At 36.2% G+C, this 72,089-nt stretch overlaps 4 protein-coding genes across 8 annotated transcripts in view; all 4 read left to right on the top strand.

Annotated features, from left to right (window-relative positions):
• Nucleotides 1-13,403, top strand: part of LOC139687478 (ubiquitin carboxyl-terminal hydrolase 2-like) — a 121,197-nt gene extending 107,794 nt beyond the window's left edge. For all 4 annotated transcript variants that reach the window (XM_071584656.1, XM_071584658.1, XM_071584654.1 and 1 more), the window contains exons 3-8: nt 1,504-1,611; nt 1,743-1,869; nt 5,132-5,378; nt 6,105-6,351; nt 8,058-8,365; nt 11,312-13,403. In XM_071584656.1, coding sequence (XP_071440757.1) covers nt 1,504-1,611; nt 1,743-1,869; nt 5,132-5,378; nt 6,105-6,351; nt 8,058-8,365; nt 11,312-11,399 — 1,125 coding nt within the window. In that variant the 3' untranslated portion in view covers nt 11,400-13,403. The remainder of the gene's footprint in view (nt 1-1,503; nt 1,612-1,742; nt 1,870-5,131; nt 5,379-6,104; nt 6,352-8,057; nt 8,366-11,311) is intronic.
• Nucleotides 13,404-34,119: 20,716 nt separating this feature from the next.
• Nucleotides 34,120-40,725, top strand: LOC139687842 (uncharacterized). The gene is made up of 6 exons (XM_071585158.1): nt 34,120-34,235; nt 35,632-35,726; nt 37,097-37,206; nt 39,008-39,171; nt 39,297-39,450; nt 40,378-40,725. Exons 1-6 carry the CDS (start codon nt 34,208-34,210, stop codon nt 40,511-40,513), a joined length of 687 nt encoding a protein of 228 aa, XP_071441259.1. The 5' UTR covers nt 34,120-34,207; the 3' UTR covers nt 40,514-40,725.
• A 4,977-nt stretch (nt 40,726-45,702) lies between these two features.
• On the top strand, nt 45,703-55,034 carry LOC139687763 (uncharacterized). 2 transcript variants are annotated; one of them, XM_071585047.1, is made up of 6 exons: nt 45,703-45,835; nt 49,480-49,578; nt 50,531-50,636; nt 51,653-51,807; nt 51,934-52,087; nt 54,338-55,034. In XM_071585047.1, the coding sequence occupies exons 1-6, from the start codon at nt 45,766-45,768 to the stop codon at nt 54,471-54,473; spliced, it is 720 nt and encodes a 239-aa protein (XP_071441148.1). In that variant the 5' UTR covers nt 45,703-45,765; the 3' UTR covers nt 54,474-55,034. The 2 variants fall into 2 exon arrangements, with proteins under 2 accessions (XP_071441148.1, XP_071441149.1); XM_071585048.1 differs by lacking the exon at nt 45,703-45,835 and adding an exon at nt 48,030-48,188 and having other exon boundaries at nt 54,338-55,032.
• Nucleotides 55,035-59,526: 4,492 nt separating this feature from the next.
• Nucleotides 59,527-66,569, top strand: LOC139687703 (uncharacterized). The gene is made up of 6 exons (XM_071584957.1): nt 59,527-59,689; nt 60,413-60,519; nt 62,472-62,587; nt 63,762-63,913; nt 64,028-64,178; nt 66,210-66,569. Exons 2-6 carry the CDS (start codon nt 60,478-60,480, stop codon nt 66,334-66,336), a joined length of 588 nt encoding a protein of 195 aa, XP_071441058.1. The 5' UTR covers nt 59,527-59,689; nt 60,413-60,477; the 3' UTR covers nt 66,337-66,569.
• Nucleotides 66,570-72,089: the final 5,520 nt, after the last annotated feature.

The following is a 72,089-nucleotide window of genomic DNA, read 5'->3' as shown; positions in this document are numbered from 1 at the left end:
GCCTGGGCGATGTCTTTATTTTCGTAACCGGAGCCTTAAAATGAGTTTCAAAGATGAAATGATTCAATGGGATGAGAGAACACGTAATATGAATGATACTTCACGTAGAATTTCCTCAACATGGATTAATTTGGAAGATATAGGAAGAGAGATGGTTGTATATTCGCACTCACCAAGTGTAGACCAATATGAGTGCACAAATGGGAGATAAATTGAATGTTTTTAGATACTAAACACCAAAATTAATTCATAGGGCCTCTTAACAACAGCTTATGCACTAACAGATATAGTATTAGTGTGATAATTTTGTGTAGTCGAAAACTCAGCTGAGAAAGGAGGCCAATTGGTTCCAAAGGTACAGTATAAAGAAATACATGGAGTACATTCCACCTTTTCCATATCCTGTATCCTTGTGGTAACTTCTCTTCCTAAGGTATTGCGGTTCAAGGATTTTTGGAGCAAGGGTATAAGAGAAAGTATTCTCTCACATCTATCCCATTCTTTTTCCCTTGTAGAACTTCTTGCTGTTGTTGGTGTTTTCATATTTTTCAAACTGTCACCCACTGTCAATCCACTACATTATGGTTTAATTTACATTATTTTATGCTATGCTAAAAAATAACTCTTCATTGATACCAGTGGCCGTGACTGTTAAATAATTATTTTGTGATGCACCAACCATTTAATATCATCTCCCATAAATTAACTGGATCAACCTCTTTCAATTGAAACAATCAACAGCTCATCTTAATTGAAATGGTTTATGCCATTACCCATTGATTTGAAACAAGTGGTTTCATTTTAAATAGATATGATAGTTCAATAAATCAAGGGATAGTGTGATCATATATGAAGGATTTTAGACTATAAATCACAACTCCATCTTGGTAAAAGATACATAAGATGTTTTTTATTCAGATGATGTTTACACTTTGAAGATAAATCTTCACACATTCCTTGTTAACCTGTAATGTAGATATGTGGAAATTTGTCAGAAAATGTGAAGTAAGCTTATTAAACAGCTTTATGAGGTCTTAATTTACTTTAAATGTTGGTTCATGCCACTTAACACACATATGAAAGAGATTAATTGATGTTTGTGCTACCACTTGTACAATTATTTTAGTATCATTGCATTTTGAGAAATTAATTTGGAAATTGACCTTAAAAGAATGTTGGAAGGCTTATTTTGTAAAAGAATTATTACTAGACACATTCTCATTAGTAGTTGTATGTGTTCATAACTATTACAGATACAGAATAATCCAGGATCGTAATTTGAAATTTTGTCAGTTGAATTGAAATTTGAATAATTTCATTAAAAAATTGAAGGATATATTTAAATAATTAATAAACCAAGTTGGTAATCAATGAAGTTCATTTAAAGCATAGAAGGATGTGAGGTGAATTGCCTTACACATCAATGCGATCATGGATTGTTCTGTAGTATTTTTGCGCTTGATCTAATGACTTCATTGTGATATTAATTCCTTGATATTTTAGGAGAACAACGTGATAACGGCTTCCCCTCGGCTCTCTAGCAAGGTGTCGCTGCGCAACAACACAGTAGAAAATGGAGGCCTTGTGGGGTTACGCAACCTTGGAAACACGGTAAATATGTCTCTCCTATCATTTTCTGTCTTAATGCCCATTTTATTCACTAAGACTTATGCCATTAGCTTTGTGCCTCTGGGAGATGATGTTTGTTATTAAATTTCTAACAATATAATTATATATTTCAGTGCTTCATGAACTCTGTTCTCCAATGCCTCAGCAATACAAGACCATTACTGGAGTACATTCTTGGTGACAATTATTCTTCTGACATAAATACTACTAACTCTTCAATGAAGGGAGCTCTTATTAAAGGTAAGTTATTAGAAAGAAATTGGATTGCATTATTTGGACTAAATGAAAGAAATTATTTTTTAAGTATAAGTTTTTATTACCTGAAAACACCACTTAATATGAATTCCAGGTAAGACTGCATCAACAACAGTAATAGCACATTTTTACTCTACTTATATTTCCCCTTTTTTATTTTTAGTTGAACTGTAATCCCTCTGAGACAAGTTCATTGCTATATGTGAAATTTAAAAACATGAACTTGATCAAAAAATTTTATTTTTTTGCACACAGTATTTTAATCCTTCAGTAAATTAGCAGAAATACTCCTAATTTCATGGGCAATATGATATCATCCTTCATGAACTAAATTAAACTAAATAAAATATCTACTCGTCATGCTGTGAGAAAAATAAAGCACCAAAAGTAACTGTCTAACACTTCATATGATGGAAATAACTCTAAAAAATAACACGTTAATTTAATATTTTCCCAAAATATTTGCTGTAGGCCTTGATTTCAACAGATCTCTGCCTTAAAACCTTGAAAATGGCATTTATCTGTTGAAGTGATAGCAGATAGCAGGTATAATGTCTGGTAAAATACTGAGCCATTGATTCATTCAACAGGTTCAACGTGTTCAGATGAATACATCAATATTATTGAAGTGTTTCAGAGAATATATGAAAGTTGAAGTTAATTTACATCATATGTACATGGGAAGGTTTTATTGTTGTTCTAGTTATACATTATGGATTAGATGTATGCATTTAAAATTGTCTGAAATAAATCCTATGAACAGAGGAAATTTATCAATTATGGAAAATTTCCAGCCAATAGGTTCTAATTTCAATGCATTTAAACTTGGGTTTGAAGGAAGCCTCCTAATGTGAAGATGTAATGATGTTTTGAAAAAATATTAGTTGAGTCTTCTGAAGAATTTGGCCATTAAGGGAGCTTCATTTTCCACTAAGCACCTAACTTGATATATTTATTCCCAGCAAAACTTGACACTTGCCCCTATCTACTTGTACACTGATACTTACATGGAAAATAAAGTGTATTCGGTCCCTCTTTCAGCACTCATGTATGGTCCCTGAGTTGAAAAAGTCCAGTTCTTAGTACATGGGAGGGCCCAGAAGTACCTGGCCTAACCTTGAGATGGCGATAGTTGTTTAACAAGTATCTCTGTATTAGAAAGTATGCAATCTATAAAATGTTTCAAGTTTGAAGACACTACCTTGCTTAGTATTTGTTTGGCATCAATAGTGAACGTTTTCAGTGAATTTGTGAAAAAGGAGAACATTGGTCATGGATATGTGATACAATATTTATATTTGAAAGGCCTCAGCCCAACCAGTATGAAAGCTGAACTGGATTCTACTCTGGGTGAGTCTGCCCTTTTTACAACAGTGAAATTTTGGACATGAGAAAGCTGTGTGCAAGATGGGTGCCGCATTTGCTCACACTCGAGCAAAACCAGTGTCGTGTGTTTAGCCAAGTTTCACGGCAACAAAGGAGAATTTTTGCGCTGTTTCATATGCATGGATGAAACATGGGTCCATTACTTCACCCCCGAGACAAAAGAACAATCAAAACAATGGATTCAAAAGGGAGAACTGGCTCCAAAGAAGGTGAAGACCGTTTCATCTGTAGGCAAGGTCATGGCATGTTTTTTGGGATGTGTGTGTGATAATTTTCATTGACTATCTTGAAAAAGGAAAAAGTATCAATGGCGAGTATTAGGCGAACTTATTGCAACATTTGAGCGAAGAAATCAAGCAAAAGTGGCCGCATTTGGCTAAGGAGAAAGTGTTGTTTCATTAAGACAATGCAGCAGCTGACAAATCCGTTGTTGCAGTGGCCGAAATGTATGACTTAAAGTTTGAATTGCCCTCTCATGCACCCTATTCGCTAGAATTAGCCCCCTCAGATTATTTTCCATTCGCAAACTTGAAAAAATGGCTTGGTGGTCATAGATTTTCCAACCGTGAAGAAGTGATGTTAGCAGCTGATGGCTATTTTGAGGAGCAAGACAGTTCTTATTATAAAAAGGGTATTGAACTGATTGAACATCGCTGGGAAAAGTGTCTGAAGCTGAAAGGAGATTATGTTGAAAAATGAATACATTTTTTATCCAAAATTTTTGTGTTTTCTTTGTTGGGTTGGGTACTTCTGGGATTACGCTCGTAGCTAATTCATGGATTGTGTTAATGTTCATTCACAGTTTAAAATATTGTCATAACAGTATTCACTAGTGGGAAAAATGCCCTTTTTCAAGAATTTTATTATGATTTAAACCGACATGGATGCCTACATGGGTGACAGAGAAAAAGAAAAACATGTAAAACTTACAATTTAGACATGTTGACAATCATTTGCTAAGTAAGAAGTTCACTGGTAAAAATTATATTGATATTTATATAATATTCACCTCTAGATGCATTTTGTACATCGATGTAGTTGTGCAAGATATTTAGAATGGAGTATAATCTTTGAGAGAACTATTTTTCCTCATTCGATTGCAGTACTGGATTGATAATGAAAAACTCATGGAAAAAAAATTGGCACGTGCAAATATTGTACTTACTCATTTGAGCTCTGTAAAAGTTACATTAATGTTACACTTCGAAGAATGGCAATGGGTAATATGCCAAAGATAAATTATCATTTGTAATAATCCATACATTGAGCCCCGTGTGATTGTTCTTTTAAACATGGGCACTCTTTAAATAATACTTGACATTTAAATGTAATGTAAAAAGGAAATGAAAGAATGTTGTTTAGTTCTGTGCAAATAGCATTCCTTAATCATGACTCAGGGTTTAGGAACATGCATGATATTTTCAGGTGCCCGCGCACTTTAAGATTGCCCAGCTGGTTTTCTAGGAAGTTCAGATCCTTTCATCTGTACACTTGTAATCCATTTCCTAATGGTTTTAGCATCAGGAACCCTGTCATGATGAGTCAAACCAGACCACCCACGAAAAGCCCTCTCCATCGCCACCACACTATCATTATTTTTACTGAACGTTTCTATGAAGAAGCCTCAATGCTTACCCGACCACTGCATTGTAACTACTAAAAATAGTGTTTTTTCTCCCAGCTAACGCTACCACTCCCTCTCCACTAGTTCACCTGCATGCTCTTCAGTGATTTTTTAAAACTAGGCAGTCCATTCTGCCCCTATGTGTATTTCATAAATTTGATCTGCATTACCTTCATTTTGTTTAGGTAGTTGTAATCCTTAGCTTTAATTCCACTGACTCAATTTTTCTCTCCACAGCCTTCTCGACAGTCATTCAAGAACTTTGGGGCTACCCTGAAGGCAGTAGCAGTCTGAGTCCTGCAGTTAATACTACTGCACTAAAAGCACAACTTCAAAGATTTGCGCCACGCTTCACTGGATATTCACAGCAGGATGCCCAGGAATTTTTACGATACCTCCTTGAGGGCTTGCATGAAGATGTCAACCGTGTTGTTACAAAGCCATCCTCTCGCCCAATTCTCCCAGATGTTGATCCTTCATTGAGGTAAATAAAAAAAATATACCCCACTGTATGAAAATAATTAAATGAAGTATTCATTTTCTCAAATTGGGGTACTTTGGTAACAGAGCCTAACGGAGAACCTGTGGTAATTCATGCATATTTGCCTGAAAAATAGAAAATAACTTCATAGCATTTTCAAAGAAACTTCAATGAATAAAATTAGAGAATCATTTAGATTTAAATTACCATCATTCAGTAAAGTGAAAGTGGCCCCACATTTACACAGTTGAGTATTGCATTATACATGTATGAGCAGAAGACTTACACCCGAATTATTTTGATTGGTATTCAAATGACAAATATTTGAATAATTCTGCTTCTCAGTTTAATATTGTGCTAACTGAACAAAATATTTGTATATGAGACAATCATATTGTCGAATGTAAGTGCTAGAATGCTACTTGAAGAAATTAGGATGTTACTTAGAACTAGTGATATTAGTGGACATTTAGATATTATTATTCAAGAAATTTCATGCTTTGGGGGAAATAGAAAAGAAATTCAAGCCAGTCATTTGGATTAAATGATCGAAATAAAGTTTAAAATGTTTTTATTATTGTTTTAAAATATGTATTAACTTGAAGTAAATTGTTAAAAGCATATTTATAATTTTATATAATATTATATAATATTTTCTTTAAATAGCTTATTCTTTCATTGAGGTTCAATTATTTTTCCAGATTAATTTATATTGTATTATTTTTTCAGTGATAACCAGAAAGCAATGGAGGCCTGGAAGAGGTATTTGAGAATGGATAACAGCAAAATAGTGGACATATTTGTTGGACAGTTAAAGTCAACTCTTCGGTGCACTGTGTGTGGCCATTGTTCAGTAACATTTGATCCATTTTGGGACTTGTCCCTTCCTATTCCACCTCGAACAGGTCAGGTTCGATTGCAGCAGTGTTTTGACCTCTTTACAAAGGAAGAAGTGCTGGATGGTGAGGAAAAACCAGTAAGTTGGAACCAGGGTTTATTTTCATGTACCAATAGTTAAAATTACTTACTGATAGTTCATATTGTGTATTAATACTAGCTTTTTTACTGAAACTAACTGACATGAACATATGTGAGTTCAGGAATATATAGTTCTTATTTGTTACCATAGAGAATGGTGATAGAAGGCTAGCACCCTTACCAAAAAACATAATATATTTGGAAGCAGTCAGTGATATGGCAGCCAAGTATTGTCTCAGTTATATACAAAATTACACAGCCCATATGACTCTCGTCTTTGCCAAATCTCATAATTCTTGGTTTGATATTTTATGATGATGATGATGACAAATTTTATCATTAACATCAGAGGCATGTGGTCAGTTTACTCATGCCTGTGCAGTCATATATTACCTATCTCATGAGCTACACACAATAAGAATGTTTAAAATTAGTGAATCCGATGGTAGAACCACTTCCATATGTTTCGTTATTTCAGTAAACCACTTTCTGATCCTATTAGACCAAGTAAACATAATGGAAGGATTGATGTAATAATTTTTGAAGAGGGCCATTGTAGTGTGTGATTTTTCTGGAGCTGGGTAAAAAAATAGGCAATAGGCTTTGGATACAGCCTGTACCTTGACACATGAATTGAAAACAGGCCAATTTGAAATTTGTGAAATTTCGCATGAAAAGAAATTAAGAGACAACCAATGAGGTGAAATTATTATCGTGGTATGGGAGTATTCAAAAGCAAGTAAATATTGCAAATTAATGAGAGTTACTCTTGAGTTTGAAGTTAATTAATGATTTGAATCATTGGTATCAAAATGGTTCCTAGGGTGTAAAACGAAGCATGCATTGCCAAATCATCCAATCAAACAAGGTCCTCAGGAATTAACCTTCATTACCTTATCTTGAACTGCAATTAACTTTGAATATGTCCAAATTCACCCTTTGGGTGACTATATGTCCGCATTTAAATGAGGAGGTCATTGTAAAGGGTGTCTGAATTCTTTAGGCATTCGTTTTTCACCTACTTAAGACACTTTTGATTTATTTGATGCCATAGTTTTTACATTATCAATTGAAAATCCATGCATATAAATGTATTGCATACAAGATGATGTGTAACCTTAGGTTGTCACAAAAATGGTCATTAGACAAATAATGCAGTGAGGTACAATATTGAATACAGCAGATAAAAGAAATCAAAATAGGAATCATTTTATTAGTATCATCAGAGAAGGGTGCAGTGAATGAATCTGTAGATTTGCAATCTGGCAATTCTCAGTGCAAATAATTCCTGCTTCACTTGGAAAAAGTGAACACTGATGTAAGGAGACAAAATGTGGAATGCAACATATGACTTCTGTAAGAGAATATCACAATATGTTTCTATAGCTGCATTCAGTCCATGTAATGGCTTTCACCCCTTCAGATCCCTGCAAATATACAATCTCCATGTGTTCATGAGCAATTTAGGTGATTTAACAAACATGCCTGATTGATTCTTGATGTGCTTATTGTTCTGTGCTAGCATCAGTTATATACCTTTCTATAGTTCTCTGTATTTTTCTACATATATAAATGATATAGTATTTTTGAGAGGCAACTTATATCTTTGGCTTTTGAAATGAAATTGGGATTAAAGACATTTATTGATTGATAACATGTGAAATTCAAATTTTCTAATATTGATAAATTTAATGTGTCTTTCAGACTTGCTCGAAATGCCAAGTGAGGCGAAAGTGCACCAAGAGCTTCTCCATTCAAAAGTTTCCAAGAATCTTAGTACTTCATCTCAAGAGGTTCTCACCCATGGAAAGGTTTCGTGGGAAATTGAACTGTAATGTTGATTTTCCTTTATCTGGACTTGACCTTTCTGCATATGCAGCATCTAGAGGTCAGGGCTGTGTATACAATGCTTATGGTGTAGCTAATCACTCTGGAACCACATACTCTGGCCATTATACAGCTTACTGCAAGCATCCTTACAATGGGGACTGGCATGAATATAATGACTCCAGGTAAGATTGTATTTTTTCTCAACTTCATAGGACTGGTAGCTTTTCATGCCAAAATGAAAATGGTTGTATGCTGATAAAAACCTCTGGTTTATCAAGACTCTTCTGTACTGCAAAGAGGGTATTAGTACAGACATGCAGTAATTATAAAGGAAATAATATTTCTGGCCTTTTCTGAAACCTCATTCTTCTTTCATGCCATACCATATTATACATTTTATCAACTTCCCCAAATAATCTATTGTGTCACTTTGATCTCCATTACTGCTGTTCCAATTTGAATCAGTTTCACCTACCATTGTGCAATAACCCTGCTATGAAGTAAATTATTGGCTTCCATCATGCTAATCATGCAAAATTCATTGTCTATCCATGTGACATCTGACTTCCTTTGCCATCACCCTTCCTCATATGGCTTTGAGTTACTTTTTGACTCCCCACCTCTTTACTATAATTTTATTAATCTACAGTCTCTTGAAAAGGTATTTCAATATTGGTAATTCACATTAAAAATGAAAAAAATCACCCATTTCATACTTATTTACAATCTTAATCGTGCATGTGCTACATTTGGTCATCTGCATATTTTAGTGTTTTCCCTTGCTGTGAAAGTGGAAACCCTCACATAAAAATTTATAGAGAATAAATTTGTCCCATCTTTATTCATATATGGAATGGGTTCACCTTTGATTTTTGTATTGACCAGAGGACCTGGGTTTGTTTCCCAAAAATGTCTCTCTGCGCACCCAAAGTTTCACCTGAACTGTGTGAATTTATGGGTACCAGAACTTCCTGGAAAACTATAGGTGGTAAAGGGAAAGGTTCTGACTCCCCTACTCTGATGTATGATTGACTATTAAACTAATTTCATATGCTATTGGGCTTAGTATTGGGTGAACTGTACCATCGCTTATCAAACCGACTTCGGGGTTTGTAGCTGTATTTTTGTGTTCTAAGGAGCAGAATTCTCTGAATAAAATTGGACTCACTGTTGTGATAAATTATTTATAGTTGAATGAATAATATAAAAAAATTAAGTGTAAAAAATGTACTCTTCATTTTTTTGTCCTATGTTATGCACATACACATACCTGTAAGTGTTCCAGCATTATAATTGTAAGGGTTTATGAATAACCAGATTTTTTTGCAAATTCCCCCAAAAATTTTGGTTACATTCAGAATGTGACAAATACTGATATAGTGGCAGATCAGAGGAAGGTGCTTGATGAAATTTTGAGAATTAAGGGTATGTGGGTGGAGGAAATACTGAGGAGTTGTGGGATGTTAAAGGCTGTAATAAAAGGGTAGTGCTCGGTAAGTGGGGAAAACAAGGAAGAGAAAAGGCTTTTTGGATGGCAAGAAAGCAGGTTGAAGGTGTAAATAACTGAAGGATGAAAAATTCTAGAGTGAGCAATTGGAAGTTCATGTAGTATGTAATAGTTGTAGTAACTATCCAAAATGTGCGTTTAGTCGACGTACATTATTACTGTTGATGATAATCAGAATGTGAAATTTGAATCTCATGAACAGCTATATTGTGTACAGCTAGCTTTTCACCTGCATATCTGCTTAATTATATTGAGAGTAAATTATGATGTACATAGTAATAGAGAGTAATGGTGAGTCTTTCTCATATGTTCCTCATATTTTCCTTCTTAGGACTGTTTTCAGATTGGGACTAAATTCTAATTATCCCCTAAAAAATTCTTCCTTTAACTCTCCCTCCTCATTAATCATATAACTTGGTTTAATTTAGTTCTTAAACCCAAGAATAACTCTACAATGATATTATGCATAAAATTTATCCCATACGATTTCTTAAATAATTACTCACTTCTTCAATGGCACTATCTAGTATTCCTTGAACTCTTCTATTGTCATCCATGTAAATTTCCGGTCAAAATCTTATCTTAAGTGCTCAAACGAAGTACCATTGCTCTAAATATTTTATGCATGTTGTCACCACTTTCCTGAATCTTTTTGATTTCATTAAAAAAATGTACTGTCTGTTGCAGTAGAAATTGTCCCTCATTTTTCCTTATTTCTGACTTTTTCGTTTAACATATTCACCTCCTCATTTAGTTTATTCATTACCTTTCAACCCTCACTACATATATTCATACTATCAATTATTTACTCTTATTCTTCCATTTCCTCCGCCCATCCATCTTCATGATCATTTGATCTTTAGTTCATGGTTTCTCAAATCTTTTTTAATATTCTTTTCTTATTGTTTTGTTTGTTCAAATGTAATCTTTTTCTTATTGCCCCTCTACCTCTGTCTGAACTTCCCATCATCCCCTTACTCTCACTTAAATTGTCAGATTCATGATATTTATTTTTTAAATTCTGATTAAACATTAAATTCCACTTTAACACAATCGTTGTTATTTCTAATTTTATAAATTTAAGAGCCAGTTAATGGTCTCTAAAAGTGATAAGAAAGTGCAAATTTGATTTGACGTTGAAACCATTTTAGCTGTGGAAATTGATTCAGTTCCAAATATACTATATGTCTAACCATAAGATTATCTATATGTTACATGCATATATACTTGTGTCATTTTTATCATATGTAATTTTTCAGTTATTTTATGCTATCAATATTCAGTTTACTCATGTTTTTGTCAGCAAAATGAGGAAATGTTCTCGTTACCGTGCATAATGCACACCTTACTGTTTACCTTCTTACTTGATCTTTCTGGCACTCATTTTACTAATGCAGGTATTTTTTCATAATGGGTATCACAAAGATTTATTTACTCTCCATTTTTGTTACAATTTTTCCTTTTCAATTAGCATTGTCTTTTTCTCTTTAGTTTAACGTCTAAGGAAGAGTCCTATTTATAAGCTCCTGGTATGATGGTCAGGAATGTTAGTGAAGTGAAAGGAGGACCTTGAAAATGAAATCTTTAACCTTGGCTAACTTCACATTCCCTTTATTTCCAGGGTCTCCACAGTGTCTCCCCGGAATGTGGTGACCAGTGAGGCATATGTTCTTTTCTACGAGCTGGTGGGGCATAGTTCTCACTTGTAGCCCTCCCCCAGCCCCTCTCCTCGGCCCCCTCGTAACCCACCTCGTTCATCTACCGCTTCCATGGCCCTTGTACCAGCAGCACCCTCTCATCCTTCACCCTCACCTGCGGCTCGTTGGCTTTCCCTAATCTTCCGGAAAGGTTTTTTCTGCTTCTGGATATGATAAACCCAAGGGAAAGTGTTGGAGATTGGCCTAATGTGGAATGCCAGAACACTCACAGTTTTTCCACACTGCAATTTATTTTATTTAATCTGGCAATCCAGTCACCAAACTCCCTTCCTCTATGATTCACCAAAGTATACCTGAGTTTTGCATTAACTGGGCAGGTGGGTTATGCCTGGGAAAATATACTTAAGCCGCAGAGGGGTAGGGAGTCTGGCTAAAGGCCTGAATTTATAAATATATAAATATATTGTGTATATATAATTATATACATGTATAGAAATTATATACATTAAACAAACTCAACTTGTCACTTGGCCGGTGATGACACTCAGCGTCCGGAAAAGAAGCTTTAAGGAAGCAATATAATGTGTGAGTGAATGTGTGAAGCTCCAGTCATGATATCCACCATGGCCTTAAGCCACTCTAGCAAATATGGTGCCAAGGCTAAGAAATGGTGTGATGTAGAAAGTTTAGTGTGCATGTGTGTGTGTGAATGATTGATCTTGTGTGCCTGACAAGGAACCCAAGCATGCCTGTAAAATTCATTATTTTTCTGTGCTAGCTACTGTGTAGCTTAAGACAAAAAGAAAATGTCTAATCAGTCATGCTTGAGAAGTGTGAGAATAAACCCCACCTTAATTAAGAGCCAATTCCTCTGGAAACCATTTTGGAAGACTTGGTATTAGAAATTACGAGGAAAAATGTTGGGAAAAAATTGGATACAGTTATAAAGGATTGTGCCTGTGTGGTCTTTGTAATGTTGATGGTTATTCTTGGAAGTCTAGATCAGTTTAATTCATGTCAAAGAACAAACTCAAGTTACATTGTCTTGGGTAACATGTTTATAATGTCTGAAATATTGTGTAATGTTCTATTGTTTACGGATATCCTTCTAGATTTTGCACCTCAAAATTCCAGTTATAATCAGCGGACCTAGTCCATGGTGCATTTCCCTTTTTCTTCTGGTCATATTAATTCAAGGTGAAAATGTAGAGTGCTTGATTGTGAAGATATAAAGTTTTTAATATTATTCATTGTGCATTATGTATACATTGCTGGTTACGTTTTAAATATTTGAAATGTTTATTTATTGAAAAATTTAGGAACTGATGATATTATTATTGCACTCAGTTTTCTTTTGATGTGTTATATGTTTAACCCATAAATCAACAGGTGGCTTTTCTGAGCTTATATTTTGAACATATAGTTAAATCTCTAAAGCTATAAATTATGTCATCCATGGATTTTTATTTTGTTGATATTTTTATGATGTTGATGATGACAGGGAAGCATCTGAATGGTTATGGTTGTTGTGATTGTGATAAAAATTTGTTGTATGTAAAGTGCACTCTTTTTAAGTTATGCCCTGAATTGTTTTCAAGTGATGCATGTAGTTCTTAAATAAATATTTATCTGAATGATGGGAAAAAAAATCATGTGCCAGTAAGCCTGAGCCATTTGGTGCATTGTTTGGCTATTTTATCATGTTTTCTGCTTTGTAAAGAGGCTGGGCTGGTTTGATTTACAAAAGTGTCTTGGTGCTGTGACATGGCTAGGAGTGGATTTAACAGTGAAACCCCAAATGCAATCAAAATAGTGACTTGTGTTAGTTACATAGAGCCTTGAGATTGAAAAGAGCCCACTAGTGTTTCAAATGGGATGTTTGAAGATTTCATAGCAGCTCCTTTATAGCTGTTGCTTGTTGTGAACTTACATGGCAAACATAACATATTTTATCTTAGAGAATTGAAAATTGTGACCAAAGCACCCTCACCACACCCACTTCACAACACCTTTCCCCTCTTACACTCAAAATAAATTAATATTATTAAAATATAATGGCTTTGAATGTTTCCCTCTGCTATTTCATTGGATTAGGGTTGTGTGTGCAAGGGTGATGAATTATTGTGAGAAGTATTTCTTTAAATAATTTTCGATTGGCAATGACAGTTGCCCGTGAAACCACAGTTAAACAAAGTTCTCTCTTCATAATGCACATAATATAATTATCAAGCAATGGTTTTAAGTGCTAATAAAGATTTAATTAATGTTCTCTTGACCAAATATGTGAAGAAGGAAGCTGGAAATTGCATCAGGCAGGTCTGATGTCATGCCATGGAAGTTATTTTAGAGAAGATAAAAACAAATGCTCTTGTTAAGATGATATCTGACATGGGTAGCAAATTCAATTCCTTGTCAGTTTAATTTTACTCCTGGTATATAAATTTTTAAAAATTGAGAAATTAATTTCTACTCAACGAGTGTTTTTGTCTCCGCAGTGTTCATATTTTTTAAATGAAACATATTACATTCAATGATTTATAGTAGATTCCAAAATTTCTAATTTTGATAGTACCCATCAATGAACTCCTAAGCAAATCCAAAAATTGGCCTTGTGTTTATAGGAAATTAATAAATAATACCATCTATTATGCACTTCATGGAGGATATCACGGAAAATTTCATTCGCATATAGGTCATTAAAATCATGATGAATTAATTATAAGGCTTTAAAGCAATATAAATTAACTATAAAGGTACCTTTAAGAAGCAATAAAAGAACGATTTTCTTTAATGCACCAATGTAAGTCGCCCAGAGATCTGATAATACTTGAAAACTGAAGAAAAATAAGGAATGTGAAAATCTTGAAATAATGTTGAAATACTTATAATTACAGAGATTATTTTTACTGGAAAAATATTGAAAAATATAAGGGAAAAACGACTTTCTTTCTTCATGGAAGTTTCATAGTTATAATATTAAAAGAAAATAAATATTTTTAATTTCAGAAATTGATTATTTTTCCTGGAAAAATGGTGGGAAGTAAAAGAGTGAATGACTTTGCCTTCTTTCCTCGGGACATTTTTGTATATGTTATGATGATATTATATGAAACTTATGCTGTATGTGAACAGGTTAAGTAAGCTAAAAAATAATTTATATTTAGGAGCTACTTCAATTGTTAGCTACTGACAGTTACAATCAGGTTGGACATAGTAAAACTTATTGAAGTATTTTGTTTGCACCCTAAGAAAGATCATGCTATAATGCTATATAAAATCTTTCTGTTTATCCTAAAAACTGGTAACAGTTGATTCCTGAACCAATCGCATGCTACTAGCTGAATTAAAGCAACTGTTGAACTATTCAAATCATAATTTATGATCAATCATGCCATTTGTCTGATTAATGACAGCAGTCAAAACTTATCTGCATATGAAAGGCACGATAAGTGGTTGGATTATTTTAATTATTGTGGCTGCTACTGGTGGTGAATGGAAACGTCCCCCAATTAAAGTGAAGAACTAGCCCAATGTATTGTAGAAGCCAAAGATTGAAAGATTTGTACATTTTTTATGGTCTTCATGAGGTAGATACAATGGGAGCATTACCATAATCAGTAATTTAGAGAGTATTTTACCGAAACAAGTGGGTTGCCATAGTCCAGGGGTAGAGCGTTAGACTACTGACCGGAAGGTCCCGGGTTTGATTCCTGGGAATTCTCTCTGGGCACTTTCAGCTCCTTTCAAGCTATTTTTTGAGTACCAGATATTCCTGGGTAACCATAACCGTGACAGGCAAAGGAACTGGCTCCCCTACCCTGATGTTTGGATTTCACATGCCATCAGGCTTAGTACTGGGTGAACTCAACCATCACCTCCTTAACTGACCTTCGGGTTGATTACTGTGTTTATAGTTTTTATATTGAAACAACTTGTTATTACCTGTTAAAATTAAGAACTAAATACATTTTGTGCAGCAGCTTTCTTGAAATTTGCATAATATTTCGTACATGTCATCCCAGTAGCACTATTTTACCCATGGAAAGTTCTCTCCTCTGTAGATCAGGGTGAAAGTGAAATGTTTTTTCAAGTAAATGCTATTCATATGACCGTTATAGCATGAATAATTTTTAAGCCAGAATTTTAAGGTGTTATGAAATAATTTCATCTTTGAAAAAGTCTTCCTAGTTATTTTATTCAAAAAAGGAATCCTTAGCTTATGTGTAGCATTAATTTGTGTTTTTAAATGAAATGTTGGAAAATCTCCTGAGAACCGGTCCTTGGCAACAAGTCTAGAGATGGAAGAGAAAATAAAAGACTTTAGGTCTTTAATGCCTACCATATGTTGCATAGGCTGATGACATTGTCATAAAAAAAGCTCTCGGCAATACAAAAATGGGCAAGAAAGACACAAGAGTAAGAAATGCAAGCCATTTTACTCTCCTGCATGAAATGAACTTCATATCCTATGTTATTTCTCACATCTACCAAACACGCAACAGATGTACTTAATAATATACCAGATTACTCCATATTAGCCACAAAGGAATGTTATTAAATGAGTGAATTATTCCCAATAGAAAATATTAGTTAATAATCTTTGATGATACATCTATGTGTAAAGTGGGATCGTATGAGGTTAATTTTCCAGAATGAGAATTTTCCAAATTGAGAAATTTACCTTCCCAATCTTTGACCACATTTGTTAATGTCTAATTAAGTTCATAACTAACCCCATTTCAATGAGAAAACCAGAACTTTATTAGACGAGGTGTAGTGAGAATTGGGATGAGGTGAAATGGGTTTGGGCAACGTAGTGCCCCTGGGAAGGAGTAAAATATATGTTTGAAGGAATTGTGTGCCAAAGGAAATTAGGGGTACAAAAACAATATTGTAAAATGAGGGATGGGATGGATAATTGGTGCTCTGAAATGAGTTTTATCCAAAAGCACCATAATTCACTCAACTGACATTCTTTATCACTAGAACCCAGGAACTGGTCATTTTGATTTTAGAAGGCTACTGTTGGCTCTGTATACAATTAGAGCATGCTTATATTTTGTGAAATATATTAATTAAATAAGAAGAATATATCATCCGTTAGCAGTATTACCTTAAAAAACTCATGAATTGGTCTGAGTGACCAGTACATTTTCCCTCTCATGGTTACATGTGTTAGGCAGGGATTTTGGGTTATTTAACTGAGATTCTTATTGAATCTGTGGATGGGAAGGAACTGTTGGCTGTTATTATATACAATTGGTGTAATATATGCTATTTTGCAAAAAATGAAATTTAGGAACACAAACACTATGAGGTTATCCTCCTATGGTTTGAAAGACAATACCTGAGCTTAGTCATCACACTAGACACCAGAGCACATACTATTTAGGTTTGCATTGGAGATGATTCCTTTCCTTACCTTCTTTCCCTCATACCTTCCATTGCTTGCACAAAATTTTGGCCCACTACTTTTTGCTATGCTTGTATCATTTTGCCAGCATCTGTCATTCTGTAGACTGGATGTATTCAGTTAACTTAGAGCTGCATTGATCGCTTTCAAGATGCTGGAATCAGTTATGTTTCAGTGTAATGAAGTACCCGACGAACATTATGATGAAGATAAGCTTTGTCCAGCATGGCTATTTTCATGCCAGACGATGTTTGTGCACTGAATGTTTCTTCTCCAGAAGACATTGATTTAGGAAGTTAATTAATGATGATGTAGAGGTACATGGATAAGTGCCTCAATGCACCTAGAGTAGATAACACCATTAATCTCAAACCAAGTGGCATTGCTGAATCCAAGCATTGTTAGTTTATCAGTAAACTAAGAAATTCAAAGCAAATTTGTAATTTTGATCAAAAAGAAAGGGAATTTCTTTTCAAAATCCATAGATACTTATATTTTTTTTCATATGTCTGTGTGTACTGAGGTTTAAAAAATTATGCATGTGTAGTCTGATTTGGGAAATTAAGTATTGCAAAGATTAATCTAAATAGCATATGATTTTAAATTTGCCATACCTAATAAACATCTATCTCATGAATACTTTTTGGCATTATTATGTCATTTTTTTCCTAGTTGTACGTTACTGGGAATCATGCAAATAAGAGGTATCCATTCTTCTAATTTCATCATGAGAATGAAGATTGAAATATTTTCCACTATTTCTTACATGCATTTTGGGTTAAACTTAGCATTTTTAGTAGTTTATCTCCAATCTTATATTTATACTATATTTTGTAGAAAAAGAATCCCGATAGGCAACTAAAATAATCACCCATACTACTTGCATGTTTATTTTTAATAGGGAAAATTATATCCCTGCATTCTCCTTAGGTTTTATATGTTTCTGAATCACTATATTCAAATGAGTCACTGTTGCAAAATCCTGATTAATCTCATTTCAGCTGCTTTTGAAAAACTTCTTTCATACACAATTTCCCTAATAAAAATCAATATTCTATTGCCCAGTGATAAAAGAAGTGGATTCTTGATTTAATGCCTCTCCTGTAGAACAACCTAAAAACTACATACATAGTTTACTGATTTGATAGTCTAGTTACAATTCCTAAAAAAAATAATTTATTACTAATCCAAAGAATTCAAAGATTGCTTATGAAATTCCATTGAAATAATTTTATAGACTGAGAAAAACGATTTGTATGGTTTCCTCAGAAAATGAACATTGAATTGGGAAAATTAGGCTCAAATGTTGCACCACACACTAACTACCTGTTTCATTCAATGGCGCCACTACTTTTTCTTGACACAAACATAGAATTCAAATTCCACATGATTGATATTCTGTGTGATATGATGCATATACTTGCTATCTATTTGTTCTTTTTCACTTTTTTAGTTTTATACTTTTCTATGCCTAAATGCCTGTTATCCATTTCAGTGCAAAAGAAAATTAGCAAAAGAAGCCAAGAAAGTGATTGTAAGTGTAAATTCAATGAGTTGCTATTTATAGCAAGTACATCAGGAAAATCGTTTTGCGTATTTTGTGAAAGTAGCCTTTCACATAATAGAAAACATGATCTTAAGAGACTATAAAACAGCATCAGACTAATATAGTAATACCAAGATGACATGTAAATATTTGGTGACAAAGCTTCACAATTTCTTCTCCATCATAAAAAGGATTCTTTTTTTTTGCCAATGCTAAAGTAATTTCAGATGACACTTCTATTATTACCAGATCTTCACGAATTACCTTAACAAATATATTTCTTATTCTCTGATTTCTTCCTTTCTCTTAATTGCATATTCTTTTCCTAACTTAGACCCAAGAACTAGCGTCATTTTTTCTTCGATATTAGTCACACAAGCCACACTATGTGATTTTTTGGGCACTAGACTTTCCTGGGTAACCATAACAGGCATTGGGGAAGGAACTGGCCCCCTACCCTGATGTGTGAATTTCACATTTCGGGTTTAGTACTGGGTGAACTCTATCATCGCCTACCAAACCGGCCTTACAGTTGATTTCTATGTTTATGGTTTTATGTGCTTATATTATGTAAATATTCAAACACAAAAACCCCACCGTAAAGTGAACATATATGCTCAGTCTCATGGAAATAGATATATAGGAAAAGGGATATAAACACTTATAAAAGATGAACACAAAAGAGGTGGCTAAGGCAGAATTGAGCAGATCACAAGTGCAAAAATATTTCTTTGGCTGGGAACCACGGATCTTTTGACTTGCCTTCTTTGCTGCTTGTATATACAGGGTTCGTCCGGAAAATAAGTGTACTGAGCTCAGGAAAAAAAAATTATTACACTTTTACATATCTTAAACTAATATTCCTCAAAATAGGACCCTTGTGAGTCGATACACTTGTTCTAGCGGCGTTCCCATTCCTGGAACGCTCCCGCGAAGGCATCATCGGGAACCTCTCGAAGACACGTCGTCACGGCCTCTTTGACGGCGTCCAAAGTCCCGTATCGCGTTCCTTTCAAACTCCTCTTTATCTTCGGGAACAGAAAGAAGTCCGATGGTGCCAAGTCCGGGCTGTAGGGCGGGTGCGGCAGCGTTGCCACGCCGTGCTTGGCCAAGAAGTCCGACACGACAAGCGCGGTGTGAGACGGCGCATTGTCGTGATGCAGCCGCAAGATGTTTTTGATCGCTGGCCGGACGCGGGCGACTCGTTTTCGAAGCCTGTCGAGCACTTGGACGTAAAATGCAGCATTTACAGTTTGTCGTTCAGGTACAAATTCGTAGTGGACGACTCCCCTTTTGCCAAAGAGATTTGCTCATGCGAGCTTTCTTTTGACGGGGTGATGATGGGGTGTGCCACTCCGCACTTTGTCTCTTCGACTCCGGGTCGTACTCAAAGATCCACGTCTCGTCACCCGAAACAACGTTCTCTAAAAAATGTGGATCATTTTTGCAGTGATCCGCAAGTTGTGTCGCGATTTCCAAACGATTGAGTCTTTGATCATCACTGAGCACTTTCGGCACCAACTTTGCACAAATTTTTCGCATCTGTAATTGCACCCTAATAATCTCGTGCACTATTGTTTTTGGCACATTACACTGCTCTGCTATCATCCGAACACTAAGACGACGATCAGAGTTCAGTACATCGCGAACTTTTCGCACATTTTCGTCGGTGAGTGTCGTTGATGGGCGTCCAGGCCGTGGTTCGTCGTCGACCTCTTCTCTGCCCTCCACGAACATCTTGTGCCACCGAAAGATCATGTTTCTGGACATGGCTGACTCCCCGTAAGCCTGGTTAATCATACCGACAGTTTCGGTAGACGATTTCCCAAGCTTTACCGCAAATTTGATGGAATAACGCTGCTCCAAAAACTTCGGCATCGCGTTCCGTGACGTGGGTCGAGCGTGGAGGTTCGCGTTAACAGAGCTCCTCACTACACCACAGCTCAGAGCCGACTGCCTTTTTCAGCGTCGCTTGCCAACATACCCCCCTCCAATCGCAGTCCGTCAGAGCGGTGCTGGGCGCGCCTGGAGCGGCGGAAAAAAATCAGTACACTTATTTTCCGGACGAACCCTGTATATGTGCTTTGATGCTCGTATATATATGTACATAAATATATATATGTATATTTATATGTATATATATATTTATATATGTAAAAAAATTATATATATATATATATTTTTCTTTATACATATATTTTTCTATGCGTTTATACAGGCATTAAAACTTATAATCATTTGCCAGGAGGCATAAAGAATACCAACGCATATCAGATGTTTAAATCTAGGCTAAAATCTTATTTAATTAATTAAGACATTTTAATGACCGAAATGAATTTATTTGATGAATTTTGACAAGCGGTAATTTTATCATAACTATTTCTGAAAATGTATCGACACATTTTTGTTTTTTGTCATATTTTATATTTTACCATTATAAAAAATAAGGTGAAATAATAATAATAATAATTTTCTACCCCTTCCTCACTTGCATGACGTTTTCCCCTCAATCACAGATCTCAATATCCCATTACCAATCATAACTCTTCGCATCAATCTTTCCTGCCTCCTTTGGATTCCTTCCAAAATTCCCCTCTCTTTCCCCGCCATGCCTAGCACTTCCTTATCTTTCTGCCCGCTAAACCTTCTCCATACCCACATTTCAAAAGCCTCCCATCTACGCCTATCATCCTGCTTCAATGACCATATATCCGCGTCGCATATGACCACGCTTTATTTCAAAGTTTAAACGAGCCTTTTCTTAACACCCTCACTCAACTTTCCTGTCATCAACTCTCTCCTCCTTGTAAAAACCTCTTTGACAAACGCAATTCTTCTCCTTATGACCCTACTACTTTGACCATTTTGCTCCCAAACACTTCCGAGATACGTAAACTATAACACCAGCTCTTGTTTTTGCCCTCCTATTTTAACGTTTAACCTAACCTTTTTCTTTCTGGCAATTTCTAACCCTTTTCTTTTTGCCAATGCATTTAGAAATGCTTGTAATAACTCGAAGCACCTCCTCATCTCTCTGTGGTACAACCTGTTGTTTAATCATACTGACGAGACTGAGGGACTCCCGGAATAAGGAGTCACAATCCACCGATTTTAGGGAGGGTTTAAGAGGGGTTTCTACCCCCTGTTGGGGTAGAAACCCCTCCTAAAACCGTTGAATAGGGCTAAGGTCAAAGGCAAATGGTATGGAAATCAACGGGAAACTACCACATCAAAGATCCTTCGGGATTCACTAGATAACGGTGGCCTCAATTAGGCGAGAAGGAACTAAAATGGAATCTTCACATATAAAATATTCCGGAAGTAAAATAACCCCTCATTCAGATTTCCGGGAGGGGCTGTATACGAAGGCTATGTGAGAAGAAAGAAAAGGAGAGGACGAAAATTGGAACTTGGAATGTAAGAATCCTCTTAAGGCATGACAAACTAGAAAACCTGAAAAGAGAGATGGAGAAATAATATCTAGTTTACTCTAAAGACTGAAATCATTTCCTCCTAATTTTTCCTTCCTTTCATCATGCGAAAATGTTTACGCATAATAAAAGGCTACTCTCCGTACAAAAGAAGAAAGAGGGTTCACAACATCACAATCACAGTTGATGAGGGTTTTCTCGTCTCGCCTGAGAAAAGCACTTTTTGGTACCTTTTTTATTATAGTAAAGGGTTCAAAATATAAGGCCTTACTTTTATCATATTTATAAATTCATGAAATAATGACGTGAAATTCAATAATTCTTAGCTCGAAATTCATTTCGTCACAACTGCTCTAAACCGTTGGCATATTGAATCTTTAACAAATATTCATATTCCTTCATCCTTTCTCTACATTAAGTGCATAGAGTATCAATTCGAAATGTTCTGTGAAGCCACTGGTTTTGCTCATGGTGTCGTAGCGTATTCCGTTCAGTCTCTTAACGACGTGAAGTCTCACTGTACAAATAAAAAAAAATTGAATCGATCCTTAAAATAATATTACTATTCAAAAATGAAGAAAATGGAATTCACTATTTCTTGTACAAAGTTAAAAATCTAAATAAATATTTTTGCAATGATTTTTAGATAAGACCCGTAGGGGGAAATCTTCTCAAAAAATGCTTGATTATGCGTGGTTTCCTGCAAAATAGAATAGATCGTCGATTATCAAGACGCGGTGTGCATTCGTTCAGAAATTTACCCCGCCTGCACTGGATATCATCAAAGAGAACGTAGGCCCCTTGGACGCTGGGTGATTCACCGGTAGAAGACAATGAAATTCTCGAATGGATGTCCCAATCGAAACCGCGCTTCGGTACGTCCATAGACGCGCAGGGGTTAGAATGCAATCCTTCCGACACAACCGTGAGCATTACAAGGACTCCTCAGTTCAGAAAGTACCGACCAGGACGCTGCCGCCAACTCTTTCGCTATTTGCTCAGACTGATCCCGGCCCATCCAACTACGACCCACCAACACCAGTTCACGTTTGTGTGGGCAGCCGACTAAGCCAAAAGGAATTTTCCTTCGTCGAAATGGGCGACAAGCTAAAGTGTCTTCATGAGTCATGACCATATTCATCTTTGGACGAGGATGAGAGGTCGTTTGTGGCAATCCCTGTTCCTCATGTCCTTTTGACATCCCGGATACTCCCGCATCAAATTCAAAGATTTGTTTGATGGAATTTGAAGTGGGTAAAATTTGGGTTCATCTGAACTTGCACAAAAAGAATATACCCCCCTGGCTTCTAGTATTGATGATTGATTATCATTTAACCATAGTGCATCAATGGTTATTTGGCCGTTGCCACAGAGGTTGAAATGGAATAGTAGCATCAAATCTTTCAATTTACGATCTCTTCGACGTTTATCATTTTTCAGTACATCAAAAAGGACTTTAAAAGCTGAACCTCAAAGCTGGTAGCGCTGCGCAGAGTACGATTTTGAGGTTGGCAAGTCATAACTTTCAAAGTCCTTCGGAATGGGGTAGGAAGACTGTTCAGGGTGGAGAGGTTAGTTCAGGAGTCGGTATTGTCTCTACTGATTCGAGTTCTTTGAGGAGATGAGTGATTCGCTGTCGCATGGCGTCAGGCACTCAGCAAAGAATGATATTGACCATTTTCCTATGAGCTTCCCTTACACCTACTCCTTCCTCTCTTTCCCCTCTCTGCCCAAGAATATTCTCGCGTGACTATCGGCAGTCACTCTGATATTCCAGGAGCACCTTTGCCGCTAAGATTTCAGAAATTTCAACGAAGAATATGTTGGGGCCCGTCGAGCCCAAGACTGAGAACAGAAGTGACGGTGAAATATTAAGCAATTAAACACGGTGTGATTATACTTAATACATTTACTTGAATAAACTATAAATGGACGAGCCTTCGAAATTAAAGCTTGAAGACATTTTAATGTGATGTGGGTTTTAGTGATGATGTGGGTGAAACTCATTTTCCAATATTTCAGACACCAAAACAAAATTCATGCTTCACTCAGCAAATAATAATAATTTTGTCCGATAGCGATGTTTTGAAATGAGGTTTTGTGCGATTGACGATATAAAATGGGGATGCGCTCATTTGAATTGGAATAATCTTGATCTACGTTATCTTTATTAGTGAACGTTGTGACCTCTTCCAAATAAAGTAGGACTTCGAACTTTTTTTTTTGGTATTCCTATGCAATCGATTGAGATTTCCCCTCTTTATTAGTTTATCGTAGGGTAATATATCTGGGTATTAAAAAGGATGCTCAATTCTTGACTTTTCAAACCATTGGTGCTAGAGGCACTCAGTAACTACTCAATCGGGTAAAAAAGCGGTGGAGGACGATTAATCATAGTCCTTATTGTAAAGGATGATGTCCCTTAGGGTTTTATTTTTCATTGGTGAGTAGCAAGTTTCGCAGTGTTAATGTTGAATTCTATCTAACATTTGTTTGGTGGTGGGTCTATTATAATTCTCACTGAATTCCTCTTGTTGACAAACTAATCTATTTCTGTAAGTACGCATTTTGTATGCACTAATTGCGTATCACGTGCTGAAGAAGAGCAAGTGATAAAACATTCGCTCATCGATCAAGATTCGTTGTCTCATAAAGGTCTAACAGCAAGATATAATTTAATAATAATATAATAAGAGTCTAATTTTACAAGATATAACATATGAATATCTATTTGCTTGCTTGGGCTATTCTTCGCTTGATGTCGGTCGAGCTTCTTCCATCCCAAGTTATACTGCTGCCCAAGTACATGTCTGTGAATAAGAGCATGCTTGTAAAGCACGGTGTAGCTCACAACCATGTGATTTTGTGGATTTTCATGTATTCTAAAAGCACTATCATTCTAAGAATTATTCTTAAAAAACGGTTTCTAATGAGAATATATAAAACGTGAATTATTTATAGTTAGCTCATAAGTGACCACTAATAATTGTCGTGTCGATTATTGTGGATGAATTTCGACGAATGTAGTAGACATTTAGTAGGCAGTGTGTTACGTATGATGCAATCAGTAGTTTATAAGAGCCATATTTTTTATTTATTTTAGCCTAAGAAAAAATCGCCAATGTAATTGATCAATCTCTTTTTATTATGTGTGGTAGGGGTTTACCTGAAAGTACAGCAATCTGTGAAATCAGATCCAATATTCACCAACCAAACGGCGTTCAATGAAGAGGCTTGTAAACATTCGTCGTCTGTAAGTATAAACGGCAAAGATAAACATGGAGAAACTGGTTCAATCTAGAATGATGAGTTGATCGATTAGTGTTCAATATTTTTGTCTTTTCTTTGATGAGGTTCCATCACTCACCAGACGTCTATGCGTATCATGCTATAATAACTATTATTTCTATTTTTGCTCTTTTTTACCTCCATTTCTAATCCATACGTGATTTTAGCCTTAGTGAGGTATGCCTTAGGTTGAGGGACAGGGTTTCAGCTCCGATCAGAGTTCATGTACGAAAAATTACGTTCTTAAAGCGTGGTGTCCTTTACTTTGGTGAATTTTGTTGCCAATGTGTTGTACATACTTCACTCGTCTTTTCACCGGGTCCATTAATCCAGTCACTAAAGGTCATTCGAAGGATCTGAAAATTTGATGATATTTTTCGTACATAGCAAAAGGTTTATTTCGCGATTAGTACTAAAAATATCTCAGGAATGGTAATATTTTATTTATATATGTATATATATATTATATATAAAAAAACCATAAACACAGTAATCAACCCGAAGGTCGGTTTGGTAGGTGATGGCAGAGTTCCCCCAGTACTAAGCCCGACGGCGTGAGGAATTCACACACCAGGGTAGGGGGGCCAGTTCCTTTCCCTGTGCCGGTTATGGTTTCCCAGAAAGATCTGATACCTGAAAAATCACATAGCTTGGGTGGAGCTGCAAGTGCTCAGAGACTTGGCTGGGAATCGAATCCGGACCCTCCGGTCAGTAGTCCAACGCTCTACCCCATGCACTACCGCGACCCACTATTTATTAAATATATCTATATATTATATAAAATATATTATATATACACACACATATATGCACACAAACTAACCTTTACTAGCTATTGGATCAGCATTTGAGGAAATCAGGGAACTTTATTAGGACTCGGACTAAGCTCATTGATATAGTATCTCTATGCACACTCACATCATTTGATTGAAAGTGAAGAAGCGAGTGGGTTATTTAATCGACGAGTGACCACGAGAGAAAATGAAAGCGCGAGCACTGCCAGACAAATCGTGACGATTGAAAAGTCATCTTGAATCATTTGGAGTCATGAGAGACCATGGCTGACTTTCGGAGGGACGGTTAAAAGTTACTTAAATTACTCTTTGCAGGTGGCGAAGGAAGATTTGAAGAAATGCATCTGGAATCATTTCATTCTGGTCAACGTCACTCAGGAAATGTATAATGAAAGCCGCTGTCCCATCTGCACACATATGTGCAGGTGAGTTGATGCTTGAAAGGAAGCTCGTGAGATTGGTTGTAGGTACAAGAACAGTCAAAAATTGATTTTAAAACATTCATAATTTTTCCAGAAATTCGCAGTCTTTTTTGGAATGCATATATAGAGTTGTGGATGAAAATATTCCTTGCAACAGGCAGACGAGAGAAATGGGCAGAAAATTTATCCATGGCATTTTCGAGGCGACAGAGGCCTTCTTTTGCCAAGATGACGGCGATAAATTAAATAGTAAATTTCCAAATCATTAGTGAGAGCGCATGATGAGTATATAGCTAATAAGAATTTTAAGTTTTGGTATTATTTACTTTTGATCAGGTTGGCATAATTTTAGAATACTTGACCGAAGAATTTTTTTTTTATAGCGATCGAGAATGGTGATAATTGGCGCTGCATTGACTCGAAGGAGGGCAATTGCAGTTTTAACTTATTGACTGAGGATGTGGATCGAGAAAACGAGATAGAAACTGAAGAGAGTATTTCCTCGGGATCGGACGGAAATCCTAAAGAAGTAGCTTGCCGGTATGTATGCTATTCGGTTCACATGAACTAAATCTCATGCAGTGTCCGTTATCTCCACCTTAGGCTTTCCCTTCATCAATTTATAAATTTATCTATAAATATCAATTTATAATGCTAAATAACCCGTAAAGGATGATTATTATTGGCATTATAATGTTGAAGGTAGGTTTTGGATGGTCAAATACTACACGGCGATAGGTAGTTTTAAAAACAAAATCCTCAATACCAGAGACATTCGATACCCCAGGAGCTGCCGATGGCATTGCAAGTAGTGAGAGTGGAAAATGTGACGGAAGGTTTTATAGTTAGACGGTGTAATTTGGTGATAATGAAAGAATTTTTGCTTGAACATTTACCTGTTTCATGTGGCACAAGCGCTATCAGGAGCTACGTCCAGACCTAAAAATGTCCATGTGTTGACTTGGTCTCGCGTCTCATTTCTATGCGGCATTTAATTACTTTGCATATTAGAATGTAAACAATGTGTATTCAAAAATGTCGATGTAAATAACAGTAAGTAAATTTTTTTTTCAATTTTTACGTTCTGGAAAGTAAAACTAATTTAAGTTTTATATTTAGCCTTGCGCTGAAGAACAAAATTAAGTTGGTGGAATGTTTCAGTCCCTACATGTCTGGAGAAAATAATGGTTCCGTAACCGTTGTTATTAACTTATTTTATTATTATTTAAGGGATAATAATAATTTAAGAAAGTTTTTACGAGTAGGTAAGGGTTGATCTGAGAAAAAATATTGGATTGGATCTAGTAAGGCAAGAGATAACATTTTTAGACAGCTTTTCATCGATAAAGGTAGATTTGCAATTTCATTTTTGAGCATGCGTATAACGACAAGTTTACAACGTATTTTATAAATTTAAATCAAAGTGTGGGTTCATCTGATTGAAATAATTGTTTGTTTGTGTTTTATTTGAGGGTTTAAATAGGGCGCATCCTTCAAAATATGGAATTGAATGATGAGAGATCAATAAATTCGTAGGTCAATATATTCAGTTTTGTTCACATCTTGAAGCGATCTTCGAAGAATGTTTGAAGTACTCATCAGGCAGTCGTATATAATTAGAGGGCGTTCACATTATAGTGAAACATTGGTCATTATGTAAGAATCTAATGAGATTATTCTAAACAATTTTGGCGTAAACATCTTTTAATTAGAACGAGAATCGAAGTCATCATACCTTTCTGTGAAAAAACATATATTCACATAGTTCAAATACGTGGGGGTATCGTTTTTAAGTAATTATTACTAAGAGATAACCAAGATATCTGGATGAAATTGATTCGGTACATTAATTGAATATTATGTACATAATTTTGATTTGTATTGTTTTAGGAAGCTTAGATTGAAGTAACTCGCAGTATGGAGCAGATAGAGGCTCGTAGCGTGATTAATTTCCTTCATATAGTATGTAAGGTTACAGTGCCCGGCAAATACACGATGAAACGATGGTTGTTTATGGAAATGATAGCCCGTCGTATGACACAGATGTTGGAAAAGGAATTTTCAAACTGGTCACATGTCCCTCTCAGACGATCCAAGAAGTAGAAGTCCATCACTCACGGCCGATGCTGCCACAGCGAAGAAAGTGGGCTTCATCCTATTAGGCCGAAGAACCACCACCCAAACGATCATGAAGGAGACTGATCTTAGCTACGGCCGTGTGTGCAAAATTATTCACGGATAACTGCACATGTCAAAGATATCAGCACTGTGGGTTCCACGACTACTGACTCCTTTTCAGAAGCCAACACGGTGCAACCTCTCAAGGGAGATGTTGAATCTTTTGGAGAAAGACTAAGAGGATTTTTTGATCGCCTGGCAACAATGGATGAATCTTGGATCTATACAATCTTGTATCTCGTACGTATATGTATGATCTAGTGACCAAGGAGACGATCAAGGAGTGGAATCACAACGACGCAATTCCCCAAGAAGGCTGCGGTGCAGAAGTCTGCAGTGAAAGTCATGCTGTCTGTTTTACGGGACTGTCGTGGAGTCATCCCAACAGACCACCTGAAGAAGCGCCAGACCATCACTGGTGCCTCGTATTACAGCACACTGCTGAACGAATTGCGGGTTGCTCTGAAAAGGAAACGGCACGGTATGCTCACCAAGGCATCCGTCTTCTTGCCGACGACGCACCCGCTCACTCATCTAGAGGTGCGACTGAGGAATCAAAGCGATGTGCTTCTGATTTTTAACCACATCCACTCTATTCTCCCAAACTCGCCTCCAGCGGCTTTTTCTAATTCCCATAACTTAAAAAATCATTACGGGGTCGAGATTTGACAACATAAATGCTGTCATTCAAGAAGTGAAACAATGGTGTTAGACGCAATCTAATGATTCTACAATGACGGCCTTCGAAAGGTGAAGAAACGCTGGGTGAAATGAATTATTCTGGTTTGGTGACTATGTAGAGAAGTTTTAAGAATAACAAAAAAATTAAGTTTCTATTTCGATTATTTTTTAATTATTATTAAAAGTTTAAGTTACCCCCTTGTTTATATATATATATATATATATATATATATATATATATATATATATATATACTATATATATATATATAAACACAGATGTAAATTTTTAGAATATAGAGACACAAAGAGAGGACACTCACAATTTGTTATTTGACGTTTCGACAGCTCGGCTGTCGTCTTCAGAACCTTTCTGAAGACGACAGCCGAGCTGTCGAAACGTCAAATAACAAATTGTGAGTGTCCTCTCTTTGTGTCTCAATATTCTAAAAATCTACATATGTGTTTTTATACATTTGTGCGTCGCCGAAGAGCGTTCCATTTCGAAGATATTTATATATATATATAATATATATATGTGTATATATATATATTATATATATATATACATATATATATATATATATATATATATATATATATATATATATATATATATATATATATATTCGTTTAGGTAAATTAATCTCCTAAAAATTTAGTTGGTCATTGCTCTAATTGCAGCACATGTGAAGGCCTTATTTAGTGAAAAATCTGTAAAATTTCAACATTTTCAGCGAATGAAATTTTTTTTCCTATTCCGAGACTGAGCATTTAGATTGTTGCATAAGGATATGGAAGAGGGGGGATCTTTAGACTTTTCTTTGCCATCTGCGTGCAGTCAAAATAACTAAAAGTCATTCTTTCTAATGCCCTTCTTGGTCTCTTATGAATTTGTTTCATTAGGACATTTCATTAGGATAACCACCTAAGCATTGGGCAAAAGGTCATTTCCATGGACACAGGTTATAAAGACTTCATTTTCAGTCTATAATAAACTCAACTGCTTCAGGCTTCACTTCGTGAAATGTTTGAATACGTACTCGTATACTGGAACATAGATAAAGGAGTACCGGAAATTTGGGTTTGGATTTGGTGGCACCGAAATGTAGTCCTGGGAACATAGCAAGATGATAACAGTGGAACTGAGATCCAAGTGTAAAAAACAACGGCATGAACATAGAACTAACTATTAGACTTATAAATTGCAATAATCGCTTTAATCATATCTCTTACTTTTGTAGACAATTAATATACGGACTTTCCTGCACGTCGAAGAAAGCTGAATTGTGCAACGAAGATATGGCAGACGTTTTACGCTCCTTCGTGGTTTACATGAAGAAGTCGTCTCCCTGCTCCATTTTTTATGCTGATCAATAGGAATTAAGAAAGACTTAGACGCCATTGGAAGAATCAATACACTCTCCGGATTTGGACTATTTACGCTTGAATAAAAATTGCAGCGGAGCATAACTTAGCACATTTGACTTATACTTACTTGATATACTAGTATATCCAAACGCTTAATACCATTCAGTTCATGAAGCATGCTGAAATTTTATAAAAAAATTAATTTATAACAAAATGTATTAAAGGTTAAATAAATATTTTTAAAAGAACTATGTTTGATTTTCAAAAATCTACTGGATCTTTTATTTTATTTTACTATTTGAAAAATTCTACAAAATTATGTTTATTAGATAGCTTAGAAAATAATGTAGAGATTACTGTCCTAGTAGGAGAATTAAAAGAATGTCTATTGGATTTTTTACGTAAATACACCAAAAAATTAACACAAGACATAAAATGCACACATGAATGGGGGGCAGATAGAAAAGCTAATTCAATGGGGATGAACCTAGGCAATGTAACGCGCGGAAATCAAGTGCCTATTCCTCTCCCAATGCCTCTCTTAGAGAGTATTCTGGGAAGGAGTTAGATTCATATTTCAATATGAAAGAATAGTATTTAGAAGCTTCAACATAGATTTATAAAGGAGAACTACCATTTCCTAATGTTGAAAGATCAGTTATAGACCTCAGTCTCCCCACTCCTCTCCCCCTCGGACACGGAAAAGGAGGGGAAGAGTCGGTCAAATTGAAATGTGTCATTATTTGTTGGTGATTTCTCTTTTTGAATTATGACCAAGAATGGAGCCAAGGAGGAACGAATGCTGTCATTTTTAGTGGTCCATCTCTTATTTTATCACTATTTATCTATGTATTGTGAGGTTTGAGTTATTAAGTCGATGAACAAGTTAATATATTACGTTTCATACTCTCAAAACAGGCTAACTCAATTAATGAATAAACGAGTTTGCAAAGACATTAGATGTTATAGAACTTGCGTGACGCGTCATGAATTAACCCAGAATTTTATTCGAGTGTCAAATCAGTTTTCTGTCTCGCAAAACGTTCGATTTGGCGTCTGGTGAAGTAGACTGTGATGCCTCCGTCACTTTTTCGGCAATTAATGTTAACCACTACTTCAGGAAAGAAGAAACGTGTGCCATTGCAGTTGTCAGAACATTATTAGAAAGAACTGAGGAGAGTATATCCAGTTTATTCTTAGTAGCTTAGTAGCTTTCGAGAATGCTTGGAAAGACGTGGAAAAAAAGAGTGTTAACTAGTGAAAATATTGCAATGTGGACAGGGAGTATTCCTACGCATTCTAAGGGGAGGGCCAGAGTTTAGGCCGTTATGAATATTTAATAAATATCTTTTCGTTGTGCACTTTACACATTTCAAACGTGAACACGGGATTATATTTTAAAACACAGAATTATGAATAAATCCGCAAAAATATCAATATGAGCTTTTTTGATATACTCATTAACTATTATCATATTTTCATGCAATTGATGTTGAATTTTAAATCTTCATTTTCCTTCTATTTACACGTATGTCATTCAGGTTCAAAAATAAGCACACTGAGATCACCTACGGTTAACTTGATGCGATGGGCGTCATAAGTATATATACCTATGAGGAATAACTACCTATTAGAATTGCTAAAAATTGGTTTAAAAGGGCCATACAGGATGTAAATTCAGTTTCCAAATTATCACATGTTAAAATTCAATGCTGCCAATTGAAATGAGGTGTTGTTTTCAGTATGACGAAGACGACTGAAGCGATTTGCGAAGTTTTTAGGCGTGATAGACGAGAACGCAGGTCCTCTCTAACTTTGCCCACTTCCTATTTTGAGTTATTCATCTCCGTGAACCCAGTAAGAATGGTTTCCAAGGGCGATTGGCAATTCCAAAATGCGACAGTACCTACGTTCACGGGCCGCTTTAAAAAATCTATTTGGCACTTCAGTCAAAACCGAATCAGGGGCTCATCAATGGGACAAATTATGACTATGTTTTGTGCTGGTGTGGCACACTTCAAACGGTAACATCATCGTCGGTGTAAATTCTCTGAAATAAAATTCAGAAGCCGAATACAAACTCTATATGAACAAGAGCAGCGCAGCATCCATTAATGAATGTGATAGTTCGGTGCCAGTCTGACCTTGCAGCCATCTAGTTTCCGTTTAAAATACCCTTAATACCATCAAATGAGAACGTCTTCATATCATCAAATAAGATTTAATTTAGTCCGTTATCTTAAAGTGATAATAACGTCCCGTTCGAAGGGTTATAAACTGCGAGACTGGAAATGGAGGGTTTTAGTAGATATTTGGGCATATTATTTCTGAAAGTTTAGCATTCTCTGCTTTCCTGGATTTACCCTACAAAAAATCAAGAAAATAAAACACATATCCGCACCGTTTAGATTTGTGTGAATTTATAAAAGCTATTTACTTGCTAGGCTATTTGTACTTAGGTGCGACTTTGAGCTCAACCACATTTAAGCCCCACGACGTTTCCTCCCTTGAGAATTTTCAATTTCATAAATTTCAGATCCTTACATTTCCGTGATTTTATCGCGCGACTATTGATCAATTGACTGCCAATAACCAAAGGGACGATAGTTATTAAATATTGTACCAGTGTCAACTGGAAACATTTTACACGTACTAAAAAGACAACTTTGAATGTTTTGCAAAAGTGATTAATTTCCGCCAAGGTATTCACACGCAGTCATAGATAAAACGTATAAACATTCGAGAATATTTTTATGTGATTTAATAGTGTAACACATAAAAGGAAGTAGTGCAAAAGGCTGTAATTAATAAGAACATATTAACCTTGGATCAAGAATTTGCACGTTGGAGAATCCTAATTGCTTTTTCAAATATTTTGTGTACCCGAGTATCCTACTGCATAAATAAGAAAAACCATAGACTAAGTAATCAACCCGAAGGTCGGTTTGGTGGGCGATAGGTTCACACAGTACTAAGCCCAACGGCGTGTTAAATTTACATATCAGGGTAGGGGGGCAGTGCCTTTCCCTGTGCCGGTTATGGTTTCGCTGGTGCTCGAAAAATCATACAGGTTGGGTGGATCCCACAAAGGCTTGCCCGGGAGTACAACCCGCACCCTCCGCGACCTAGTCCAACGCTTTACCCCTAGATTACCGTGACCCAGAATTAAATAAATTAAAGAAGAATGTGTACTTAAAATGAGCATGATTCATACGATTCTTAAGAAAATTTCAAAACATTATTAAAAAAGAGGGGATATATTAATTTTTCAAAGAAATGCTGCTTTTATTACCTTATGTATTCTGTGCCATGGGGCTTAGAATCAGGCCTACCTGTAAAGCTAGCCTTTGGGTGAATTATTTCGGAGAAACTGTCCAGAATTGCCACCCCTTTAAAGAAAGTTGTGATGCGATTCGGAATGACCATAGAATATGTTGATCTCCTTTGGAATGAAATATTTCCTACGCATCAGAAAGACACGTTATCAGAACTAGTCGTCACTCTGACCTCTTCGATTAACATAGGATCTGGTCCTTGGCCTCACTGTTCCCATGGCTCGGATATTTTTTCCTTTCTTTTTGTAACTCTATGACCATAGCGTCATCTGTGATTGGAATAAAATATTACTTTATCGAAAGCGCTCAAAAAACTCGGCATATGTCACAGACGCGAGGTGCCTGCATAACCGGATATTTCCAAAAGGACGAATAACCGTGGCTCTTAATTGTGACGAATAATGTCATTTCGGATTTTACTTTTTGCTGGTGAGTAGATCTTGACACATTTGTACTGTAGAGTTTTATCATAGATTACTCGGTTGTTTCACTATATATTAGGATAGTTGTTAAATTCTCGCTGCTAAAAATGTCACTTTTTATGACCATAGGAATGTACTCTTTTCATGAAGTAATAATCAGTCAAATGCATTGGGAAAACCATTTGGAATCCTATGAGTTTTACAATCGGAAAATTTCCGGGCCATTATGCCCCAACTATAAATGTGGGTATGGTTCCATAATATCAAACATTTAAAAGGGGTAATCGCTCTTTCGGAGGAAAACTGTCCCTCTAAATGAAGGATGATAGAGGGATCGTGTAACCAAGAAAACTTTTAGTTCTGTGGAGCGTGATTGGCTAATATTAGTGAATGTATTTACCGATTTAAGCGTGAAGCATAGCGAAAAAAAGTGGGTCGCTGTAGCCCAGGGGTTGAGCGTTGGGCTACTGACCGGGGAGCCCGGGCTCGGTTCTCGGGCAAGCCTCTCTGGGCACCTGCAGCTCCACCCAAGTTATGTGATTTTTTGGGTACCAGATCTTCCTGGGAAACCATAACAGGCGAAGGGAAAGGAACTGGCCCCCCTACCCTGATGTGTGAATTTCACACGCCGTCGGGCTTAGTACTGTGTGAACCTATCGCCTACCAAACCGACCTTCGGGTTGATTACTGTGTTTTTTAGAGCGAAAAACCGTAGTTATACTCTCCCGCCAATTTATGTGAAAATGATTATTTCGATAATCGTAGTTCAATCTAGGATTATGTCTTGCACGAGGGCTGGCATTTGAGACTATGCACTGGTTTATAGTTATTTTTTTTTCAAAAATCGTATGCGATGGGTAATTTGATCGATGATAATTAATCAGCCGAGTAAGTTTAAATAATCCTGTCGTGTATTGCACATCGAATTGTACATCACCAATTTCATTATTTTTTCGTTGAGTCAATACCTATGGAAAAGTCTTGGCATAAAGGTGTGGTTTATGATGTTGCGGTCAATAAGCTCTCTCAAAATACTAATAGGTTCTCATGCCGATGTTAACAATTATGGTTCGTATGATATCTAAAATAACAAAGTTTGTCCAATGGTAATTAAAATAATGAGTATAGTTTCATCAACTTATCATCTTATCTCAGGTCAACATGCATCTAAAATCCTACCATGTTTTTTTATACGCTCTCTTCTTACGCGTGGTAACTATCATCTATCGCTGAATTCATCGGCTGACTTGATTACTAATAACTTCCATTACAAAGTACGGCGGCCTTTATCACACCAAGATGTTCCCAGTCAAAGTACAACTGGTATTTAATTCCTTAGGGCAAATTATTTTTCCGAGATGCCCGCTGTAGTAATTCAAATTTCTTTTTATATTTTGTGGTAGCGATTTACCTGACAGTCCAACAGTTGGTGCTCTCGGATCCAATACCCCGTAACCAAGTGACGTTTGACGAAGATGAATGCAAAAATGTGACAGAAGTAAGTACCGTCATCCAATGTTGGAGAGTTAGTAACACTATCTTGTTCAAGTCATTATTATAAAATAAGCAATTACAGAATATGTTTGTGTTTGCCCAGTCCCAATTAGAGTCGTAATCTCAAAGAGGGAATTTCTGTGTTTTCATACCTTTAGAGTAATTGAATTAAGGACATCTCCGGAAATCTCAAGAACGTTAGCCTTTCTTTTATCAACCGGGAGAAGTACAGTAGCCTTAGTGAAATAAATACGAAGGACGAATAGTTACAGCCGTAATTTAGGCAATGATATTCTCTCTTTGGAGGATTTTTGGTAGTGAAAGTCTTTCATTTGTAACTCTGTATAGCAATTTTTCCATTATAATATGGGAATAAGCAATTCCCTTTTTTCATAGTTCTTATGTGAAGTTACTCCGAAAAGTTATGAATCTCCTTTTATGTTATCTATTTCTCTAATAAAAGGCATGTTGTCATTCTAAGTTTGTATTTATTATGTCCAGAGGTCCCAGGTATGACCCTCTTAGGCTATTTACTTGTTGTGTCTGCTCCAGTAGTGTCTTTCTATGAGCAGTCATTTTGATTTGAAATGGAAATACTGAGATACTGTGATAAAATAGTCGAATTGAAAGGTTTCTATATTTATTTTTCTCGTGCCTCGTAAATTCAAGGTTTTAAAACAATGAAAATACTCTCTCAGCGGTTTAAATATTTCAGTTCAAGCTGAGAGCATCACTGTAAATTAACTTTATTTTCCCAATTGAAACTAGAGTTCAATTCTTTGCTTGAAATCCGCTTTACTTTTAGCAGAAGCGTAAGTTTTGAGTTTTCGTTCGCGAAATATGCAAGAATTGGGGACATCCACTACGTTCAACATCATTTCGCGGAATCAATTATGAAGTGTTACTTCCCCATAAATAATTTAGCGAGTGTCTCATTAAGAGGAACTAACTCTATCGAAAATTGGCCTTTGATGGCAATTCTATCCTTCGAGTCAATTCCTGTATCGCATTCATTATCAGTAAAATATGATGAAAGATCAAATGACCTTGTGTCGAAGGTGACACGCCTCTCTGCCCGAGAACAATTATATTTATCGCAATGTTTCCTACGCAGGGTTGGAAGAAAAAAAGCCAAATATTCGTGCAAAGAAAATCGGTCTGTGATGTTTTGTACAGATTATTTCATTCATTAGTCTATAGTTGAACTTTACAGTGCCGTCCATACGAAGGTTAGACGATATTGAAAAGAGTAAAACTATTAGATTGGTAACAAAAATAGTTGAGTTTTGATTGAGATCGCAGCATTTACATGATCTAAAAGAGACCGAACGTGATCTTTGGATGGATCATTAATGTGAAGCTGTTTCTTCGCAGGAAGCAAAGAAGAATTACAATGCATGCGTGTCGTCGCATTTTCTTCAAGAAAATGAGACTCGGATAATGTACACTGAACATCGATGCCCTCATTGCGCACATGTATGCAGGTGAGTTGACATTTAAAATGCAAAAGAAACGAAGTAATTTATCACAATCCGCCACATCCGTAGAATATCATCCAAATCTAATTTCTAAACCTACCTAATAAGTGAATAATTTTCGGGAAAACAGAAATTTCCCATTTATATTCTCACTCGATAACTATTATCATAAGTCACCTACCGATCAGTGAATACTATGCATAAACCCGGATCATAGGAAACAATATAAAGTTTACAACTAAGCACATTGAATAAAAAAACAAATATTTCCACCCTGATAAATTAGTCTGTATGTTTATTCTTGTTATCTGCCTTAATTTCATTTAAAAAATCCGTTTCTTCCCTCACCAAAATGTCGTAAATAGCATATTCGTGTTTCGTAATTTTTTCAACCCTCTGTAAGAATTTTTAAGAGATCTCTCCATCCCTATATAATGTAGCAGTCAACGTGATCAGTAATGTATTGATCAGCAATCTTTTCTAGGAAAATGACGTAGTGCTTTTAGAATTTCACCACCAATATCTGCTAATCTCTTCAACTACTTAAACATTTGCACTGGAAATAGTACGAGTAATAAGTAATAATAGTATTACATGAGCGTGAATTACAATCTTTATAGGGCCGTCAGAATAGGTGCAGTGATGTGCCACCAACTCTTCGAAACTCTTTTAAGAGGTTGATATTTGAATAAATATTGTTGAAACCAATGGTGAACGAGTATGTTCCGAAATTATTCTTTAGTTCTCAATGATAATTAATATTTATTCAAAATAAGCAGTACCTGAAATAATACAATAATAAGCCTTACGTATTATTCCTCCTGGAACCGCTTCTGTGAGACAACATAATACTCCATCCCCTTAAGTTCATCGTTGTACCTTGCCAAAGAGTTACAATAACTGGTGAGAGCATCAGGAAAAATATGATAGGTAGTAAAGGAGAATCAATTTAAAGTGCCTGGTATGGGGGAGGAAAAACCTTGTGGGGAGATATCAATGGAGGATGGGAAGATGGATGAATAGCTTTTTGATTAGTAATTGAATTTTTAAGAATCTGATATAGGAGAGAATTCCATCTAAGTTATTTATTCTGTACTTTATCTTCCTCGTGAGTTCCTAGGTCAATTCCTTACGTATAAATGCCAAATTCTGTTGAACATGTAAGCAAAAGTTGGTAGTCATTTAGTAACAATTTCGCCTCGAATTGAAGCCAAGTGTACTGCTCACAGTCATTCTCTCTCTATATTTTATTTTCCCTCATTCTCAAGAATACACTCACACAAATATATGTCATACATTTAGTCAAAAGCTGGAAAGAGACGTAGAGATACAAAAGATATTTATTGTTTACGCAAATTGATGCTATATTTTCACCAACTTGTATGTAATTATGCATATTCTATGATAATAATTGAATATGGGTGAGTAATTTTTTACATTTTTATAGTGTTTTGAATGAATTGAAAATGCCCTCTGGAGATCTTTCGCAATATACAGTTATGATTTCAATTCATGCTTAGGAATACTCTTTCATATATGGTTTGCATCTGGGGAATATTTTGTGTAGGTGAATATGAATATTTATCAGAACACATTATTTGAATAAACTTTAGGTTTTTCAGAATATTAAAAAGGTGATATTACCATTACTGTTGAATCTGTGTTGAAAATGGATGAAATTATACTATTCCATCTGTTATTGAGAACGTAATTTTGAGTGTATTCATTTCGACACATTTAAAAACAGAAAACAACGTAATTTTTTAAGGGAATGCATTTTTTATTTAATATGTTTATTTTGTTTCAGCCAAGCAGAGTCAGTTTTGAAATGTTCATATGACATTATCGATACACTGCATTCTAGCTATTCATGCGGTGAGAATGTACAAGTTGCAGGAAAAGAATTTTTCCGTGGGATTTTAGAAGCTACAACTTCATTCGTCTGCGAAGATGGTGGCGACAAATTGTCAAGTAAGTTTAACAAAATGCTATCGAAAGGAAATGATTAATGACGACGAAGATTGCATTTCATTCCATATATCCTTTCGAATTGGAAATTTTTTAGAATATATGTACATAAAAGCGTTATTTCGTAGCTATCATCGATGATGAAAATATAAGGTGCATCGTATCAAAGCAAGGTCGATGTCGGATTGATTTCAATCACCATGATGGGGACGGAGAAAACAAAATTGAAAGAGGGGAAAATTCTTCGGAATCCAGAGATTCTCTCCAAGAGTCTGCGTGTCGGTAAGTATGCTATGCGGTTTATATAACATTTAACTCGGATGTAGACTTTCACTTTCACGTTTACCTTCCCCTTAGCACAAACATAATGAGTTAAACTTTGGGAATCCAATTACTTTGCGCAAAAACGTATAGATGAGCGAATGCATAATGAAATTCAACTCTAATCCTAGAATAAGTAAACACACTCCTACCCCACTATTTTAAATGCCAAGATTAAATGCTCACGTTATAATTTGAAGCTTAAGAGATGTCACTGTTGTTTTAACTGAGAGACGCTTGGTAAAGGCGGATTTCATTGAAACCAAATGCTTCGCGCACGACTACGAATGCCTGTGACATTGTATGTACGGTATTTCGTCACAGCATCTTGTTCCTTTAAAAGCCCCAAAATTTCAGAGGTTAAGATGACGCCTCGGTACCGGATTTCGAGGGATCTGGGTTCGAATCCCAGTCAAGGCGAATGATTTTTACACTCTGAAATTGTTACATTGATCATACATACCTTTCTTTCAATTCATTCAAACAGCTTCCAGTTTGTCTTGACTATGGAAAATTAAGTATTTTATTTTTTAAATATTTTTCTTCCGTAATTGCACCGTCAAGCAAACATTCAGGAGCACACGTTTATTATCAAAGACATAATCAAGCACACGTCGATTTAATGATAGTTTGGTGGCAGAATATTCTGTATTCAAAAATTAAAAATTTATCGTGCGTGGTTAATTTCGTAAAAGATAGTTGTAAATCAGATAGTAGAGTACACTTTTGTAAAATATATTAAGAATGAAATAAAAATCACAAGATGCAGAGTGGCGAGTCTTGTGCTCTACAGAGCGCAGTATGAAAAAAAATGTACCTACTAATTTGTATTAGACTACATCATAAAGGTTGTAGTTGAATTTAAAATATAAATTTTCTTTTTTATAGTGCAATTATCGGCTGGTTGAGTTGTGTGTCGAAGAAGGCTGAGTTGTGCAACGAAGAAACGGCAAATGTTTTAAACTCTTTTGCTGACTACTTGAAGAAGTCATCTCCTTGCTCAAAATTTTTTTCCGAAAACTAGAAATTAATAAAACAGCAGCCCCGATCGAGATGTCCTCGATCTCTCCTCTGTCAACGCAATAATATCGGCATCATTTCCAGTTGAATGAGAATTGCTGTGGAGCAAAAATAGTTATTTTTAGCCATGTATGCCAATGTAGCTAAGAAAAATTAAAATTTAAAATGCATAGCCGTGATTATATTTAAAACTGAATAAAAATTTATTTATTTTTATTTTGAGAAGAAGAATCATTCGTCTGTCTTTAAAAATTATCTGTTAAAATGATATAGTATTTTTATCATTAATTGATCCTTAGGAAAATATTATAATTGACGTTGACCTAAAGGCAGGTTAAGATCGCATGCTGCTTTACGATTCATGCCACAGAAATTAAAACCGTATGTTCTCATTTATGTTTACTCAATATAATAATATATTCCGTAAAACTGAAGAAATATGTATGCATAAACTGAAAAGCCAATGTTTTCCGAAGAGTTCTGCGGAATTGTGACATTAAAATAAAGAAGGATTTCGGCAATTCCTGTTTGGTAGTGTCAATACAAAATAATATCTATATATATGCTCCCACGTTTTATCGCAAGCCGCAGTAAAAATGTATCGCATCTTTGTCTCTAAGAGCGAATCAATAGAAGTCTGGGGTGTCCCTTTTAACAGACGTACAAGTAGTGGATTAGTATTTTAATGAGTTTTTTATGATGTAATTTTCAACTTCTTATTTATTTGGCGGTTGTGGCGATTCACTTCCTTTATTTTTTCTCCTTTCAAGATGCCATAATATTGAGAAAAAACTGGCTAAATTTTAACAAAATTAAGCTCGCACATTTCCTTTACTAGTCGACACAAATTACTTGTGTGCACGAATTCAACACATCAGGTCGCTAATTGAAGCTATGGAAGCACTGATTCCCATGATTGTTAATGTGAAACGGACGTATAGATGGTGTTCTCCCAATTTGTGACAGTGGATGGGCGCGTATACCTTGAGAATTTTGCAGGATACATTTAACAGGCGTATTAAAAATATTTGAGTTCACTCCTCTCTAAGGAAACAGAAACTCAAATATGTCTAATCATAAGGAATGGTCGTAGACAGACGGACACTAAAGCCAACTATATAATGATAATCGGCGAAACCTAAGAGAGTAAACTCCTGGATCGCGTATTTTTGATTCACTACATGGAATGTACGCCCTGGTATGACTTTTACTGGAGGTACTTCAATCACCGGACAATATCTCGACACGTGACACCGATGAAATTTCGAAAGCTAACGGAAACGGCTCCAATTTATTTTCTGACTCGCAGATTTTTTTCCACAACAACTCACCGCACTCGCCGTGCAGAGATGACGGCAATCAAATGATCGAGTGAGGGCTCGTGGGAAGTGATCTTCGGCGAAGAATACTCCTCTGAATTATCTCCAGGCCTCCCTCTCCCCCAGCTCCACTTCCACCCTCGCCCACCCAAACGCACTGTAGGTGGGGGTCGCTGGGTATGGGGAGTGGTTGTCTTGGGGGAGGTAGATAGAGTGGAGGACAGAAAAAGAAGAAGACGTTCCTATCACTGCAGTCTCATTGTGGTAGGAGGAGGCGGAGACAACTTGGCACTAAGGCGTACATAGTTCACACGTTCAGGGTAATGGAAGCAATTACTTAATCTTTTCCACCTGCGATATTAAGGATAAAATTTGCAGGGATTGTTCAAAGAACACTAGGCACGCTAATGGGGTTTAGCTGGAGATGTCATGAGGTATTGCACGGATGGGAACACAACTAACCAGTCGAATGTAGAAACAAATGCTCAACCGATTAGTCTATATCCTTTGGCCTTCATGGTTAACTATATAATTAGAAATTGACGTGGATGTAATAAAATAGTCGTTGGATATTAGAAGATATCAACAAAATGGATATCAATTAGAGAGCCGTCAAATAAATAATGGTTATGTATTTTACATTCGATTAATTTTGCGCATAAGATTATATTTATGTTATATTACTGGTATAATGGGTAATCCATACAGGTATGTGGTACAAGTTTGATTTATTCCAGTATTGCATCTGTGGCAGCCGTCGCAATTTCAAAGCTTCAATCGGCTGCGGGAACTCGGAGGTAACACTCGACGCTCCATTGAAATTTTGTTTTTGGATGAAAAAATCATCCCCTGAGGTCTAAATAATTATACGAGAAGGCTTATGGAGTCTTTCCTTCTTTACGCCACAGACAGCAGATAGTTTACAAACTTTAAAGGGGAGAGAATCAATTTCAAAGTAAGGTGGATCCGGAATTAGAGTCACTATTCTAATGAAGTAAACATGAATAGCGCTAGTTTCGTTGTGGCAGACGATCGTCAAATAATGTTTGGAACACTATCAGACATGTTAAACATTTCATTTGGTGCCACCAACTCGACCGGAAATGAAAAATTGCACAAACCTGAAAAATTGCTCTTTCCCGAGTAGGGATTTTCGTAGTTAAGATGATGCGATAGGTAGATGAAGAGTTTCTTTATAAGGCTATCTCTGAAGTTTTCTATCACATAACATTGATTTCCCCCATTATTGAAGTTTCTTCACAATGTTCCTAGTTTACTACATAATGATAAAACGCCTTTATTGGGACAAGATAGAGACTAGATAGTCCCTTCTTCCACCTAACCTCTCGTCGTTTACATACAGGTACATAAACACGTCAACAATCATTGCATCATAGAGAGTACAAAAGGGCGTAGTGGTTATAGAAAAAAACGAGACAAAATATATTTTTAAAAATAACTGTAAATAATCAAACAAATTCTGCTCTGGGAAAACACTAGGTTAGGATGTGAAGAGATGTATACATATGTGGGAAAAGTGTAGGGATTGTGAGCTGATATCCTTAACGGGTAAATCCACAACGCGAAAACCCCCACACAGGAAGAAGGGTGTGAAAAACCTGCAAAAATAACTAGGATATAGCTAATGTGCGGATTCAATTTAAACAATAGTAGTGAAGGGATGATACATATCATAGGAAGGCAAACAAAAATGACATGTACTCATTATATTTAAAATAAAATAGAGAATAAATGCGAGATAAGAAGTATCAAATTTTAAAATTAAGAAATAAATAAAATTAAATTAAAAGATGATAAATCTATCTATACTTTAAAAAAAGAATCTCGGAAAAATTCTATATACTTATAGTGCAATATTGTGGCAATGCCAGACTCACCCAAAAGTTTCGCACTCTTCCGTTTTATATATTTGATAACTCCGGACCTACTCAGCATACGCTAACAAGAAATAGCCTGTAGAAAGCTATATGAGTGCATGCCATCCCACATTAATAAAATTAGTGAGGAAACGACAAACCAAATTATAAAATACATCAATAAACATTTACCTCATAGGTGCTCAATGCTAGTGCTGACTACCGAAACAATGCCCAAAATGACGTAATGTAAATTACTCAGGTATAATAGTGGCGATAAGGTGCAGGTGAATACCAGTGCTGAGGTGATGATAATATCTAATTATTCGCGCGCGCTATTAGGGGCCTTAGAGTGGGAAATTCTTTTACGGACTGCATGAATTCCCATTCATGACAATTCAAGTTCCATGAGACAGTCGTAGAAACAGCGTTCTCCAATCCAACATATCTTATACAAGAGACCATTATTTAGGCTGGTTCACGCGTTGTAATATAAATATCTTTAGTTTTGCCCTTATATTCTTACATTGCTTTGATTAACTTGTGAATATTTAAAGTCTATGTGTGAAGTATTTTTTACGGCGCTCTACCGTTTCATCTTAAGCAGAGGAAAACCAGTTAGACTTCACACTCAATTCACGGAATTCAATTATCACCACTTATACTCTTTCCTGTTAAAAATAGATTAAGGTAGAAGGAATTAAAAGCGTAACATGTTAAACTGGGACGGGAAAGTAATAGGGTGAAGTGCAAGTGGTGGAGGTCTTAGCGCGGGGTAGTATGGAGAATTTGCTGAGGAAGTCTGATGTGGGTGCGACATAGAGAATTGTAAAAGTTATTTTAGGAAGTATAAAGGAAAAATCCGGACACACTATTACAAAAATAAAATTACTGATTGAACCAGGAAGATTCGAAATAGATGGTGAAAATACATTGAGAATATATAGGGTCAAGATATTTTGTCAGTAAGGCTTTCAAAAAGAGCATGCATTAGATGGGACTAGTCATACTTGATTGCAAGATAGAAAGGAATTATAAGTATTGAAATCAGATATGGCCTTGCAGAAATAAAGTATTGTTGTAGAACAACTTAAGGATTGCGAAAGCGATAGAATAATGGGTTTTCATGATCAAATTGATATCATTTAAGAGGGATCAATATGGTCAAATGTTTTCGTTAGCCCAGTGTAGGCTCCCATCTCAAAAAAGGGAAAGTCAGTGATATGCGAGGGCTATAGAACAATAAGTTTGATTTCATGCGCACCAAAATTGTTACTTAGGGTCATCAATAAGAGCATGAAGAGAAGGGAAAATTATTACTTGGTGAAGAATCCGCTTGTGTTCAGGAAGGATAGAGTTAGGCATGATGCCATAGAAGGACTGGGTTCTATAATAGAACGGAATATGGAGTGTAGTCCGAATATATTTACTTTACCCGTGTATTTCTACCAAAGTTCGATTGAATCAATTGAGAATAATTTTTGAATTTATAGTCGATAATAGAAGTAAATTGGAGGGAATGGTGCTTATTTGTTTCCAGGTATTTCCAAAAATATTTTTGTGTGAAAAAACCAAGTTTATTTAGCCAGTGATCATACATTTTCATTCATAGACTCAAACTATTGAATTCAAATCCAGTCTTTTTGAAATGTGCAAAGGACTGGTTAGATGCAAACTACTCATGAAATAAGGAGATACATTGAGCAGGACCCGGTTTTGTCAAGGTTTTTTTTGGAAGCTTCTGGATCACTCTTTTACGAAGATGGTGGCGACAAATCAACAAGTAAGTTTTTTTTAACAATAAGAGTAATTTATCATTATAGTATATATTAGTATATTATATTTATTACAGATATTTTTAATACTTTTGGTGACAGAAAATTATTGATGAAAATGATTACCGTTTGCTTTCCATTTTTTACCATTCGCATTTGAACTATTTCACCATATCTTTGCATCTGATTCTTGTTCCATAGCCATAAATGAAATTGAGAATATGAGGTGCATTCTATCAAAGGAAGGCTGATGTCAACTTGATATCGTTCAACATTACATGGATCATGAAAACGATACGGCAAGTGGGGGTAATTCATCGGAATCCAGAGATTCTATGCAAGAGTCTTCAAGTCGGTAAGCATCCAATGCGTTTCATTTAAACATTATCCCGAATGTAGACTTTCAGTTCCACATTTACCTTTCCTTTAACACAAGCCTAATGAATAAAACTCTGGAATTTCAATTACTATGCGTAATAACCTATAAATGAGCGAATGCATAATGAAATTCAACTCTAATCTTAGAGTAAGTAAACACACGCTCACCTCGCTCATTTAAGTCCCAAGGGCTTCCGTTTTGATTTGAAGTATAAGATGTAGCAATGATGGTATAAGTGAAAGACGACTAGCAATGGGGGATCTCATGGAAACCACATTTTCTAGTCTTCTCCCTTTAAACTTGCTTTCTCGTTCCTTGCGGATTGTTCTGGATTAAAGATAAGGTGGATGCTTAAGTGGATAACATATTTTATTGATTAAGTGATAATATATTTTCTGCTTTCAGCTGAATAGATTGTTTTACATTAGAACGTGAAAAAATATCTTTGAAGCAAAGAGCTTCCGTGGTAACTTATAAGATTTACTTTTTCATTATATGTTTTGGCGCTCTGGGTACTCATTTAATTATTGTTCAGGCATCGAAGGTAATACGAGGTCTGTTCAAAAAGTATCGTGACTTTTGTGTTTTTTCAAAAAATATTTATTTATTCATGAATATATATTTTGTCCCCCTCAAAGTAGTCCCTTTTAGATATTATACAAATGTGCGAACGTTTTTTCCAATCCTCGAAGCACTTCAAAAAATCATTTTTTGTGATTTTGTTCTGCTCCTGCTTCGATGCAGTCTTTTCTCGTCAATCGTAGCGTAGTGTCGTCCTTTCATGGGCCTCTTCAGTTTCGGGAACAAGAAAAAGTCACTGGGGGGCAGATCTGGTGAATACGGTGGCTACGGCATCATTAGTGTGTTGTTTTTGGCCAAAAATTCGAGCACAAGTAACGATGTATGAGCAGGGGCGTTGCCATGGTGCAAAAGCCAATTTTTGTCCTTCCACAATTCTGGGCGTTTGTGGCGGATTGCTTCGCGCAAATTGCGCATAACTTGCAGGTAATATTCCTTATTTACCGCTCTACCCTGTGGCAAGAACTCATGATGCACCACTTCCCTGCAATTGAAGAAAACTATAAGCAAAACATTCACATTCAACCGAATTTGGTGCGATTTTTTCGGTATTGGCTCGTGCTGTAGCTTCCATTGGGATGACTGAGCTTTAATTTCCACGTCATAACCATAAACCATTCGTCAACAGTTATGACCCTCTGGGGCAAATTTGGATCGTCGCGGACAGAGTCCAACACCTCATTAGAAGTGTTCACGCGTTGCTGTTTTTGGTCGAAATTGAGCAATTTTGGTACGAATTTCGCTGCGACCCGTCGTCTTCATGCCCAAATCATTGGTAAAAATCGAATGGCACGAGCCAATCGATATGTTTAGGTCCTTAGCAACTTCTCTAACGGTGATTGGACGATTGGTCAATGCTATTTTCTTCACTTCATCAATGTTTTCGTCTGTTGTTGACGTGCTCGGGCGTCCGGCACGCTCTTCGTCGTTCACATCTTCTTGGGCCTCTGAGACCATTTTGTGCCACCGAAAAACGTTTCTTCGGTCCTAAGTAGCTTCTCCATATGCCACAGTCAATATTCGGAATGCGCCCGCGCACTTAATTTCGTTTTTCACACAAACTTTGATGTAGATTCTTTGATCCATTTTTGGAACAGGCAAAAATCGAAGACAAGCCAAAACATGTCCAAGTAAAACAGCTGTCAAGTGAGAGACATAAGTACCAACATAACGCCACAAAAAATCGAAAATCAAATATACGTAATCCGCGGAAATTCAAAATTCGCGATACTTTTTGAACAGATCTCGTACACATAGTGAAGTATTGGAAGTGAAGCATCGGCTGACCTAATATACGAGATAAATAAAGCTATAGTATATTATAACAACTGGTGGAAAACTATTCAGAACTACCAACCCTTTAAAGTAAGTTGGATAGGATGCGGTGCTGTTGGATTCGGGTTGACCATTATATATGACCTTTTTCTTTGGGATGAAATATTTTCCTTATATGAGAAAGATAAGTTATCAAAATGAGTCTTTACTGTGACCTCTTCCACATTGCATGGGAAGCTATCCTTAGCCTCGCTGTTGCAGCATACAACCGCACAATCTTTTCTTTCCTTTTTGTTGCTCTTTGGCGATAACATAAACTTTGAGTGGAAAGGAATAGTACTTTATGAATTGTCTTCCAAGACGTCGAAGTTCGTTGGAGACGCGAGGCGGCTGTATAACCAGATATAACATATAACCTAAGACCGTGGGCTTTGATTTTGAGGAATGATGTCGTTGAGAATTTTACTTTGTATTGGTGAGTGGATGTTGACACATTATACTATAGAATTTTTGTGTAGAATTTTGTAAGAATGATCACTGAATTCCCTTTGCTAAAAATTTCATTTTTTATGATCTTGCGTATGTATTCTATTTATGAAATAATAATCAGTAAAAAGAAGTAGTAAAACCGTTGGAAATCCTACGAGTTCCGCGACCGGAAAATTTTCGCGCCATTATGTCTTAAATGGAAGTTTGGATATGGCTCCAAAGGTCTGAGATGGCGACATACGCAACGCACTATTTATAATTCTTCTTAAAAAATCTACGTATATCATGGCTGATCGATTCGATTGACGAAGATGAACCAGCCAAGTATATTACCGTGATTAAAGATATTACCAATTTCATTATTTTTTCATTGCTTATATTAACTACTGTTTTTCAATATCTGTATGTGAATGTGAAATATCTATTTTTGTCAAATCGTATTTAAAGTAATGATAATGAATTGAGCAACTAATTACTTTATCTAAAGTTAATATTCATGCAAAAACCTAAAGTTTCATAGTCACCGTGTACTTAATGTGGTCATTTGCTTATGCCGCTGAATTAAACGGATGAATTTGAGATATTTTCACTAATGACTTCATTACGCAGTATGGTGGTAACTGTCACTACAGAATAATTCTCGTCAAACTATAAATGGCATTTATTTTCCAAGAATAACTTAAATTGTGGCAAAACCAAAGGGGTCAATTTTCTTCCAAAGTACTGTCTTCAGTAGGAGCATCCGTTTGCCAAATTTTTTTATTTGCATTTAATTGCCCATCAAACTCCTGTAAATAGCGAGGTACCCGGTGGTGCCGCCGCCTGGCCAAGGACGAAAGAAAGTGGTTTGTTTGTGAACGTTCATCTTGGAGCTGCAACGGCAAAGTAAAGTTTAACCGATGAGGGTGTAAGACGGTGCCGTGAATGAAAGCAGGTACTCAACAAAATTTAATTTTGTCAATCGCAAATAAAGATCATTGAAAAATGGCAAGAGTTCAATGTTAGATAAAACGCTATGATGGCTAAAAATGCCATGGAAACGTTTTAAATTCCAATATATTATCAAAAACGTATTGATCGCCAAGATTCATAGACCAGGAAGAGGCATAAATTAATTACCAATGACGAACATTGCCAATAAATTCCGACCAATTAAAAGGAAATAGTGGCAGGTGCATTGAACATTTGGGTCAGTGTTTTAAAAATTCAGTTGCTCCTAATTGGTGTTTCTTTTTTTAAGTATGATGAATTAAATGGCTTTTTATGTTTTGTGGTAGCGGTTTGCCTGGCAGTACAGCATTCGGTGCTCTCAGATCCAATTTCCAGGGACCAAGTGACGTTCAATGAAGAGGAATGCAAACATGTGACAGAGGTAGGTACCGTCCGCCAATATTGGAGAGGCAAAAGTAGCTTGCACTATCTAGCATGATGAAATATGCAAGCGAACATACTTTTGTCTTTGGCGAGTGCCCTATTTTATGGAACGGGTTAAGTGTTACATAAAATGAACAATTATTTCTAATTTGGCCACTTTTTTATCATTAACTACTTAAAATTGCTCATTTCTTCGCTTATAATGAGTAGAATTTTATCATTTCATGTCCTTTTTTCCTTAATATTTTCTAGGTATTCCATCGGGAAAAAATTTTGTTATATAAGCGGATAGAAAAGTGATATATAATAGGTTATCCAGAAAAAAAGAGCGCAAGTTTTCTGAACAATGGGCGCTCGTAATGACCATTCGTAATCAAGAAAAGAGATTTTAAGCGAGTTATAACCTCTAGATGAAATGTATGAAATACACCGTCGTAGAGCTCAAGAACTTTAACGTGTGATCTAGAAAATTAAAAAGTGCTTACTGAATTGAATACGGAGGACGAGTATTCTACACCCTAATTTGGTCAATGATTGCCTTTCATGAACGAAGTTTAGTAGCAAACTTCGATCGTAGAGAGAATATCATTGACTAGTTTAGTAGTAAAATTTTTCCTTTGGCAGCATCTGCGGCAATGTGTTCACTATAATATGATATGAAAGCAACATTACTTTTTTCGTAATTCCCATGTCAAATTACTCATAGAGATAGCTTAAGTATGCATTTCCTTGATTGAGCGGACATTATAATTCTAGATATTAATTTAACATTCTATAAATGTAAACATATGTCAATATGGTGGCTAGGCAATATTGAATAGATTGCAAATATTATACTGTAACAAAGAGAAGATGAGTTTTGAGTGATATCGGAGCATTTACTCCGTAGTCAAAGAGAGACCAAACGCGAACTTTGAATGGATCATTAACGTGAAGTTTTTTCTTCGCAGGTAGTAAAGAGGAATTTCAAGTCATGCATCGGGGGACACTTTATTCCTGAAGATGAGGCTAGGAGAATATACAATGAAAGTCGATGTCCTATCTGCGCACATATATGCGGGTGAGTTTCGTTTTCAATATGATGCGAAAGAAGAGAAATAATTTTGCGGATTTCTCCACATCCATAGCATAGTATGCCGTACTCATTCCCTATAGAAATAATAAGAGAATAATTTGCGGGAGAACATTAAGATTTTCCGTTTAAATGCCTATTCCAAAATTATTACCATTGTAGACATACCCATCAGCGGATAGCTTGCAAGACTACGGATAATAGCACACGATATAGAGCACATAAACAAAGAACATTGCATGAAATAAATATCTTGATACACTGTTAAATTAATATATATTTCCACACTTGTTACTTCATGCTGTCTAAAATACCCGTTTCTTCTTACTCTGCGATAGGAGCCTGATCTTTTGTATTCCTAACGTTTTTAAGATAGAAAAGTTGCAGTAGCGTGAATCGTAATTTTTTTAGTGCTGTCAGAGTTGTTGCAGTGGTATGCCAGCAACATTTTGAAACTCTTACAAGATTTGATGATTAAATAAATATTGTTGAAGCGACTGGATACGGTATTTTTGAAAATAATATATCCGTGCTCAAGAATAATTGGTATTTATTCTTCATACAAATAGGATGAAATAATTAAATAATTGAGTTTATGTGGGATTCCTCATAGACAGCCTTCGATCTCCAGAAATGATAGGTGATAGATGCCTACTGGAGATCTTTCTTAATATGCAATTATGATTTCAATTAATGCTTAGGAATACTCCTCCATACATATAGTATGTGGTTTGCATCAAGAGAACATTTTGTATACTTGAATATGAATTTTTATCATACCACATTATTATTTTGATAAAGTTTACATTTTCAGAATATTGAAAAGGTGATACTGACAACAATGTTGAATCCTGTGTTGAAAATGCATGAGTGTATTCCGTTACATCTGCGACTGAGAAATTACCAGGAAGCGTAATAATTTAGAATAATTTTTAATTAACACTTTGATGATCCTTTTTGAAATAATTTGTTGTTTCTAATTATATTAAATTTTTTATTTCCAGTCAACTTCAGTCAATTTTGAAATGTACATACGATGCAGTAGAAGCTGACTATCCATGTAATGCGAAGATGCAAGGTGTCGGACGAAGATTTTTCCGTAGTATTTTCGAAGCTACGGGATCATTCTTTTGCGAAGATGGTGGCGACAAATTAACAAGTAAATTTCTTTTAATACTGGTGAAAGAAAACGATTTATGAAGATGATGACTGTTTGCTTTCCATTTTTTACCATTCGCATTTGAACTACTTCACAATATCTATGCATCTGATTCTTGTTCCATAGCCATGAATGATAATGAGAATATGAGGTGCATTCTATCAAAGGAAGGCCGATGTCAACTTGATATCATTCAACATTACATGAATCGTGAAAACAATTCGGCAAGTGGGGGCCATTCATCTGAGTCCAGAGATTCTATGCAAGAGTCTTCATGTCGGTAAGCATCCAATGCGTTTCATTTTCACCTTTATCCCGAACGTAGACTTTCAGTTCCACATTTACCTTTCCCTTAACACAATCCTAATGAATAAAACTCTGGAATTTCAATTACTATGCGTGATAACCTATAAATGAGCGAATGCATAATGAAATTCAACTCTAATCTCAGAGTAAGTAAACACACGCTCACCTCGCTCATTTAAGTCCCAAGGGCTTCCGTTTTGATTTGAAGTATGAGATGTGGCAATGATAGTATAAGTGAAAGACGACTAGCAACGGGGGATCTCGTGGAAACCACATTTTCTAGTCTTCTCCCTTCAAACTTGCTTTCTCGTTCCTTGCGGATGGTTCTGGATCAAAGTAAATGGATAAATGAATAAGCAGATAACATTATACTACTTATCTGTAAATTTCTGTTAAATACCGTTACAAAATATATTCGCGATAGGTTTAAAAAACCATCAACTCAATGTATGTATTACTGTAATGAATATCTGTAGTTTACTCATTGAAAATATAGAATCGCCGAGCAACGCAGAAGAGAGGAAAAAATATTAACTATTTGTAAAATATTAACTGTTTGATTTTGCTCACGTTAAGACTAGAGCTAACGCTTTCGAGCAATACCTTTAATATAAAATCGAGAGATAATCAGATATCTCTTTAAGAATGGATTTCATTAATTGGGAAAGTGTTATAGTTTTATTGATAACATAAATGGATTGCCAAAAATAGCAGTGCGTTTTATAACTGATAAGAATGAACTGTAAAATACTATTTCCCAAATTATCGAATCGGTAAATAATTGAATATTTATATTTATTTTCGTTTCGCACCCAGCTAGAGTGGTTCTAAGGATAATTAGCAAAAGGATGGACTGCAGGGCAAGTAATCGCTTAGGGGATGATCAGTTTGAGTTCACGAAGCGAAGAAGTACTCTTGATGATATTGTACTCGTAGTAATGAGATCACAAATAGAGAGTAATATAGAATACAATGAGACGAATTTAATTAATTAATTAAAAGGTCAATTTCCTTGCTTCATAGATTACGAGAAGGTGTTTAATAGAGTGGATTGCGAAAAAATAATGAATATATTGCCGAAAATAGGAATAGTTTTGAGAGATAGGAGATTAATCATCAAAATCTTCAGATATATATATAAAACAAATGTTTTTCAGAAAGAAAAAGGCTCAATTAAACGTTAATATATGAGGCAAAAAGTAGAATAGGTGGAACAGTTTACGTACACGTATATCGGAAGAATTTTCAACCGAAATGGACAAAGTAGGGAGGTCGGTAAAATTTTATTATGGAGCGTGTTTATCTACAGCGCGGAAGCAGGATGATAGGCGTAGATTGGAGACTTTTACAATATATTTGTGGAGAAGAATGGAGAAGTTGAAAAGGACAGAAAGAAAAACAAGCAAAGAAGTGGTTAGCATAATGGGGTAGGAGAGGGGACTTTAGATTGAAGACAGAAAAGATGGATGCAAAGCAATTTGATTGGCAATGGGATATTGAAGACTGTGATATAGGGAAGAATGTTAGGCAAACGGGGACGGGGCAAGGATATAGGATATTGGACGGTATGAAGGGAAGAAGGAAGTAAACAGAGATGGAGATGAATTTTGTTGTAGAGTAGGATGATGGGTTGCGTTTTGTTAGGAGTGACAACAGGAATAGTTGGTTGTTAGGTTGCATCTAAAACCTGCCTTAAGCGGTGGATTACAAGTAATAATGTATTTTCGCTAAATTTGCAATAGGATTAGGTATCTATTGGTAAGGATAAAATACCACAATGAAAGTACACTTCGATGTTTACATCATTGCAAAAATAATATTGTTTTCTAAATTGAATGTCGAAACTAAAGCGAGGGTCGGGTATATTTTTTACTATTTGAAGTTCTCTTTGCTGCCAAACAAACAATCAGGAGAACATTTCAATGTACATAAAGTTGAAACGATTTCCGATATTCTAGATAGGTTGGTGGTGGAATATTTTGAATGCTAAATTTGAAACCTAAAATGCGTGGTAAATTTCGTAAAAGATGCATGCAAAAGATCGTATTGCACATTTTTTCAAAATAATTGACGAATGAAAAATTACAAGAAACATAGTGGTGATTCTTGAGTGCTACTGACAGCTGCATGAAAAATAAAATGTTTCAACTAAGTAGTATTTGACTACACCATAAAGGTTATACTTTAATTTATAATTGAAAATCTTTACCTTTCTCTTTTGTAGTGTAATGATTGGCGGGGTGATCTGTTTGTCGAAGAAGGCTGAGTTGTGCAGCGATGAAACGGCAAATGTTTTGAACTCTTTTGCTGAATACTTCAAGAGGTCATCTCCTTGCTCAAAATATTTTTCCGAAAACTAGGGATTCATAAAACAGCAGCCCCGAGTGGGATGTCCTCGGTCCCTCCTCCGTCAACGAAATAATATAGGCATCATTTCCAGTTGAATCAGAATTGCTGTGGAGCAAAAATTATTATTGTTAGACACGTATGTCAATGTAATTAAGAAAAATTAAAATTTAAAACACGATACCGAGATTATATTTAAAACTTAAAAAAATATATTTATTTATAATTTGATAAAAAGAATCATGCGTCTTTCTTTAAAAATTATCAATAGGATTTCTGTCGTTTATTCATCCTTCGGAAAATGTTATATTTGACGCTAACCTAGAGTCAGATTGACATCGTATGCAGTTGAGAATATCATCATGACACTTAATTTAAGGCCTTCTGTTCCTATTCGGGTTGGCTCAATATAATAATATGCTTCGTAAAATTTAAAAAATACTCGCATTCATGAATAAACTGAAAATTTAATGTTTTTTTCGAAGTTGAATGGGATTTATATATAAGTTAATTATTATTTTTAGTTAGACCTTGTCCCCTCTAATTATCTCATAGAATGGTGAAGCGATTTAATTACTCACTGTCAAGAAACTATTTGGATTAAGATGCCATTTTAAATACGTTTCGCAGAATAAAGTGTTTCCATTGGATTCATAAACCATCGAAATTATTTTTCTTAATTCCCAATGGAGGGAGGGATATTATGTTACACTATGATTGCTAATAAACGAGATACGACGCTGAAATAAGGAAGAGGAATGAGGCAATCATGGTTTGGTATATCGATATAAAAAATATCTAAAAATACACTCGCACATTGCCTTGCAAGCCGCGATAACGACGTGAGGCGTCTTAGTCTCAAAGAGAAAAGCGGCAGTAGGCTGTGGTGTCCCTCATAACAGATGCACCAATGGAGGGTTAGTTTTTTGATGAGTTTTTTCTGATGTAATTTTCAACTTCTTATTTATTTGGCGGTTGTGGCGATTCACTTCCTTTATTTTTTCTCCTTTCAAGATGCCATAATATTGAGAAAAAACTGGCTAAATTTTAACAAAATTAAGCTCGCACATTTCCTTTACTAGTCGACACAAATTACTTGTGTGCACGAATTCAACACATCAGGTCGCTAATTGAAGCTATGGAAGCACTGATTCCCATGATTGTTAATGTGAAACGGACGTATAGATGGTGTTCTCCCAATTTGTGACAGTGGATGGGCGCGTATACCTTGAGAATTTTGCAGGATACATTTAACAGGCCTATTAAAAAATTATTGAGTTCACTCATCTTTAACGAAACATAAACTCAAATAACAGAAACCGAAACTCAAACTTCGAGGTAAGAAGTACACGTACTATATGATTTCCTATGGAAGAAATGCATGTATAATTTTTAGCGCAAGAGCTGACGATATCATAATCATCTTTGCCAGTAAGCATAAACTACCACTAAATACGGAGGCAAAATTTAGGCAGATATTTCTGGTAAATATTGGAGATATAAGGAGAAGAATGAGTGGGATAGGAAGGAGAATTTCATGAAAATATACAAGAGAATCTTTATGACAGCAGATACCGTCAAATTAGCGGCCTTTTGGGTGGATTTCCAGGCAAAAAATCATACGGAGAAAGTAGTTAATATATATATATAATCAACTGTATGAAATGATTGCAGGTGTACGTGGAAGAAAACACTTGATGGTGATAGCGCATTAAAACACCGTGATGGATGAAGGAAGTGACGGGAGTGAGGTGTGAGAGTACGGTTTAGACAAAGGAAAGAACGCTGAAGAAGGACGGTCAAGTTTTACATGAAAAATTCGAAAGTCACAACTAAAATCTCATTCAAACACCGCATTAGATGCAGTTACACGTGAAAAGTATCTGATTCTATTAGGTATACTGTCATAAGGCGTGGATTTAGAAACAGAATAAATTACCAAATCGAACAAATTGAACGGAAAAGAAGTACCGGTATTAATTTGAAAAAAAAGGGGAGGAATATTGCGACAGGAAGAGCAAAAGAAACGTGAGGATAACTTAAGCAACGGATAATGGAAGCTACAGCCGGAAAAGTATTCAATAGGAAAGAGCTACCAGCCGTAGACGATAAGTTAAAATAGAACAATAGTAAACTAAGGCGGTAAACTGTTAGTATGAAAGATACCCGGTGGTAACGATAGTATGAGAATCAGGAGAGTTCAATTAAACAAGGCGGGGTCCGCCAACGATGTAGAGAGATGAAAGAACTGTCAACAAAAAGTCGTCTTCGCTGATACAGATGGAATAGAAAAACATAGATGTATAATAGCACGAAATAGATACTAAACGATCAATTTATATTATAGATATTCTATGCCAGTGAGTCAGAGAATGGGAAGATTATACCGATCTTAGAGTCAGGAATATTGTTTTACCGAATAGGAAAGGCAATTAAGTAAATTATTTCGAGCAAGGTTGTGGTGTCATGCAAATAGGTGACACTCTGTTCCCCTTGACTTACCTATGTGTGGCGTGAGTGCTGTAAGGCACGAGGTTGAGGGTATGAGGTGGGAGAGAGTGTGTGTGAGAGAGAGAGAGCACGTAAAAGGTAGACCTGCCTTCGATGCAAGGGGAGTGACCGAATTAGTAATGACGGGAAGTTACGACCCCTAAGGAAAGTAAAGGCTCGCGGGTTATGCGAAATCATCGATTTGCCAGTTTGACCGACCTGGTGAACTACTGGAGATTTAAAAAGAAAGATCCCTACAACCTTATATGTCTTCGAACGCAAGACCTCCCACAACTGATATTGAAAGAGAATTATTTCATATTCTTTAATTACAATTCCTACGTCCTATCCTACTGACTGATCACAACTGAATTTATTTTTACAGTCCGCACCACAAGAAAAACTGATACATTATAGATAACGCGGATATATTTTGCCATTGCGGTAATATAATCGTGTGAAAATGAGATCTCATCAAACTTGAACGACTACTTCTGTAGACCTGTGTCCACTTCCATTGGTGTTTGCAAAAGCGTTTCGGCGATGGCGATTCAGACTGTTGAAGCGCATCTATTACGCGCGCCTCGTTTTTGTCAGGTGCCATTTAATACCGTTTTCCATCTAAACTGTCGCTTCTCCGTTTCGTTTATGTTAAACAACTTTTCCCCCTTCTCTTAGTAGTGGGCATGATCAGAGAAACTCGATCCGTCGAGAAACTCATTTTGGTGGATAGTGTGTTTATAAACCTAGAACTCACTCATTATATGGGAGCTTGCGATCTTAAAAACTTGGTTTTCGTGTAATACAGGGTTCGTACAATAAGTATCGGCACTGGTTTGCTTTAGCTTCAACGGAGCGGTGGAAGGGGGTCCGATCGGTCGGCTCGGTTGAGAGGTCCCCCACCACTTCAGTTCAGTCGCCTACGGGCATGCGTAGAGACAGGAGGTGGATTTTTGTGACGTGTCATTGTTTGTGGTGTCGTCGCGCCACCATGGAGCGCACCGTCGAGCAACGCTACGCTGTGAAGTTTTGAGTTTAACTCGGGAAATCCGCGTCGAAGACCCTTGAACTCATTAAACAGGCTTATGGGGATGATGCCTTAAGCCGCATATGAGTTTTTGAGTGGCACAAAATGTTTAAGGAAGTCCGGGAGCTCGTCTAAGACGAGCACCGCGTCGGACGCCCGACGACCGCTCAAACCGATGCTCAGATGGCCAAAGTGAAAAAAGGTTTTGGACTCTGACAGGCGTTTAACCATTGCCATTATCAGTGAGGAGCCCTTTCAGTCGGAACCGTCCAAACCATTGTAATAGAGGATCTTGCGATGAGGAAAGTGTGCGCGAAGCTGGTGCCGAAAGTCTTGAGCGAGGAACAAAAATGGTCTCGGGTGGAAATTTTGCAAGAAATTTTCGACTTCGTCCAGGAAGATGAAAATTTTCTCACCAACGTTATTACCGGCGATGAAAATGAGGTATTCCAGTAAGACCTGGAAACAAAACGTCAAAGTTCAAATTGGCACACGCAGGGGTCCCCGCGTCCAAAAAAAGCTCGGATGTCAAAATCCAAAATCAAAACCATGCCGTTTGTTTTTTTCGACCAACGTGGCATTGTTCACAAGGAGTTTGTACCTACTGGAACGACCGTAAATGCTACGTTTTATGTGCAAGTACTGACACGCCTGCGAAATCGCACGCGACCAGCCATCGCGAAGAATTGGCAACTTCATGACAACGTGCCGTGTCACGGTGCGATTGTTGTGCGGCAGCTGCTGACGAAATTCGGCGTGGCAACGTTGCCTCAACCCCCCCCCTTACAGGCCTGACCTGGCTCCACCTGACCTTTTCTTGTTTCCGTGAATAAAAGGGAGCTCAAATGATATCGGTACGACAAAGGCTCTCAACTGTATTCCGGAAACCGACTTCTAGCGGGCTTTTGACGACAGTGGCAGACGTGCCGAACTAAGTGTATCGATGCAGGAGGAATGTATTTTGTAGATTATTAAGCAATTGTAATGATAACTGAATTAAATTTATATTTTTGGAACCATTCCCGATATTTATTGTACGGACCCTGTAGTTGAGGAATAAAAAGTAAAACGACGGATTGCGCTTACTTTTAGAATTTATTCAAGTCGAAAATGGTAACAGTATCGTGGGAAGGGCTGGGAGAAGTAATAAAAATAGTGGGGAACTGATTAAGCCAGATTAGCGGATAATCAAGCTTTGATCCAAGGGTTTGCAATTGCTGTAGATTTAAAGGCATGAAATGAGAATTGATCATAATCGAGGTAGGGGTAGGAAAAATATAGGAATGTTGGGCGGAATGAATAGGGGGAGAACATGTATGCGTATTTGTAGAACATTTTTAGTTGAGTGGGGTGTTGGGTTCCCCCATTTTAGGCGAGGATTAGAAACGTTGGAGTGCACTGCTTGTGTGCTCTCAGCACACAAGCAGTGCACTATCAGTGCACTGCACAAGCAGTGTAATGCGTCTCCTTTTATTCTTCGTAATGTCTTCAGATCACGACCTCTCGACGGTGATGTCGGCAATAATTTCCACATCGTCAGAGATTACTAGATTGAGTTTCAAGTCCTGAGAAGAGCTTTTGGTATTTTCTCACCATTTTGAATTGGAAGCATTTCAACTGTTCGTCTCATCCGAAAACGCCGTAAGACCAGTGCTTAACTAATATCACCACCACCCAGAGGGATGTCGTCGTTGAGCCTATTGACAATTTTAGGTAAGTAATATTTATTAATCTTCGTCCAAAAGTCTCTAATAATGTCATATTCTGTTGTTGTTTATTTGCATGAAGCCGAAGAGGAAATGGGGCTTTTCTACTAATTTTCGTTTAAATCGTTGTTTTGATGATAGAACAGTGCCTACTTTATTTGTTACTTTGTTGCGTTAAATAAGACAAATATGGGACCGATATTGCGTTTGCTTCGGAGCAAGGACTCTGGAATAAAATTCATTGACATTAAGTTGCTCAAAATTTTATTTCGACAGTGATACGGGCCCAGGTTTCTATGTTTTTCATCATTACTCTGAAAAATTTTCCATATTTAAAATGATAAAACTAGTGAATACCGCTGACCATAGAAAATGACACCATATGCTTTGCGAGTATTTAGGAACAATACTTTAGTTTGTCTGAACATGAAATTACCATAGGATTTCAATGACCTTAGTGTTCGAGCATTTGCTAATTTTATGTATTCTTAAATTGAGTGTACTCATAATGAAATATTAACTATGAAATTTAAAAAATAAATAATATGGTCGACAATTAAGAGAAAATGACTTACATAAGAAATAATATACCTCTTGTGTGGTTGACGCCAAAAAACAGTATGAGAAGCAATATTGCGCGCGGGAATAAAGGGGAATGGAGGAATAGAGGTAAGAGAGGCATTGTGTCTACAGCGAACATTGCTGATGATCCTTGCTCTTCCTTTTTCAGGTGTTTTTATAACATGCTCAACACTTGTATTCTCTGATTCATTTGAATCATCGCCGGATTAAGAGATGCAGCTGAAAGTATATTTCGAATGCCGGCGTAAGATTCGAGTGAGTATTTCTTTAATGCTCTTTTAAATATTGGTACAACAAGTTATGCCTTATATTATCATGATAACATGCATAAAAAAAGAGTAGTAAAGAGTCTCCGGAAAGTACCAGGGATCAGTTGAGTGTTATCAGAGGAAGAGGCTGCATGCTTTGCGGTAAACATGTTCGCAATCGCCCGGGAAGTGGTTGCATCGCAGTATGGTAATGCGAGCAAGTATTGTCCATCTATATGAGCGCTGTAGTCATATCCGCTTCCTTCCTAGAGTGTAGATGTATGCATAATATTATAAAGTATTTGTTTAGATGATCTTTAGCCCAAAACTTTCAAATCCATTCGTTTAGAGTGAAAGAAGTGGTTGGTATCAACGTCTGCAACTGGGCACCTTTTTTCGGGAGGACCAAAATGATGAGATGCGTGCAATATTTTAAGCATGGGCAAAAATTCCAATCTTTCTTAGCCAGAAGGTGTCATTTCAAATCTTTAGCAATTGAATGTACATAAATTAAATAATATAATGGTAAAAATTTTTTTTTTTAATATAGGACAACTTTTAGTGCTAGAATAGCCAAGGAAAATTTTAAGTTCTCTTCTTGTCTAATGACGTTTTTAATACAAGGTCTGTCCGCAAAATATCCAGCCATGTAAAATTTTGATAAAATAAGCCTACCTAGAACAATGATACTTTAGACACCTGTGGAGTGTTCCCTTTGGACGTCACTCACATATCTCAGCGTCCCTTCTGATTTTTTACAAAAATCAGCGAATTTTTTTTCAAAATAGTCATAAGCTACCTCGTAGTATTCTGCTTTATCTCATCCTCCGACTTTTTGGAAGACTAAACTTTTGTTTCAGGGTCAAAGCCGTACACTCATGACTCGTCTTCAGTTAGGACCGTTTTAAGAAAATCTGGGTCATCGTTTGCGGCTTGGATCAAGTCCCTTACAACTGCAGGTCTAAACTCATGACGTTAAGACATAAAAGAGAATGCGATGAGACTGCTGATGACTATTCCAACAGAAGACTTTGCCGATTGTTTTGAAAGTTTGAAGAGACGCTGAGATAAGTATCTAAGGTCCCAAGGGGAGTCATTTAAAGGAAACTAAGGCCTCCTTTTTCCAAGTAGACTATTTTTCACAAAATATTGCAAAAATTTCCGTTTTTATGAATAGAATCTGATATACTATCGCCCGATAGACTCAACAAAATATTGCATGAAATTTCTCGATATTAATTTACTTAATTGTAATCCATGTCGAATTTTTTGTTCAAAATGTTTCATAACGTTTCATTCAATAAAATGGGGTGCCAATATGGGCTTGAGAATGCCAAAACCCGTCCAATAATTATATTCAAGATTAACTTCACAAATCCTAACTTAAACATACCTATGAATCAAAATATTAACCTATATGAAATAGCTACGTCAATTCATTTACACGTAAAATGGAGTTTCTATACCACAGTGCAATAACGTAACATTTCAAACATACAATAATATTTCAAGGAAGAAATCGAAATCACAAGTACGCTATTAAAAGATCTGACAGTTGAAGACATAAACATGTCGTGCTTCTTTCGACAGATGCACGATATCTTTACAAGACACAGTTCATTCTGTTGAACTTTCTGATATCTATTATCCCTAAACAATTGCGGGAAGAACTTTAAGGTTCTAGTATTTGGGAGATGAGGTGTATTTCATACGCTTTGCTGTGCTTTGCGCTGTGAAAACCGGAGCTTTTTTATCCGGTGGGATTGTATTCTCAGGCGACGTGTATTCGGAGACATGAAAGATATACATTTTTAAGTATGCTTCAGGGCCATCATCGGATGAGATAATGGATGGGAGAAGACAATTTTGAATTATAATAATTTAGACATGCTCCTAATTAATAACAATTCCTATCGTCTTTTATGAATAGATAACATACATTATGCTTTTTTATTTCAGGTCCAAAGAGATTTGTTCAAAGATTGTAATTATAATCACTTTGCAGCCTTAGAATTGAATGAGACAAGGCGGTTGTATGACAACATTAAATGCGTCGAGTGCATGCATGTCTGCAGGTGAGAAAAAGCTTTTCGTGGAAAAATGGTAGGTTTTGTTTCGCGTTATTATTTTTCAGGAGAAGTGTTTCTCTTGTAAAAAACTGCGACCTAAACTATAATTCTTATTTTCCGAAGAATTATCTTATCTTAAAGCAATGTTTTTGTGTCGGTTTATAGGCAATAGGTATAATTCAGCAAAAGAGATGCCCAATAAATATAATAACTCCATTATTTTTCGAAGTGTATCTCAACCAATTAATGGCTTTTCTCCTGTTTTTTTCTATAAATATGTATCCTTAATTAATAAAAAAAAGTTTGCACCCTGAAATGCCAAAATGATTAACTTTTAATGGATGCCGTTGTATTTTGTAATCATTGTATACAATGATTTATGCAGTCGCGAATTTCCTTGAAGTGAGTCTAAGGAACCTATCTAGGTAAATTGTATTGCCATCTAAAAATTGGTTCATTTCGAAATCATAAAAGCAGATATTATTATTTCTCAAACTAAGAACAGATTAAAAGTAAACTTGATTATAACTGGATATCTTGTGCTAAAGACTATTTATTGTTTCTATAGCCTTACCCGAATTATCCATACACGTATCAGTATGCTACAAGTAAATTTGCACTCTTTCGTACATTAGCACGCCCATGCTTACAAAGCTGTACTTAAGTAGAGGCGATGAACATATTAAAGGATAACATAAATGATGAATCCACCCCGAAAACCCTGTGAATGTTGGCTAAATACTTGGGAAGGAGCATATCTATGCATTATATCGTTGCTCGTAATTTTAGGATGTGGCAAAGCGTACGTGTGAGAAATTCAATAAAGATAATAGTGCGACTGAGGAGGATATTGACACGTAGTATGGCTACTTGAGGTTTAGAAGCCACGTTATTACTGCAGTGGAGAGACAGTAAAATGACAATTTGTAACGCTCGTAAGTAGAAACAGTTAATAAAGACCTGATGAATCATTGAATCGAAGAATAAGGTGTTTATTAACGCTAGGGTACCTCAAGAGTCCTCACTGAGTGTCTAAGAAACGGTTTATGTTTCAATTGGAAATCATGCTTTGCAACTTAAAATAACAATAAAAGTATTAATAATACTCAAATTCTTAGCATAAATTTTATCTGCATCTATGTGAAGTATTAAAAACTAATTTTATACCATTTTATCGCAGAAAGCAAGATAATATCACGGAGTGCATTAGGGAGTCCGCCTTGGCCTTGCAGTTACTCTCCAATAGGTCAGCTCACATGGTTCCGTTTGCGGAAAAGTTATTCGAAACAGCGATTTCAACGATTTGTGATAATGACGGCAAAATGATAACTGGTAGCAAGTTACTTGATTAAAATGGTCATGAATGAGACTAAGTCTACTGCTATGCACAATTGTTTTTATTAATATATTTACATCTTCTCTCATTGAACCTACTGCACATTTCAGTATATGACGATGAAGATAATAAAAACTGCATTAAGAAGAGTTGGCAGGAATGCAAAGCTCGTTTGGAAAGGGTTGATGACCTGGAGTCTGTTGCTTTCTGTGACATTGAAGACGAAGAAATTGAACATTATACAAAAGATTTTATTTGTCAGTAAGTATGGCCAAATGAGGAACACATTTTCTTAAATATTTTACTATTTTACCATAAGAGCATGCATTAGCTAATGGGTTTTTTACCGGGTAAAGTAGATGTCGACTGAATGACAATATATTTTTTGCCTCTCTTAGCAAAACACATCCTGACATTAGACATTCGTTCCGCGCAAAATATCTATATCATTTCTATCCCTTTCTCACTTACACAAAGTTTTCCCCTCCATCAAATACTTAAATATCCCATCACCAATCAAACTGATATGCGTCAACCTTTCCCGCTGTTTCAGAGTTCTCCGAAAAATTCTCACTCCTCTCCCACCACGCCGAACGCGTCTCGTTTCTTCTTTTCTTTCTATTCCATCTTTTACATTCACCACACCCACATCTCAAAAGCCTCTAATCGACACATCACCTTGGTTCAACGTCTAAGGCGTAGTAAAGCAGGCTATACGAGGGCGGTTCAATAAGTACCCGTGTTTGACGACGAAGGGCGTTCCTGAGGAAAGCTTATGTTATTATCGTGTGCTGCCATCTATCAAACGGCGTCAAACAAATTTAAGACTGACATAAAGGTTAGTTTGGATTTGGCAGCCATTCCAGTGAGAAGTTTTTCGTGATTTTCGCTAAGATGAAAAAAGAGCAGTATCGTTCGGTAATTCGCTTTTTGTTTTTGGATGGGAAGAAATAAGAAGAGATAAAAGCAAAGTTGGATGCTGTTTGTGGGGACACTTCGCCATCTATGACCACAGTTAGATATTGGTTCAACGAATTTAAACGTGGGCGAACATCTGTTTTTGATGAGGAGCGACCAGGACGCCCGGCAGACGTGGTTACCGAGGAAATTATTCCAAAAGTCCACGCCATGATTCTCGCTGATCGACGAACGAAAGTGCGCGAAGTAGCAGAGGTCGTGGGTGTGTCGACCGGAACGGCAATTAATATTTTACATGATAAGTTTGCGATGAAAAAATTGTTGGACCGATGGGTGCCGCGATTGCAATTTCACCACGATAACGCACCAGCACATTCATCCGGAGTTGTCGCCGCCAAACTGCATGAACTACGGTATGATTTGCTGCCGCATCCCCCGTATTCACCCGATCTGGCTCCCTGCGACTGTTACTTATTCCCGAATATGAAAATGGCTCGCGGGAAAAATTTAGCTCAAACGAGGAAGTTATCGCCGAGACAGGGGCGTATTTCGACAAATCCTATTTTTGGAGGGGTTAAAAAAATGGCCGGAACGTTGGGAGAAAAGTATCTTTCTAAAAGGGGTCTATGTTGAAAAATAAAAAATTTTTTTTTTTGAAAAAATGGTTTCTTCATTTCTAACACGGGTACTTATGGAACCGCCCTCGTATACACCAAAGGCTTCATTAATGTTTTCTTAGCATCTTTACTCAAATCTCACTGCCATCGATTCCCTTCTCTTTGTGATAGCTTATTTGCCTATCGTAATTCTTCTCCTTACTTCTTTATTCCTTTGCCGATCTTAGTTCACTGGCGATGTAGGTAAAAAGCTTCCCATTCCTTAGTGTTTGCTGTTCTATTAAAAATTTACCTTAGCCTCCGTTTTTCTCGAAAAACCCATACACTTTGTTTTGTTTACATTTATTCCTATTCCACCACATTCACACTTATTTTATAATGTGCGCAGTCTTTCGCAATCTCTTGGCAGACTGGCAAAACAAAGCTATTCCCGAAGTCACACCTTATTCCTTAACCATAGCCCCCGACCTCATCACCATCTTTTCCATCACCCACCGTCGTGTTACAATACATCGTCTCTGTCTGATATTTCCTTACAGGAACTCCCACAACTGTTTCCTCTAATTCAACGTATAATCCGTGTACTCCTTCCTCCCTATGATTCCTTGGTGGCATGTAGACATGAATTATGACCATGTTCGACGGTTAACTATTTTATATTAATGACGGTATTAATGCTAATTTATTCATAGAAATCTTTTGAAAACCTTTCGACTTTCACAAATAATTCTACCTTTTCATTGTCACATTGCTACAGGAAAATATTGGACTTTCTGGAATGCGCCGAGAGAGGTGTTAAATCATGCTCAACAGATGTCCAAAATTCTGTTACCATCTTAATGACGAAATTAAGAACTATGGAGCCATGTTCTCAATATTTCTGAAGAATGGAAGAAATGTACATAAAACATACTGCTCTTTGGAAATTAAGCAGTCCTCACTAATTAGTTCTTACTGTGTTAAAATATGCAACTCTAATTAATGTAATCAACCAGTTTGTGACTCATGATATTCCCTATTCTTCGACTGGAATTAATAAGAGATCTACAAATGATTTTTTTGGATAATACAATCTTGTATATGCTATGTAAAATAAATTTACAATTAAAAAGTTTATCATTTTTATTTACAATACTTATCAGCGTGCAATGCTTCATATTTTTCATAAAAATGTTCAAGGTTGATATCAAAGTATAAACCCAACCATTTAAAATGAAATAAATCAGCTAAAATTTTTTGTGCTCATCTTCGTTGACTAATCTATTGATACATATATGTTTCAATCGCAAAAACGTATTCTGAAAATTGTGACATGAGAAATAGAAAAGTTTCACTGAAACCCATCGTATTCATCTTAAATCTGTTTCTTTAGGTGCTTATCTCCAGCCTCACCGTATTATCATATATGGAAATTCAGCTCTTCATATTAGTTCTCCCAAAAATACTCGGAATCAAAAAAGTCTTGTTTACTCATGAAGATGAAGCATAGCACATGACATTTTTAGACTCTGTTTCACTGCATTTATCATTTGTGTCCTTAAATGCAAGATGGGAAAAGAAAAGTTTTATCTTGACATGCGCATTACATTTAGGTTAATTTCAATTGTCCTTACCTTCTATTTTAGGGCAGCCGGTCGGAAATTACGATATGGAAACAAACCCTCAAAGGTAAACAACTTTAAAGGAAAAAAAGATGAAGCAAAATATTTCTGACGATCTAGTTCTGGCGTTTTAGTTTTTTTAAATATTGAGATTTTGTTCAAAACATCATAGGAATCGTTTGCTCATACTCCTGAAGTTAACCGACATGAAATGCAACGCCATTAAAATTTTCAAACTGACAAATGCGAAGTGTTTAGATGATGTAAATGCATGCGAAAAAGAGATGTCACTTTTCCCTGTCATTTTTTATAAATAAGTTGGCTCTTTACATTTTAAATCCATCAATACAACTCTTTAGCTCCATGTTAGACCCCTTATTTGGGTTTTGAAACGAATGCCTTAAATCGCAATGCATAGACACCTAATAGGACAGAAATGGACGTTAAGGAAAATAAAGGATGAAGTTCCAGGCATTGTGGCGAAAGACAAGAGGCAAGCAGGATAAGTGGATGAGGAAGATCTTGAGTGGCAGAGGGATAGCGAAGAAGGCAATAGAGAAGGGAATATTGGTTAAGTGGTTGACGGAGGAAAAGAATGGAAAATCTCGATGAAATTTCGGGAGGCAGAAAGTATATATCGCCTAAATAGAGCGCTTGTAATGCAAGGTTTGTTTAATAAGTATCGTAATATTTTTATTCTTGCGTGTGCATGAAGTACTGAATTCAGAACTTAGGTTATGTGTGCGCATGATAGCAGATCGTATTGGCATTAATAAGATGACAATGTACATCATTATCACTAAAACTTTGACGATGCGAAAGATCTACGCTAAACTCATCCCGAAGGTCTTGACGGTAAATCAAAAATACAGTGGAGTGTTTGCTTACAAAGACCTTCTTCAACGCGATGCGACGATTCCCCAACCCCCTTACAGTTCCGACTTGGTACCAGCAGACTATTCCCTATACCCAAAAGTGCAATCCTCCCTCAAATGAAGAAGCTTGCATGTGTACCCCAAAGACCTGCTCAGCATGTGACATGATCAGCAGACTCAATCACACGTGAATTAAGACTAATACTACATATGCAATGAACAGTAACCATTCGCTTCTGAGATAATTTAAAATTGGAAAATTATTTTGGATTCTCTATATGGTAAATATATTTCACTTTGTGTGCCAGGAGCGTATTTAATTTATGGCAAAAATATAATTGAAAAAATTCATGTGAATTAAACCAATATAATTACCATCATGAAAGAGTTATCTTAAATGAACTAGAGCTGTCAATCTACTGTGTTTCTTAATCCCTGTTCAGGTTCTCGAAATACTTAAAATTTCATTCTTTTACTGTCGAATATTTGGAGGTCAAATAAGGATGTATTTACGATATCCAACTCTTCAGATCTTAAGGTCACGACCTTATTGATGGCGAATACCATACCAGATGGCGAAATTCTTAAAAGATTGGGGGTTCAAAGGAACTCTTGAGAAGGAAGTCTTGAGAAAAAGAGAGTTTCATTCGCTTGGATGGTTCCGCTCTGAAAGTACTTGTGTCATTCGCCCACACGAAATACAGGTGAAATCATTATACACGATACAAATCGTAAGACCATTGTCAAGGATGATGTCATTGAATCCATCGTTAATTTTGGGTATGTATTACTCTTATGTTTTGGTGTCGAAATACTTACTTATGCTTCTTTATTTTGGGAGGTACATTAGGGGATGAATCATAGGTGATTATGTTTTCAACTTAATTCCCTTGCTGTTATCTTTCATGATTTTCGGTGCTTTCTAGCTTCACCTCTCACAGTGAGTTTCAGACTCTTAGTGGCACAATTAAATAGGAAACTCGGATAACAATATTACAGCAGCTTGAAAATTATACTGATTATACGCTATACTTATTCCCTGCCCGCGGTCGGTCAACGTTAGTCTGATCGTGGCTCTTGGAAAAAAGACATATTAAGGCCATCTTACACTTGAACTCTTTAAGTTCATATAAATGATCTCTTCCACCGTAATAATAAATATTGCCAACATCGTCACTAAAGAGACCTCCTCCCAATTTAGGCAAAATGTTTAATCTTTCATTTAACATTCGCTTCGATCGTGATGCCCAGAATAGTTCTTCTAATAATTTTAATATGCTACGCAGTTTATGGTAAAGTTTTAAAAATGTAGTTTCTTTACTTTCCACGTGATCTGATTCGGCAATCAATTAAACTTCATGAGAATGAGAACTTTCATTCATATTCTAGGAGTATACGATATTTTAAATAACACCTACCTAGTGACAGATAAAATTTCTCATTGATTTCCTCGTCACATTACTCACATAATTAATCCTAATTTATTGTTAGGTTGTCTTCATATTCAATTAAATTTGTATGTTCGATATATTATTATTATCGTCCCTTCCTTTATATATTTATGTCTGTGTATGCATTAAGTTGTTAACCTAACAGTTATCAGATTTTTTCGCTATTAACACTGGCGACTTTTTTTCTATGTGCTTATTTTTATATTGAAACCCCTCAATTATTGGTAACATTTCGCGTCCCAATCGCGGATTCCTTAAAAGCTTTATTGCTTACTGCTCTTCCAGTCTCATCCACGGCGCCGGGTTTTTATCTCTGACACATATTCTTAAATACTTGTCTCTCGCATCCTTATTTGTAGGTCGCAGTAGTTCCTTACGAGCGCTAAATAAGTATCGCAGTTATCTTAGTTAATAGTTTACGGCAAGCACATTGCCTGATGCAGACTAGTCAACCCTTTCCTTCTGTGTAAAAATTAGGACAGAAATGGCTTCTGCCGCTCTTAAAATATAGCGTTCCATCAAAGGCCATATGATTTGTTTCCATACCTCCACAAAATAGTTATAAACCTCCTCCTATTTTCAGTTTAGTCTGACAATTCTGTACCTATACACATTATAGATACTTATGCGTGTTTAATTTCCATATTCCTAAAAATTTTCGCAATGATTTCTGCCGCCCCAATTTTGAAGTTGAATAACCGGTAGTTACAAATGATATTAACGCATATTTCTCAAACACGACATATATATTTACCTTATACACAGTAATACCCGAAGGTTGGTTTGGTATGTGATGGTAAAGTTCACCCAGTACTAAGCCCGACGGCGTGTGAAATTCACACATCGGGGAACATCACATGGTGGAGCTGCAGGTGCCCAGAGACTTGCCCGGGAATCGAACCCGGGATCCTCCGGTCAGTAATCCATCGGTCTACTCCCTGGACTACCGCGACCCACACACACACTCATATATGTTTATATATATATGCATATATATATATATATATATATATATATATATATATATATATATATATATATATATATATATATATATATTCGGATTCATTTCATGGTGTGTATATGTGCTCCGTCTACCGTTGTTCCTGATCACTCAGACAGCGCAACGCGACACGACATGGTTGTCCCGTCTATGGGATGACGGAACCTGGCACCAGCCACGAGAATTTGTGAACTACAGGTATATATTGGACGTTTTCAGTGATGCCACGCCATGGCAAGTGGCATGGACGATTCCCATGTTATCAACCACAGAAATATGGGCCCTTGAGGAGGAAGTGCCCATAGTGACTGCCGAAGCTTTAGCAGCCATCATGGCGGCGCACCACGCTACAAGTATCGCTGAACCGGACACAGCCATTAATGTATTTATTGATAACACTGCTGTATTACATAGTTTTATAAAAGGACGAGGAGTGGTTTTCAACAATGACAATGTATTAAATCTTTATATGTCTCTAATAAAAGAACTGTCACGCAACGTGACCTGGAGGTACATCCCTTCCGAATCAAACCCGGCCGACCGTCCTTCTCGGACCGTCCTACCTCCCTATGCCCGCTCGGCCTCGGATTCGGGGTCCGGGTGGGTATATAGGTGGGATGACGCCTGAATTGGTCAGTCGATCGAGGTTTTGCATAGAGGAAGGGAGGTGCCTCCAGATCTCTCCGAGAGATCTGGAGGCACCTCCCTTACATATACATACATACATATATATATATATATATAGACATATATATATATATATATATATATATATATATATATATATATATATATAGACATATATATATATATATATATATATATATATATATATATATATATATATATATATATATAATGAATTGGACAGCACAAACAATATAGACACACATAAAAAGGACACTCACACGTTATTTCTTGATAATTTCGACGGAATTCTGATCCGTCTTCATCGGAAGATAGAGATGTAATGCATTGCATTTGCTTGCATTGCATTGCATTGCATAGAGAAGTAATGCATGCTTTGAATATATATACCTGTACAATACTGTATTTCAGAGTAATGTTCGACTTCATGAGTACCTGTTTGCATTAACCTTCTTGTTCCATCCTCAAATATATATAAAAATTTGGTTGTGAAATTTTTGGAAACCTACCATAGCAGTCCAATTAAGGATTTAAGTATTTGCTATTGTCTGGTTATTTAAATCCTGCCAACCTCCCGGTTTAAACCTTTTCTGCCTATGTTAGCTTGCACCTTCCTCTCTTGTTCTCTCGAAAATCAATCACCCATTTCTTGTCCCTCAACGCTTAACCCTTCCCCCCAATATACTCTCTCTTCCTTACCTTCCCGTCAGTTACTCGCCGTAGTTTGATAAAGATAGCAGGGGGCACCGAAATATAAGTTATCTCTTTAATTTTTAATTAATCATTTTTTATCAATAAAAAATAAATAACTATATATCCATCTGTGTGTATTTAAACACCCATTTAACATATTTTGGGCCTTGATAGTTTGGTCCATGACAATCATAAAAATAGGATAAAAGCACAAATATCTGCCGATATGTCGATTTAATTCAATTTCAGAGATTTGGTGTTAAGGTGTAGGTAATTTCAATTTAATTGTGCCACCAAAAATAAATAATATAACTCATGTTAGATCAATCATTTTCTTCATTAACGATTTTGAATCCGTGAATTAAC

The sequence above is a fragment of the Hetaerina americana genome, unplaced genomic scaffold (genome assembly GCF_022747635.1).
Source record: "Hetaerina americana unplaced genomic scaffold, ioHetAmer1.1.p SCAF_2, whole genome shotgun sequence".
Classification (NCBI taxonomy): Eukaryota; Metazoa; Arthropoda; class Insecta; order Odonata; family Calopterygidae; genus Hetaerina; species Hetaerina americana.
This window is presented reverse-complemented; position numbering and strand designations above follow the sequence as displayed.

Bases quoted from the DNA above. Each gene is read 5' to 3' on its own strand.
- LOC139687842 (XM_071585158.1), top strand. From the start codon at position 34,208: ATGTCATTTCGGATTTTACTTTTTGCTG. The intron at 37,207-39,007 runs GTGAGTTGACAT...ATTTTGTTTCAG, and splicing joins CATTGCGCACATGTATGCAG to CCAAGCAGAGTCAGTTTTGA. The intron at 39,172-39,296 runs GTAAGTTTAACA...GTTATTTCGTAG, and splicing joins TGGTGGCGACAAATTGTCAA to CTATCATCGATGATGAAAAT.
- LOC139687763 (XM_071585047.1), top strand. From the start codon at position 45,766: ATGAAAACGATACGGCAAGTGGGGGTAATTCATCGGAATCCAGAGATT. The intron at 49,579-50,530 runs GTACCGTCCGCC...CTTCGCAGGTAG, and splicing joins CAAACATGTGACAGAGGTAG to TAAAGAGGAATTTCAAGTCA. The intron at 52,088-54,337 runs GTAAGCATCCAA...TCTCTTTTGTAG, and splicing joins ATGCAAGAGTCTTCATGTCG to TGTAATGATTGGCGGGGTGA.
- LOC139687703 (XM_071584957.1), top strand. From the start codon at position 60,478: ATGCAGCTGAAAGTATATTTCGAATGCCGGCGTAAGATTCGA. The intron at 60,520-62,471 runs GTGAGTATTTCT...TTTTTATTTCAG, and splicing joins AATGCCGGCGTAAGATTCGA to GTCCAAAGAGATTTGTTCAA. The intron at 63,914-64,027 runs GTAGCAAGTTAC...TGCACATTTCAG, and splicing joins TGACGGCAAAATGATAACTG to TATATGACGATGAAGATAAT.